The sequence below is a fragment of the Benincasa hispida genome, chromosome 12 (genome assembly GCF_009727055.1).
Source record: "Benincasa hispida cultivar B227 chromosome 12, ASM972705v1, whole genome shotgun sequence".
Classification (NCBI taxonomy): Eukaryota; Viridiplantae; Streptophyta; class Magnoliopsida; order Cucurbitales; family Cucurbitaceae; genus Benincasa; species Benincasa hispida.
In genome coordinates this window covers 72,155,629-72,224,057 of record NC_052360.1, presented here as the reverse complement: position 1 = coordinate 72,224,057, position 68,429 = coordinate 72,155,629, and the positions used below count along the sequence as shown (strand labels likewise).

At 32.8% G+C, this 68,429-nt stretch overlaps 1 protein-coding gene across 1 annotated transcript; it reads right to left on the bottom strand.

Annotated features, from left to right (window-relative positions):
• Nucleotides 1–40,271: 40,271 nt before the first annotated feature.
• LOC120092789 (auxin-responsive protein IAA14) lies at nucleotides 40,272–42,075 on the bottom strand. Its single transcript, XM_039050993.1, has 5 exons — nucleotides 41,664–42,075; nucleotides 41,256–41,485; nucleotides 40,976–41,111; nucleotides 40,783–40,844; nucleotides 40,272–40,644 (listed from the first exon to the last, which is right to left on the bottom strand). The coding sequence occupies exons 1-5, from the start codon at nucleotides 41,957–41,959 to the stop codon at nucleotides 40,607–40,609; spliced, it is 762 nt and encodes a 253-aa protein (XP_038906921.1). The 5' UTR covers nucleotides 41,960–42,075; the 3' UTR covers nucleotides 40,272–40,606.
• Between the last annotated feature and the right edge of the window lie 26,354 nt (nucleotides 42,076–68,429).

Genomic DNA, 68,429 nt, shown 5'->3' with positions numbered 1-68,429 from the left:
TTAAATAAATGAAATTTGATTTAATTTATTAATTAAATAAATAATGAATTTAAATAAATTTTTTTATCACAAACTCCTCAACATGGGGAGTTAATATGGGAGTGGGAGAGAGATCTTCTCCTAACTTCCTCATCTCTCTCTAGTCAGTTCTTTCTCCATCATAAAAGAAAAAATGATACGATTAATCATTTTTTTCTCTCTTGCTCTGGTCTTTGAGATTTTTTCTCTAATCATGAGTTCCAATTTCTTAGGATTAACCTCAAGCACATATGTTGGGCAACCCTAAATCCTGAAATGACATAAACTACCTTTATGGCCATTTCATACTTCCGAAGGTGGTTCAGACACACTCTTGAATGGAACATAGTTCAAAATATAGGTTGTAGGCTATTCTGCATAACCCGAACACGAATCAACCAAATGAGCGTAACTCATCATAGACCGAACCATGTCCAATAAGGTTTGATTTCTCCTTTCTGTTACACCATTTTGCTGAGGTGTACTAGGTGTCAAGAGTTGGGATACAATTCCATGTTCTATCAAATAATGTTGGTGTTCCAAATTCATGTACTCTCCACCTCGATCAAATCTAAGTGTTTTTATTGTTTTATCTAATGCATTTTTTGAAGGAACAGTGAACTTCCGCAGCGGAAGTGGGACCGTCCACATTTTATTTTTCATAAAATCCCAATTTATAGAACAAAAAACATTTATGCATTATAATTTTAAAGCATACTGAAAAGGAAGAAATTAGCTTACCCTTGAAGCCAATAATCTTCACGTATTCCCTCAATCCAGTCACGAATACTTCGATCTGATTCTCGATCTCCAAAACTTCCAGAAAAATCAAATGACCACCACCAAGAGGTGAACCTCTATATTCTCTTGAGGATAAGAATCCAAAAGTTGTGAGCTCAGAATTTTGGGAGGAGGGAAGAAATTTTTTAAAGGAAAAAATCTTTGGAGAAAACCCATGGGAGTAAAAATCACAGAGAGACTTTCTCAATTGTGAAAACGACGATCGCTAACCCAAAAAACTGAACTCCTCCACTTACACGTTCTATCAAGAGAAAAACCAGGGGAGAGAGTTATAACTCCCTCCTTTATAAAATTATTTTTTTAATTTAATTAATTAAAACATATATAATTATATAATAACTACTTATTATATAATATATATCATACTATATGTTTATATCAAATATAACACGTAACCTATAGTTTTATATTGTATCAAATACAATATAACCTATTGTTTTATTTCTCTCAATAATACACGGTATTTAGTATAAAACACATTATATTAAATTTAATTATATGAATCACATTCATGTAATTAGTATTATGAATCACTACAAATATTTAATTCCTCTCAAAATAAATTTTATATTATATGTATTGAACACATTATATTAATTATATCATATATTAATTTAATTAATTATATCATATATAATTAATTCCTACAATTAATTTGAACAATTCAAATTAATCCAAAATTAATTCTCAGTTATCCCTCTTGTGCTACATAGGGGACCTTATGAAACCTGTATAAGCTCCAATGTACTTGGATAAATAATTAAATTATCAAACATCCATTAACCGTCGATCACTCTAATAAAGACCGATAGTTGCACTCTTCACACTATAGATATAATTCTGTGTCTATTGGATATAACCAGTCAAAAGTGTGATGACCCTTCAAAAATTGCTCGTCAGTATAGCTAGGCCAAAATTATCATTTTGCCCCTGTAGTTACATCTAACTTCTTATTACCACTGATCCCTCTAATGAATAATAAGTCATAGTTCAACTATAACCAAATCCCTCTTGGGCAAAGAGAGGGTGTGCCCACATTGTTCAAGCCCCGGAATCATCCCTTAATGGAGCAATTTATCTACTTACGCCGACATTAGAAAATGAGTGAATTCCACCTTGTGTAGCTATGCTCCTAGCTTCCCAATTAGACGAACCCCTAAAATGGAAAGCAGTGTCGGCGATCTAGCCACTCGAACCCATACAAATCAAGGACCGCCTCCATAGGCTCATTCACAACTCACTCAAGATTCAGATCATGTCACTTATAGTCATCCTGGTGAAATGTAAGTCTCTATTATTAACGACGTTACATAATGAGACTAGTCATTTCATGGTCCAATCTTATACAAACTCTTTGCGTAGGATACAGCCGCTCACATATCTCCACATGAATGATCAGGATCAGATCATTTGTTAGCACTTTACGACACTTGTAACATCTATAAAGTAGTTCGTATAGTGTCACCAGGATAAGGTACCCAGTCTTATCCATCTACTATAGACGATTTAGGTTATCATTTAAACATGATCTACCTGTATGTCTCTACATACATGTTTAAATTACATAAAATAACTAAGAATCTTTGTTTATTGGATTGAGTGAATGCTCATAAATTACAATAATTTTATTAATAACAATTTGTTTATACAAAGTTTACAAACTACGAGAATAAAAGGGAGATTTAGGATACCAATTCCAACATTTTCAACTTCAGCCTTGTACTCCTTGAACTTTTCAAGTACTTTAGAATTATGTTGCATTAAGTAAACGTACAAATACCTTGAATAATCATTAGTAAAAGTGATGAAATATTTAAGTCCTCCTTTTTCCTTAACATTCATAGGACCACAGAGATCCGAATGTACAAGTTCTAAGGGTTTTTTTTTGCTCTGTGACCTTTTCTAGTAAAATGTCTCTTAATCATCTTGCCTTCAAGATATGACTTACGTATTGCTAGAGCATTTTCTTCTAACTCACTTAGAAGTACATTCTTAACCAATATCTCAATCCTATTGAGATTTATGTGACCTAATATTAGGTGCCAAAGTTGGGCATTTTCTTAGAAGAATTTTTTTGTCTTTTGTTTTGAGTCACCGCAGTCCTGAACAATTCAATATTTAGGAGGGTCTTAGATGCTAATGGCCTTAGCACATAAAGATTATCTTCCAACTTTGTAGAACAAATCTCAATACCATTTTTGTAAATGAATTCTTGATTTACAATAAAATTAACAGTGTCATGTTGTTCTAATGAGCACTTTACACAAATCAATTTTCTTTTTAAATAAGGAACAACATATACATTTTCTAGTAAAATATAAGATTTCTGTAAAAAAAGTCAGAGCACTCCCACTGCCTTAGCCGAGATGACGTGTCGTTCCAACCCACATTGTCATCTCACCAGTCTCTAGATGACACCAGGAACTAAGTCCCTGAAACGAAAAACAAACATGGTTAGTGGCCCTTGAATCAATTATCCAGACAGAATCATCGTTCTCCACTAAACAGGTTTCCAACATGATTAAATCACATTTACCTTGTTTGCCCTTCTTCTTTTTTGTTAAATATTTGGGACAGTTCCTCTTCCAATATCCCTCTTAGTTCCAATGGAAACAGATTCCCTTTGTAGCCTTGGTTTTCTTACCTTTTTGGGCAACAGTGGGGTTAGACTTCCCCTGACCTCTTTTCTTCTTCTTCCATCTTTTGGTGCCGAAAGAAGAAGGTGTAGACTTAGTTCCAGAGGTTGAACCTCTGTAGAACTTTTTGGAGGACGAGGCGACATTTGCCTCACCCTTCTATTCCTTGACTTTCATTAAGGACTAATAATTCTGCAGCTCATTTAGTAGGGTGGTCAGATTATAGTCAATTATGTTCATAACAACATTGCTACAGGACTATAGGCAACTTTTAGGTAAAGTTGTCAAGATGAAGCTAACATATCTGGCCTCATCAATGACAGGCCCATTCATCTCCGCCACGTTAAAGTGGACCATCATGTTTAGAACATGTTCACCAACAAAGGCCTTCTCTTGCATACGACATTGAAGATGCATTTAAAAGCGTTGTGCCTGAGCTATGTGGATGGTTGTCCAAACATTCCCCTCAGGGACTCCATGATCTCATCAGCCGTGAGCATGGGCTCATACTTCTTGGCCAAAACTTCATATAAGCTGGCCAGGATATATGCTCGGACCTTTTCATTCGCCCTGACCCATTGCTTACATGCCTCTCAAATATTTCCAGTGACATTAGCAGGTGGGACTTAAGGACACTCCTCAGCGAGGGCAAATCGCAAGTCATCGATTATAAGGACAGTATTGATAGTATTTTTCCATGTAGCATAGTTATTGTTGTTAAGTTTATTGGTGGCAAGAAATTTAATGTAGCAGTTGTCATTTTGAAATTGCTAAAAACATACAATTTTTTATATTGGTTATACATGCATCACCTGATTAAACAACCAATCAATTTAACAAAATATACTAATGCACCTTTTGTTACATCTATTTTGCAATGATGTTTCAGTGGGGCAGGTTAAAAGCCACCATAGAGTGATCAATTAACCCTTCACCGAATTGAGCTATCTCAACCAATAATTACACCAGAACAACTCTTGTCCCTATAATTATTAGTCACCATTGTTTCATCCAGAAAATGTTAACTTATTTATCATTTTCTTATAAGTGTAACCCCTCATTTTAGATTCTAGAGTTCTACCCCAATGACCCAACTGTAGGGAAAAACTGGTTGCAAAAAAAACAAAAGCAATCCTATCCATTTCTGGAGTTTGAGTAGAAATTCATGCAAATGTCATCTGTAGGGGGACACAAGCAAAGGTGCCTCGAGGTAAAGCATGAATGTTTACTACAAACTAATGAGGGAGATTGTGGGATGTGTTGACATACGTCCCCTCTCCCACTTACTATAAACACTCTCTCCATTCACCTTGACACTAACCCATGCAAACGCCACCTATAGAGGGACATAAGCAAAGGTGCCTCGAGGCTGAGCACAGGTCTTATGGTGTGAACGTTTGGAGAGAAACGTGATAGGAAAAATTAAGTATCATATACCCTATTAGATCTCAAAAAGAGCTATTATTCCTAGCTTATTTGAACTTGTTAGTGGATTTTATACGTTTATTTCCCTATTTTGTAGGTATCGAACAACCAAGAGGTAGAATTAATCATTTGGTGAAGAATGAGATTGATTTGAAACAATTTGGAGTTAATTTGAACATTTGGGCTTCAAAAGACTTGAAAAGACCAAAATGTCATCAAGTTCCATCGAGTATGATCAGCCATCAAGCACCATCGAGTACCATCGAGTAAAAGGCTGTCAAGTAATGAAGAAAATGCTACTGAGTCAATGAGCATTGAGTATCAAGTCTTCGAGCATCGAGTAGCAAGTATCTGGTAGTGGACGCAGCGTTGCAATGCTACTCCAAGGTCGTGACGCTCCGAAGTTGCATCATCACCAGCGTCCTAATGCATCTCAATGCTGAACTCCAATGCTTGAAGGCAGAAGCATCAGCGTCTCAACATGTCCCAACGCTGCGATGAATGACTGACATAAATCTGAGTGCACGAGAAAGTGAGCGTTGGACTTCTTGCCTAACGCTTCCCCTTTGCCACATCAGTATTGCAATGTTGCGTTGATCACTATAAATTCTTCTTCTCGGCTCTAGGTTGATTTATGCTGATTCTTGGAGGTGAATGCATGGAGGCCAAATTCAGACTTCCTTCTTCTTCTATTCCCTTCAATTTTTAGTATCTTTAGGTTAGTTTTGCTTTTTATTTTGGGTTGTAATTGATGGATTGGAGGTTCGTTCTTGATTTGTCTATGAATTGAGAGGTAATCTCTATCTAATTTCTTTGAGCAAGAGCCTTATGTTAATTTCTTGAAGGTTTTCTAATTAATTAAACTGTACTCTTGTGAATTCTTTGGATGGATCGTTTTATTATTAATAGAGTTTTGATGAATTCTTCTGACAAATTAATTTGTTGAAATGCTTGTTTGCGAAATCGTCATAGCCTGTGCAATATTGATTGATTTAGTTGGACATATTTGAATCGCATGTGTGAAGCCTAGACTTTTTCTAACCTAATGCATGTATGCCCTAATATAATATTTTCTAAATAAATCATGTTATAAAATATGGTTTTCCGGTTTGTAGTATGTCTCAACAATTGAACCATTTCTTAGTGCTTTTCAATTTTAACTTGTGTGTCGCTAAGAAGGAAAAGTTTTAAACTGAATTAGTGCTTATTTAGATTTTTATCAAAATTGACTAATTGGGCCATTAGATTTTCTAATAGGTTGAAGGGTTGACAGATTCAGTATAATTAATTAATGCCTAATGAAAGAAATTGCATCAGAACTCTCTTTTGCTCTAGAAATTAGATAGACTCCTATACTAGATTACATTTACCATTTTATTTCCATTTCAGGCATGTTATTTTTTCCACATCAAAATCCCTCATTTATCGCTCTGGTTAGAAAATCAACTTAACGAAACCAATCGCGCTTCTCTGCAGATCGACTCAAACTTACCATTATTGCTACGTTTTTGCAGTAATAGGAATAATTCGGTATTATAAATTTTCTTTTTATCGACTCGAAGCTTATTAACGACGTATGTTCGGGCTTGTCATACCCCATTTTCCTCTCATTTAGTATTTTGCCTAGGGTTGACTAAGGGTTGATTAATTTAAAATACGGCTAATTATTATACTAAGTATTTGTTAACTTTTCCCAGTGTAACATTTACTTTGGATAGTATAACAGTGTTGATTATTGTTCATCAGATTAACAAACTTTAATAACTCATTGCATGCTTGTAACAAATCTATCTAATTCACCTTTCACGTCAGTTCCTAGGTAGGGATGTTCCATTTATGGCAGCTTAAATACCCCAGCCTAGACAAAATCGTCCTTAGACAAAGCTCCCTTATAGATACATTTGTTACAAATTTAATATTTCATGTATATCCAATTTAATCATATTAAACTAAATTAAAAAGATTAAACACATTTCTAATTTTATAAGAAATAATGTGAACATAGGTCTAATGTGAATCCAATTTTAAATTATTTAAATTAATTTAAACCTAGGTTAGCATGCAACTTTTACATAGATTTTAATTTCCAATTTCATTTAACTTATAACTATTATAAAGTATAAAATGAAACAATTAAAATCTAAATATGCATCTAATGACATACTTTTAAACATATAACAATTATATACTAAAGTAGTGTCATGCAACATGCATTTCCATTTTTCATTACATACCATACATAACAATTACATACTAAAGTAATAAAAAATAATAAATAACATATACCCATACATATGAAACTATATATTATAACAATTATAATATAAAATGAATGTCAATGTTATTTATGCATGCACTCATACTTTATAATAATGATATAATATGGTGCATGAGCATGCTTAATAAAATTCATGCAACCTTATAGTATAACATTTATATTAGAAATGATGCATCAATAACTGCATATCCTATAGTGGGATTTTTTTTCTTATATGAAATACCTTATGACATATAATAAATAATAAAATTAACTATACATCAAATGCATAATTAAAAGCATCAATTTTGGATCGAGATTGGCTTCTTAAATCATTAAATAAATTAATATAATAATTATATTAATTTAATTAATAAGAAATAATAAATAAATAATAATTGAAAAACAGGGAAAAACTGCTGCTGGACAACCAAGAGGACTCAAACCGTCAATCTGAACCACGGGACCATGAACTACCAGAACCGGTCTACGCACGTCACTCAACTCGGAGCGTCACGATAGTGTACCCTAGTATCGCGACTCTACGAAAAACTTCCGCCGCTTTGCGTCGGAGTGTCGCAACGCTAAGGTACACCACCACGATGCTGTTGCATACTGGTTCTGTACATTGCGTTTTTGCTCTAAAATCCTCCATTTGGCCTTGAATTTTACCAAATTGGCAAAATTCTAAATTTAGTTCTGAAAAATAAAAATTGGGACTCAAAATCGCGCGCTCTGATACCATTTGAAGGATGAATGAACATTTAATGAAGAAACGGATTGTAGCCCAATTTTATTTTTACAAAAACAAATATAAAGAACGAAAACAATCATATGCAATCTGAACAACATGCTTAATTATACACAAAAAGATGAAATAAGGGATTTGGTTCTACTAACTCTTGAAGACCAATCTCTTCATTAAACTCTCTCCGATCACGAACTTCGAACACGAACCAACCAACGCCAAAAAAATACAAGCAAAAACCCAATTCAGACACCACCACTACAAAACCTTGGAATTCTCAGAGAGTGGAGAATTGAAGGGAGTGTGTGGGCTTCCCTTTAATTTTGGGAAAGGGAGGGAGAAAGATTTTTTAGACGAATTTTTTTTTTTTTTTTTTTTTTGTAGAGAAATCTTCTCGAGAACACTTTATTCTGCGTTGAATGCCAAGGGAGAAGATAAAACCAGTAGAAATCAACGCTCCAAGAAAACCTCCCACATACATGTTTTTAAGTGAATCAAGGAATAAGTTATTAATTTAAAAACTAATTTTCAAATTATTAATTTAATAAATATATAGATATATAATAACTAACTTACTATATACATCATATATCAAATTATGTGTTGTATCTAATATAACATATAACCTATAATTTATATTATATCATATATAATACAACGTATAGTTTAACATTCTTTCATTCAACATATAGTATTTAATATGAATCACATTTACATAACTAATATTTGAATCATATTCAATTATTTATTTCTCTCAAATAAAACTTTATATTGTAATGTATCATATAAATTATACTAATAATATCATATATAATTAATTTTCTATATTATTTTGAACTATTCAAATTAATCTAAAATTAATCCGATTCTCATTAATCCCAATTGAGCTACCGAGGAGACCTTATGAATCTATAGATTGAAGCTCTAATGGTACTTGATTAACTAATTAAACCATTTAATTAAATTAACTAACTTCCATTAACTGTCGATCACTCCACTAAAGACCGATAGTTGTACTCTTCGCACTACAGATATATTTTATGTGTCCATTGGATATAACCTATCAATGGTGTGTTGCACTCTTCGTATGTACAGTTGGAACAAAATTACCGTTTTACCCCTATAGTTACATCTAACTTCTTGAGTACCACTAATCTCTCTAGTGAACAATAAGGTATAGTCCAACTATAATTGAACCTCGCTCGGGCCAGAAGAGGGTGTGGCACCATATTGTTCAAGCTCCAGAATTAACCATTAAGAGAGAAATTTCTCTACTTACTCTAATTATAGAAAAGGAATGAATTCCTTCTTGTGTAGTTGCATTCCTAGCTCCCCAATCAAATGAATCCCCAAAATGGTAGGCATATTGAGTCGGCGAAACTAATCACTCTCACCCATGCAGATCAAAGGACTGACTTCATAGACATGAGTTCACAACTCACACAAGATTCAAGTCAAGTCACCTATGGTCATCCTGGTGAAATATAAGTCTCTTCTAGCAACTGTGTTATATAAAGAAACTATTAATTTCGTGGTCCGGTCTTATACAAACTATTCGTATAAAATACCCCTGCTCACATGTCTCCACATAGCGGGTCAAATTCATAGTGTCACATGGATAAGAACCCAACCTTATCCATCTACTGCAGATCATTTAGGTTATCACTTAAACATGATCAACCTATCTGTCAACATATACATGTTTAAGTTATAAAAGATAACCTTGGATCTTAGTTTATTGGTTTTATTGGTTAATGCAACTAAATGTCAAATAAAATACTCTCTTTTATTAGATAAATAAAAAGTTTGCACAATACACTTACAGACTACAAGACTACAAGATTTAAGGCATCAACCCTAACAGTAACCATCTCTTGTTCCCTTGGGGTAGCCGACAAATAAGTAAAGCTTTGAATGAGGTTTCAATTTCTTAAGATTAGCCTCAAGCACCTGTGCTGGGCAACTCCAAATCTTGAAATGGCGTACACTACCTTTACGACCATTCCATAATTCCAAAAGTGTTTCATAAACATTATTGGATGGAACACAGTTCAAAATCTAGGTTGCAGTTTGTACTGCATAACCCCAAAACAAATCAGGCAAATGAGCGTAACTCATCATAAACCGAACCATGTCTAATAAGGTTCGATTTCTCCTTTCTGATAAACCATTCTGCTAAGGTGTACCAAGTGGTTAGAGTTGAGATACAATTCCACGTTCTATCAAATAGTCCTAGAATGTTAAAGCCATATACTATCCACTTCGATCAATTTGAAGCGTCTTAATTTTTTTACTGAATGTATTTTCAACTTAAGTCTTGTACTCCTTGAACTTTTCAAGAGCTTCAGACTTATGTTGTATTAGGTAAACATACCTATATCTTGAATAATCATCTATGAAAGAGATGAAATATTCAAACCCTCCTCTTGCCTTAGCATTCATAGAACCATAGAGGTCCCAATGTACATGTTTTAAGGGCTCTTTGGCTCTATAACCTTTTCCAGTAAAAGGTATTTTAGTTATTTTGCCTTTAAGGTATGATTCACATACCAGTTAAGAATGGACTATTCACATACCAGTAAAGAATTTTCTTCTAACTCGCTTAGAAGTCCATTCTTAACCAACCTCTCAATCCTATTGAGATTTATTTGACCTAATCTTAGGTGCCAAAGTTGGGCATTCTCTTTAGAAGAAACTTTTTGTCTTTTATTTTAAGTTACTGATAGTTATGAACATTTCAGTATTAAGGAGGGCCTTAGTTGCTGACGACCTTAGAACATAAAGATAACTTTCAAGATTTGCAAAACAAATAAGAGCACCACTCTTGTAAATAAACTTTATTTACATTGAAAGTTAGAGAATAGTTTTGTTCTAGTAACCATTTTACAAAAATCAAGTTCCTTTCAAACTAGAAACTACAAATATATTATCTAATAACAAATAAGATTTATGTAAAGGTTATCGGAGTCCTTCCACTACAACTATCGAGATGACGTGCCCAACTCAAACTCATTTGTCATTTCCTAGCCTATAGTTGCTGCCAGAAATTAATTCCCTAAAAAGAAGAATAAACATGGTTAGTGGCACCTAAATCAATTATCCAGGCAGAATCATCATTCTCCACTAAACAAGTTTCCAGTACGAGTAAATCACATCTGTCTTGTTTGGCCTTCTTCTTTTCTACCAGATATTTGGGACAATTCCATATCTAGTGTCCCTCCTGGTTGCAGTGGAAACAAATCCCCTTAGCAACCTCGGCCTTTCCTCCCCTCTGAGTCGCAGCAACGTTAGCTTTCCCCTGACCTCCCTTATTCTTCTTCCATTTTTTGGTGCCAGAAGAAGATGGCACAGACTTAGTTCCAGAGGTCAAACCTCTGTAGAACTTCTTAGAGGATGAGGTAACATTTTTCTCTCCATTCTGATCCTTGACTTTCATCAAGGACTGGTAAGTCTATAGTTGTTAAGAAGGGTGGTTAGGTTATAGTCAAGCTTGTTTATAATAGAGTTGCTATGAAATTGAAGGAAACTCTCAGGCAGAGTCTCTAGGATGAAGCTAACCTGACTAGCTTCGTCGATGGCAGACCCATTCATCTCAGCCACATTGAAATTGACCATCATGTTTAGAACATGTTCTCTAACAGATGTCCCCTCTTTCATACAGGCATTAAAGATGAATTTAAGAGCGTCATGTCGGAGTTGGTTGGACGGTTGTCCTAACATCTCCTTCAACGAATCCATAATCTTATGAGTTGTGATCATGGCTTCGTGCTTCTTGGCTAAGACTTCAGACAAGCTTTCCAGGATGTACGCTAATGCGTGGAAAATGGAGAGTAAATATGTGTGCATCTTATGATATGCGTTGATCTCCATGCGTCGATGATCATGCGTTGAACTGAAGAATATGTGTTAATCGTGTATGCGATGATCATTCGTTCCTATCACAAGTTTTCTTGCTCTCTCGCCAAGTATAACGAGATTGCAAGTTTCTCAGGGTGATCCGAGGTTGAACTCAGGGGCTTGTAACTAAATGTTACGCAATAATGTGTTTGCGACGATGAATAAAAGAATGAGGAAGTTAAAAGTATATGCGCTACTCCTACTCCTAACTAAATGGATTGAGCAATGGAAGTATGACTATGAGAATTGGTAGAGACGCGGCAACTATTAACGTATCATAAGATGCATGAAAAAATAGATAAAATGGAGGGGATAAATTCACCGCATCATTAAGCTTGATTGCAAGGGTAATCCCAGCCAGCACAAGTTATGTGATCCTGCTATACACAAATATACGCATGCGATGCATATGTGAAATAGTCGAGAGAACTTATTTCTAAGTTTCTATTATTGTTTATGCGTACATAAGACAAGATGACCGCATACTACCATTTCCAATTTCTAGGGCACATGCGATGTGTAAATAGTAGATAGAACTTATGTCTAAGTTTCTACTCTTGCTTATGCAATCTAATCCGACTCTCTCAAGCCTAGATTCTAATTCGACTCTATCAAGCCTAGATTCTATCTTTAGACTATTTTCGATTATGTCCAAAGGGAGAATGATGCATACATAAGACAAGATGATCACATAAAGCATGGTTGTGTTGAATATAAGATTATTCCTATCTCTAGGAATACTGCTTACTTTGCTTAGTGTGTTCCACTACTTACCCTCTCGGGTAGTTAGTCACCGTTGATCAGCTCATAGACAGGCATTGCGACCGCTCATAGACAAGCGTTGCTACAGCCTCACACTAAGCAAAGAGGATTAACTCACTACACTGGCGCAATGCACACCTCTCGGTGGTTTGCTACATGCTTCGTATGTCTATGTTGCATGATTGAGTATGCGATAGCGCTTGTAATCTTACTCAGTTCGATGCAATGAAAGTAATAAGAAGAAGATAATGAAGATGGTGTCGAAGGAAATAAACAAATGCATTGATTACAAAATGTATTAATGTCTTAAACCAAAATTTAATATAATACAGAGATAGAAGAGAGATAGAGGGCTAGATGTAGGCAATCTCTTGCTTCCATCATATGTGTGTCAAGGCTGCCAGTGGTGCCATGGATGGGCGGTGGAGTAGTCTCTCTCAAGATCAATCTCCGGCAAAGCTCCGATCGTCACTCGAAATGGGTTTAAGGAATGAAAAACTCTCAAAGAATGTCTTCTCACACTCTCATCTGTGATCACAAGGATCTGCCTTAAGACAGAAGCTCGGATGCTTTGAATTTGGGCTCTAAGGCTCTATTTATAGAGCTCAATCGCCGACAGCATTAATGGTCCCGCTCTGAATCTCTGCCACTAACAGCATGATGGTTCCGCTTTGAATCTCTGCCACTAACGGCGCAGTAGGTGAAATGTCAACATCATCTTTTTTATACTCCCAAGGTATGCGTTCATGCTTATTTTCTGAAGTACCATCGCATTCCACCAACCTTGCGTTCACCCTTCTATTATGGTTATTACTTTGTAGCTGCAACATCCATGCGATGAACATATGCGATCACCCTTGCTATGGTCTAGGTTTCACCGCATGCGATCGACTCCTGCGATAACTACAAAAATAGACATTTTGGTGCAGAATAACGCATAATATTGGGTTAGCAGAGATTTCCTATGCTGATCGACGCAAGCTCACTTTTCACATGAATTCTTAGTATAATCGCTGCATATTCTACTTATTAGCCCTCATAATTCTAAATAAAAGGCTACAATAACTTGTATTTCTCCAGTTATCATACGCACTAGCCTTTTTGTTTGCCTTGACCCATCTTTTATATGCCTTCTGAACATTTTGGACTGCATTGACAGTAAAGACTTGAAAACATTCCTCAACCAGGATAAATCGCATGTCATCGATTATTAGCATAGTATTTATAATATTCTTCCAACTAGTATAATTATCTCCCTTTAGTTTATCTACACTTAGCAAGTTCAAAGTAGCGCTCGTCATAATGAAATTTGCAAAAATCATACAAATTATTTATACTAATTATTCAGGCATTACCCAATTGAAATCGATCAATTTAGCAAAATTCTTATGTACCCCATGTGACATCTATTTTGCAATGATGCAGTGAGTTAGGATAAAAGCTATCGTAAGGTGATTAGTTGCCCCTTCACTGAATTGAAACAATCTCAACTAATCATTACATCAGAATAACTTTTATTCCTATAACAATTAGTCACAATTGTTCGGTCAATAAATCATTAACTTACTTAACAATTTCTTGTAAGTGCAACACTTCATTTTAGACTCTAGAGTTTCGCCCCAATGAGTCAATTTGTAGGAAAAAAACGATTGAGGCAAAAACGAAAGAAGTCCTATCCATTTCTTGAGTTAGCGTAAAATTTCATGCAAAATGTCATCCATAGGGGGGACACAAACGAAGGTGCTCAAGGCCAAGCATGAAACTTTATACTAAACCAAAGAAGGAGATCGTGGGATGTATTGACACACGTCCCTTTCCCACTTACTGTGAACAGTCTCTCCATTCACCTTGTTATTGACCTATGCAAACACCATCCATAGGGGGACACAAAGCATAGGTGCCTCAAGGCTAAGCATGAAACTTTGCATCAAACAAATGAAGGAGACCGTGGGATGGTTGACACACGTTCCTCTCCCACTTACGTATACATCATTTTTCTCCCACTGATGTTTTACCTAGGGTTGATTAACTTAGAAAAACTTGGCTAATAATTTTTACTAAGTGATTGTTAACTTTGCCCAATATAATGTTTATATTAGATCGTTTAACAATAACAATTCTTGTTTATTAAACATTTTAATAAACCTTAATCATTCATTGCATGCTTGTAACATATTTATCTAATTCACCTTTCAAGTCGGTTCCCAAGTAGGGGTGTTCCATTTCTGTCAGCCTAAATACCCAAACTAGACAAAGGTCCCTTATAGATAAATATGTTATAATTTTAATCTTTTATTTAAATCCAATTTAATTCTATTAAATGGAAGTTAAAAGATTAAACCTATTTCTAATCCTATTAGAAATATTATTAACATAGATCTATAGTGAATTTAATTTTAAACCATTTTAAAATTAAATTAACCTATATTTGCATGCAACTCTTAATTATAGATTTTAATTCTAATTTAACTATCTTATAACACTTATGAAGATTAATGAAATATTTAAACCTACACATGCATCTATTAAAAAAAATTATAACAATTATATTTTTACTAAAGTGGTATCATGCTTCATGCATATTCATTTTCATTACTACATACATAACAATTATATAGTAAAGTAATGAAAATAAAATAACATTCATCCATACTATATACTATAACACTTATAATATAAATGATGCATGGACATGTTATAAATGCATGCAATCATATAAGATAACAATTAAATTTAATATGATGCATGGGCATGCTTAATTAAATCATGCAACTATATAATATAACATTTATATTAAAATGATACATGAAAAAATGTTTATCCTATGGTAAGATTTTTATACTATATGGCATACAATATGCTATATAATTATAAAACCATACATCACACGTAAAATTAAATATAAAATCAACATTTAACCAAAATTGGCATCCTAAACGTTAGTTAAATTAATATAACACTTATATTAATTTAATTAATGAAAAATAAAATAAATAGAATTATTTATTATGAAATAATAATTAATAAAAAAAAAAGGTTGAAATTGCTTGCAAGGAGACTTGAAGCCATGATCTAGAACTGCTTCAGACGAACGCTGCAACGATTGGAATGTCGCAACGCTTCAGTCGAGCATCACGACGCTGGCTTTTGAGTTGTCGTAGCATACCCCTACGTTGCTTATAGCATCGCAATGCTCCATGCAGCGTTAAAATAATGCAACTAGAGCATACCGACACTGAGTCTTCTGCCTTACTGCATAGGGCGAGCATTGTGAGGCTCTAGTCATACGCTCTAAGGTAGAAAGCTTCCTTTTCTTCGCCCGTTCATCTGATTTTCAAATTGAAGCTGGAACCTCACTACAAACGTTACGAAAAATAATACAAAATAAATTTCAAGAATTAAATGCCCAAAAATACAACGAGCTCTTACAACTCGACTCAATAAAGTAGTAAATATCTAATGCCAATTTCGAAACCATCCAATGTGCAACATCCATAACATTTAACATTAAAAATGAAAAACATACACCCACCATTAACTCTGAGTTCAAGTTCGAAAATGGAAACCAAAGATATGACCTGGCTCTGATACCAATTATAGAGATTTAGAATACCTCGAAGCGGAAGCATACGAATGCATAGGGTCCCAATTTTCATTTTACAGAATATTATAAAGCAGAGAACAAAAACAAGTAAACCAATTATAATTAAGCATGCAATCTACTGTGAAAAAAATAGAGGAAATAGGGAATTTGAGAACTCACTGATGCGTTGTGAATATGATGAAATAATGACGTATATGTCGATGGTGGTGTATGCGTTTCACATGCAAGTTTTCCTAGTAAAATCCAAGTATAAACCCTACTAGGTTTCCTGGTAAGTCCAGGGTCGAACACAAGGACTAATAAGACAATATGTGTCGGTAAGTTATAATTCCTTTGCGGTAACAAAACAATAAGTTGGTTGGTATGTTGTGTAAAGTGTAAATCCTATGCGGCGGAATTGAAAAAATAGTTAATAACAACGAAAGTTACAATGAGTATGTGGGGAATGGGTTGAGAAGGGATTTAGCTGACACTTCCTAAGATTACGTTCAAGTTATGCGATCATGCTATACACATACAACAACATGTCATCTCTCAATGCAAATGCTATAGTTCCTAATTTTAGGACGCATGCGATGTATACGATAATGTCTATAAGACTTATGTCTAAGCCTCTATTCTTGTCTATGCGGTGATGAATGACACACACATACACAAGGTGACCGCATACTATCATATACTATTTCTAGGGTGCATGTGATGCATGATAGCAAACAGAACTTATCTCTAAGTTTCTGTCTCTTGCTTATGCAGTTCTAATCTGACTTTCTCAAACCTAGATTCTAACCTAACTCTAAGTTTAGGTTCTTTCTTTAGACTACTCTCTCAAGTATCTCTGAAGGGTGATGGATGCATACATAAGACAACATGATCACATAAAATGAAGATCTTAGGTCATGCTAGCTAAGTGCTTCTCAACCCATTCAGAAGTTTAGTTACTCATGCGTAATGTAAAGAGAGTGAACAGATGTAGAGATGCAAATTCCATTTTATAAATAAAATCAGAATATAGAATGACAATGGTAAGTAAGGATAGGGAGCCTAGTAGCAATGTCTTGCTTCCCGAGGCTTTTACACTGTGTTTTACTTTACTCTGCCCAAAAGAATGTTCTTGCTTTCGCAATAGTCGGCCCTCACTCTGCTCTCAGTGCTTCCCGGCAGTCTCTCGAGCTGACCAGGAATGATCTTTCAGTGTCTTCTCTCTTCGCTCGCCTTCGCCTTCTAAGTATATGAATTACAGATTACGGATATCTATGATCTATCTTTTATGTATATGGCGGATGGAAACTCCAAAATTCTAAACTTTTTTTAACGAAGGTGGCTTTCGGTATTTATAGAGATTCAGGTGATGGGATTTTCTCTCAAATGATTGCAATGATAGGATGTCATTAAATCTCTGTCTGATGCGCCGATTAATGGTCACCGAAAAGTTGTGTACTTGCTACAGTGTGTCATTAACAGCTTGTCAACTAAATTCGGATTCGACCATCATCAGCTTTCTGTCCCATCTTAAGCTTTCACCTTGATGCGCCGTTTCTATGCGGCCACCTTCTTCAGCAGATTTTCGCGAACGCATACGATCACATAGCTTTGCGGTTGCAATCTTCTAATGCGCTCGAATGCTGAATTCCTTGGATCGCAACTCTGCCTTGCGCCAACGCATTTTCCTGCACAAAATACGTAAATTAGCTGCTTTAATGCGATGGTCACATGCAATCGCAATGTTCTCAACTAAATGCTTTTGGACACAATTTTACATATTTTTACCGTCACAATCCTACATTGTTTTGTATCTTTGCATTGTAATAATGTGCATTTCTCCCCGTTATCACTCACCTTTGAAGAATACAGTCTTCTCGCTTCCTCTCCAACACAGCATGAATTCAAAGCTAACAGTGTTCTTCTCCTGATCTCACGTTCAAAACAACCCAAAATGAACACCACCACAAGGTCTTCATTGGTATTCTCTAGGATGAAAATCAAAGCAAAGTTTGTGAGCTCGCTTCACTTAATTTTGTTAAAAGGGAAGGGGATAGTTTTCTGAGAGATTACTATTTTTCACACAAATAATTTGAGAAAGGATGGAGGAAGAAGATGAAGATATCAGGCAGTTCTATCCCTCTCAATTCTCACATAACATTAAAAGAGGAGACAAATAAGGGGGTTGAAGGAGTTATTTTCTTTTTTAAAAAAAAATGAAATTCAAATTAATTTGAATAATAATATTCTAACTAACTTAATATCTATTATAATTAAATTATATGTTATATCGCATATAACATATAACCTATAGTTTATATAAAATCACATATAATATAACTTATAGTTTATTATTATAAATCACATTCATATAATTAATATTTGAATCATATTCAAATATTTATTTCTCTCGTTAGAACTTTATATTATAATGTATAAAATACATTATGTTAATCGTATCATATACAAGTAATTTTCTTTAATTAATTTGAACATTTCAAATTAATCCAAAATTAATTTGATTCTCATTAATCCTAATTGAACTAACAATGGGACCTTATGAACCTATAGATTGAAGCTCTAATGATACTTGATTAATTAACTAAACTATTTAATTAAAGTAATCAACATTCAATAACTGTCGGTCACTCCACTAAAGACCAGCTGCATTATTCATACTATAAATATATTTATGTGTCCATTGGATATAACCAATCAACGGTGCGTTGATCCTTCACAAATTGTTCATAAGTACAGTTGCGTCAAAATTACCGTTTTACCCTGTAGTTACATCTAACTTATTAAGTACCACTATCCCTCTAATGAACAATTAGTTATAGTCTGATTGTAACCGAACCCCTCTCAGGCTCATAGAAGGTGTGGTGCCTCATTGTTTAAGTTCCAAAATTAGTCCTTAAGGAAGCAATTTATCTACTTGCTCTTGTTGGGTTTTATGCCCTAAAACTCGTAGATAGTAAATGTAAACAATTGACCGTCATCAATAAAGAGCTATCGATGTTAAATTTCAATAAATGTTAGTGATTGTGTTGTATTCTATTTTTTCTTAATAATCCTAAATCCAATAAACTAACATTCAAGGTTGTCTTATAAGTCTTGAACAGTATATAGAGACATACAGGGATCAATGTTCAAGATACAACCTAAAAGGTCTATAGTATAGGGATAAGGTTGGGTACCTTATCCTGATGACACTATGGATACAACCCACTTTGTATTTGATACGAACCCAATGATCCAACGCATTCGTAGGTGACATGTGAAAGGGGGTACCCTATGCAATGAGTTTGCATAAACCCGGATTACAAATTAGTAACCACTAGATGTAACACCATTGACAAGTTACGTTTCTATTTCAATAGGATGATCTAGGCAAATTAGTCTTAATTCTAAGTATATTATGAACTTCTATTCACGAGGGATTGTCCTTTAATTTGTATGCATGAGAGTGGCCAGTTCGTTGACTTAATAAGCCTACCATTTTGGGGACAAGACGAGTAGGGAGATGGGAACATAATAATACAAAATGGAATTCTCTCCTTCCTGACTTTAGGGTAAGTAGATGAGTGTTCCTTTAAATGGTGTCTCCGAGACTTGAACAAAGAGCCATATACTCTCACTTTTCGAGAGGATTTTCTATTTAATGGTTGGATCATAAACAGGTTGTTCACTAGAGAAGCACTGGTACTTAGGATATAGAGGTAACCTAGGGGTAAAATGGTAACTTAACCCAATTGATGTTACAAACACTCGTGAAGGACTAACTTGCTATTGTTGATTTATACCCCTAGACACAGAAGTATATATACAGTGAGAAGAGTGCAGCTGTGGGACTTTAGTGGAGTGTACCTACAGTTAACAAATATTGATTAAATTGGTTAATGAGTTTAGCCGATTAATCTCATATCGTTGGAGCTTCTGATCTGTAGGTCCACCAAGTCCCCTTGTTATCTCACTAAAGGTTATTAATGAGGAATGATATGAATTGTTCAAATCAACTGAGAAAATTGTATATTTATGTGATTAATATATAATTGATTATAGATGTGATCTATAATTCAATTATCTAAGAGAGAGATATTTGAATGAGATTCAAATATTAGATGTGAAACTCAGATCTCAATTTCCCTACTTTAGAAGGTAATTAAGGGAATTAACTAAGTATAATTAAATCCTATGTTAAAGAGAAGGAAAATTTCTAAGTGTTTGAATAAATTTTCCTTGAGTAGCTTTGAGTTGAGCCTTAACTAGTGAAAATTTGGCTAAGTGTGAAGTCAAAAAGAAACCATGCATTTGGCATTAGGAAACATTGACGCATGAGATGAGGCTAAGTTTGTAAAGGTGAAAAGAAATTAAGCCCTAAAGCCAAGGACAACCATGCATTGAGCTTGAGAGGTAGGGACGTATGTTGGCTGAAACATTGGCAAGAGACACTGGCCAAAAAGTTACTGATGCATTGGGATGATGAAAGGATGTGTGAGTGAGAGCGAGAGGGCTAGACAATGAGTGCAAGACGCTAGGCGTTGACATGTTGTGCGCGCGGACAATCGTGTAGCTACAGGCAGCGCTAAATGATAAAACTACATGATAGGCGAAGCGCTAAACGATGGGTGTTGCCCAATAGACGCAAACGCTAGACGATGGCGCTACATGATAAGCGGACTCGCTAGACAATGGGCGTGATGTGTTAGCCGATAGGCGTCAGTACTACACGATGAGTGACAACGAGATCGTTAATAGCGAGAGCTACACTGTAAGTGAGAGCGAGATCGTTAGGTAATTAGCGACAGCGAGAGATCACTAGACGATGAAGCTACACGATGGGGTGTAAGTGCTATGCGATGGGCGCAGGCACTAGACGATTAGCAACAACGAGAGGGCTGGATGATAAGCGACAACAAGAGATTTAGCTAAACGATCGAGCTGTGCGATGAGTGCAAGAGCTACACGATGAACTAAACGATGGGCCAAGTGTTTATGCATTGCTGAGGCTAACGTTACACAAGGCTGATGGCATCACCAGATAAATGGTTGTACCGAGAGAAGGTTGAGCTTGAATTAGTAGGAGGTGAACAAATAGAGTTTCATGCAAGGAAGTTGTATGCATGAGGAAGACAACTCAAACTTCATGCAAGAAGGTGAGTGGCATGGAAGTAGGTGAATGGCAAGGAAGTACGTGGTGGCAAAGCATGGTGTAAACACTCCAAAAGTTTCTAAAGAAGGAGGTGTCATGCGTTGAAAGCTTTAAGAAATGAGAAGGATGAATTCCTTTGGCTTATAAATACCACCATGATGTGTCTCTTCAGTTTATAACCGATAATCCTCTTGAAAAATATTAGGAAGAGTGTTTGAGAGCAGATTCGGAGGAAGACTATGCGGTTCCAAGAGAAGAAGATGTTGTCGAACAGTGAGGTCTGGAAGTAGCATCAACTTAAGATGAGGAGTTCTCCCAAAATACTCGTGCTTTTTGAGTGATTCTAAAGCCACTTGAAAGCTCAGAGAGTTAGTTTTCAAGGTAGGGCTACCGGAGAAGAAGCTCCAAGGAATTAGGCTGGAGAGTAAGGAAAATACAAAAGGGTCGAGCTCTTAGGTAAGCTTGGGCCAGTCTTGATGATTTAAGGTTTCCAGCTAAAACACGAGAACTTATGAGCTAAGATTTTAAGGTAAGCTTCCTGAGAAATTTTAGAGCATGTTTGTAGAAAAATGTGTCTCGAAATATGGAATTATGAATAGTCTAAGCTTGAAGTTGAATCTGGAATTTAGGATTCAAAAGAGAGCCCAAGGAAACCAAGGAACTTCTAGAGAGAGAGATTCCTACCCAACCAAGGTGAGTGGTAATTTCCTTTAAGTCTTAAGCATATATTTTAGAATATATGTATATACTTATGTTATGAATGAGTAATTAGTATGAGAATGAGATCATGTGATTGGGATGGTCAGGGGGTCCATAGACATAGTTCCTGAGCCTGGGAGCAAAACCTCATAGGATGGTCAGGGGACCGAGAGGTCTAGTTCCTGAGCCTGTGAGAGGAACCTTATATGGGATGGTCAGAGGGCCGACAGGCCTAGCTTCTGAGCCTATAAGCGAGGATCTATGTGCACATAGGAAACATAAGAAACGCAAAAGAATAAGTGTTTATGATTAGTATTAGTTTAACTATCTACCGTGTGTGTAGGTAAAGTTTGAGAACAAACTCATTCTGAGTGGTATCAATCTAACTATCTACCGTGCATGTAGATAGAGTTGAGATCAGACTCATTCAAGGCTGATGTTTGAATGTAAACTCGTAGTTGTGATGTGCTTGTATTATTACGAGTTGAAATAGACTCTAGAAGTTGCTTACCACTCATTAAGCTTCTTAAAGCTCATTCTTTTCTTTCATGTTTTTCTTCCCAAGTAGCGAAAGGTGAGAAGTTCCAGGATGCTGATAAGGTCAAGGTCTGCCACAACCACAGTCACACTTCCGATTTTAAAAGTTGTTGATATAAACTTGGTAGTTAAGCCTGAGAGTTGTATAAACATTGCACTGTTGGTAATAAAATGAGCTTAATCAAACAATTGTTGTTTACATCCTTGACTTAAACTCTTATAAGAGTAAAGAGGTTCAGATGGACAGTAGGTATCACAAAAGGGTGGTAACTGCGGTCCTTCACGCCTCCCCTCGGGCTCAAGAGGTGGGCTCGGGGCGGGGTGTGATATTAGAGTTATTGAATTGGATTCTTAAATAGATGTATACATATAAATATGTAATATTTATATGTTAATTACCTCTATATTAAATGTGATTTAATATAGTTACTTAATTGATTAATAAATTGTTAATTAATTGATTAAGAAATGATAGAGAGGTGGAAGAATATAAACATGTGATGTTTATATATATTAATTAATTAACTATATTAAATTAGACTTAATATATGGTTATTTAATTAATCTGTCAATTAATTAAATTAGGAGTTATTTAATTAATTGACTTTAAGAATAAAAAGAGAAATACTAGGAGAAAGGGTAAAACCCTTCTCCATATAAATTCATTCTATTAGCCCATTTAAGACAAGCATTCATTTGGAAAAGAATTGATTTTGTTAAAATTATATCCTAGCCTCAAAAAGAATTCCTCTCTACACTCTCTCTACAATCTCTCTTCCTCTTCCAAGAGTTAGAGACCACTCATTTAACTCTTGGAATCCTAGAGAATAACAAGATTATTCTTGTGGTAGTGTCGGTGATCATTGAGAAGGCATTTGTGTGAAGAACAAGAGAAATTTGAAGAAGCCTGGGAATCTATGAGGGTAAGAATCCTTCATCTTTTTGTTTCTCTATTTATGATGCATGCAAAGTATGATGTTTATCCTATTTTATTCTGTTTTAGTTTGTTGTTTGTATTTCTTTAAAAATAGAAAAATCGAATGCAAGGTATCCTCATGCTTCTGCTCGGGATTCGATCCCTACAATTGGTATCAGAGCCAATTTCTTGCATTTTGTTTTTCACATTTTGGAAAGGTGTGTTTTAGTCTGCATTTTGAATGAGAAGCTTGCAATATTTGTTGTTTACTTTTTTTACATTTAAATTTACACCGATTAGAAAGTAAGAGCTCGTTGTTTTTTGGGCATTTATGTTTTGCTATCAAGTCTGTAAGTTCGTGTCGATCGAGGAGCAATAGTTGCTGAAGAGATCTATGAGAAATCGGAGGTTTTCAGTCCAAGTTTGAGGCAAAATACAGCAATAGGGAGTTTTCTGGATTGTCGTCGCAACGCTGCTATCGAAGTGTTGCGATGCTAGGGGACCAAGGGAGATGGACAACATCCATAGCGCTGCAACACTACCCCAGCATTACAACGCTCCAAACTTCACAAACGCGCGCGGGGAGTTCAACCGTCGTGGGTTCGAGCGTTCTCTCTGGTGTTTGCAGCAGTTTTTTCTTGTATTATGTAATTTTATTTTTTATTAATTAAATTAGTATAAATTAGTTATATTAATGTAATCAATTTTTTATGGTGTCAAAATTTGGTCCAATTTTTGCTATTTAATTTAATTTATTATGTAGTGGATGTATGTTTAAATTAATGTTTGAATTTATATTACATAATGTATGTCATATAGATTCAAAATCCCACCTTAGGATAAACATGTTCATACATCATGATTAAATATAAGGTGTTGTTAGGGGCATTGAGTTGAGATAGGATGCCTGGAGTTCATATATCTGTAGAGTTCATATGTTTATGTTTGGGGTGTTTGGTCTGAGTTTATATGTCTGTATTCGGGGTGCATAGTTGAGTTCATATGTCTAGGTATCTGATGTAGTTTTTTGACCTCTAAATAATATGCTTTTATGATTACTATTTTTATTTTGAAACTTTTCTATTCAATAATTCTACTCATCTTTATTTGAATAAAATATGAATTGCAATCTTTTTCTTTTAATTCTTATAACTTTTCTTTCTTCCTTTCTTTCTTTCTTTCTTTCTTTTTTGAGCAATGAACAATAATTAACCCATTACATTTCTTGTAGAAATATTGTTAAATAAAATGAGAAACTAAAACGAAATCAAAACTTTTGATTCTAGATAATTTTTCTCCATGAATTTCATTTTCATCTTCTTCTTTTTCTTCTTCCTATTTTGCCCTATATTTTTCTTATGTCGTGAATTTTTTAAATTAAATCTCCCCCATCATCGTAATAACCAATAAAATGTCACCACATTTCTTCAACAGTTTCACTTTCATTTCCTCTAAATTTGGACGATCATCAGAGAACAAATCTCTATTTTCACTAATTCTTGTTGAAAAATGTTCCAAGAAAAAAAAATCATTTTGTGGTTTTTTTTTTATTATATGCTACGTACTTTTCAACTACATATATACATTTTGTCTAAATATTCTAAACACTCATGTGATATACGTATAAATATTACACTTAATATAGACATAATAATATTTTTTATATAATCAACAACCCTACAACATACTTTAAGAGTCATCAATCTTATAGTAGTCGGAAGAGTGGTTGTCGAAGTTGATTATCGAAGATGATTTTTGCTGGAGTTTGTTGATGGAGGTGGTTGTCAGAGCCTGAAGTTGGTCGCATGAAGGTGTATTGGAGTTGATTGCGAAGTTTGTCATTGAAGGTGGGTTTTGAATCCCGAAGTTGGTTGGGCAAAAGTGGTCGTCGAAGTTGATCATCGAAGATGATTTTCGCTGGAAATTGTAGTCGAAGGTGACTATCGGAGCCCAAATTTAGTCGCATGAACGTGGTATTAGAGTTGGTTGTCGAAGTTTGTCGTCGAAGGTTATTGTCGAAGCCTCGAGTTAGTCACCAAAGTTGCTAACTCAAAAGTGATCATCAAAGGTGGTTTTCATTGGAGTTTGTAGTTGAAGGTGGTTGTTGGAGCCTACGAAGGTGATTGTCGGAGTTGGTCATCGGAGTTTATTGTCAGAGCCAATTGGTCAGAGTTGGTAGCGTGAAAGTAGTCATCAGAGTTGGGTCATCGGAGGAGGTTGTCCGAGGCCATAATTGGTTGTCGGAGTTGGTCAGCGAAGCTGTCATCGGAGGTGGTTGTCAGAATCTAGATTTCTTTGTCAGAATTGTCATCGTAGTTGGTTGTTGGAGCCTAGAGTTGTCATTGGAGGTGGTTGTCGAAGCTCAAAGTTGGTCGCTGGAGTTGTCGTCAGAGGTGGTTTTCAGTTCCCGAGGTTAGTTCTCGAATATGATAGTGGCCAATGGGTGGAGCCATAGAAAACATAAGAAGAAGGGAGAGTTGGGGTGAGGTCGTAAAATATACCAACTCAACTCCACCAACATTTAAAGTTGGTGGGCCAATCAATGAGTTGGAATATTATACCAACTCAACTCAACTCATGTTGGTGAGTCAAACACCCCCTAAGTGTTATATTTTATGGATGCATGATTTTATTATCATGGCCATGCATCATAATTTAAGTATTATATTATTTTGATGTATGATTAATTGAGTATATTCATGCATCATATGATGAATATGCATGTTTAATTTTCATGGATGAGAAATATAAATATTATATTTTTTCAATGAAAATGAACATTGCCTTAAGCATGACACTACTTAGATAATATAATCGTTATATTTGATCAATGTCATTAGATGCAAATTATAGATTTTAATATGGCATTAAAATATAAGTGATATATGTTTAATGGATAAATTAAAATCTATAATTAAGAGTTGCATGCAAACGTAGGTCCAAATTATTTTTAAATGGTTTAAAATTAATTCACCTAGACTTATGTTGGAAGTATTTCTAATGAGATTAGAAATAGGTTAATTTTTTAATTTGTTTTAGGATTAAAATGAATTCCATTAAAAGATTAAATCTATAAAATAATTGTCCATAAGGAACTTTTGTCTAAGGAATGTTCTGTCAAGGGCGGGGGTATTTAAGCTGACGTAAACAGAACACCTCTACCTAGAAACCGACCTAGAGGGTGAATTGGGCAAATATTTTATAAGCATGCAATAGGTGATTGATGGTCACTGGAAATGCAATTGCCCCAAGTACCTTGCCGAGAAGAAGAAAGAAAAGGAAGATAAATATGATTCATTGATCCCACAAACTTGGAAAATGACCAAATGCCTGGATACTTGATTCGAGAGCCACTAATAACGTTTGTTCTTCTTTACATAGAATTAGTTCCTTATAGCAACTCAAGGAGGGTGAATGACGCTCAAGGTTGGAACGGGAGACGCCATTTCAGCTCGTGCAGTAGGAGTTGGTAAGTTATTTTTCAGAAATAGATACTTAATTTTGGAAATTTGAATATAGTTCCTAAAAGTAAGAGGAACCTTGTATCCATTTCTTGTTTAATTGAAAAATCATGCTCTGTTTCTTTTTCATTCAATGAAACGTTCATTATGAAAAAAGGTGATACAGTTTGTTGAACTAAAGTAGAAGACCACTTATATGTGTTAAGATCAACTAAATCAAAAGCACTTTTAAATCATGAGATGTTTAAAACTGTGAATACTCAAACAAAAAGGAAAAATAATTTCTCCAAGTAATAAAAATACAATATCTTTGGCATTTGAGATTAGATCACATAAATATCGATAGGATCAAGAGACTATTAACAAATGGATTTCTACGCGAGTTAGAAGATGATTCTTTACCTCCATGTAAATCTTGTCTTGAAGGAATGATGACTAAAAGACCTTTTAGTGGAAAAGGTTATAGAGCCAAAGAGCCCTTAGAGCTTATACATTCAGATCTTTGTAGTCTAATGAATGTAAGAGCTCAATGAGGGTACGAATACTTCATCTCTTTCATAGATGATTATTCGAGATATGGTTACTTATACTTAATGGGACATAAGTCTAAAGCTTTTGAAAAGTTCAAGGAGTACAATGCTGAAGTTAAAAACCTATTAGGTAAAATGATTAAAACACTTCAATCTGATCAGGGTGGAAAGTACATGGATTTAGAATTCCAGGATTATATGATAAAACATGGAATTCAATCCTAACTTTCAGCACCTAGTATACCTCAGCAAAACGGTGTATCAGAAAGGAGAAATAGAACCTTGTTAGACATGACTCATTCTATGATGAGCTATGTTCAATTGCCTAGCTTGTTTTAGGGGTATGCAGTAGAGATTACAGTTCACATCTTGGATAATGTTCCCTCAAAAAATGTTTCTGAAATGCCTTTCGAGTTATGGAGAGGGGGTAAACTGAGTTTACGTTACTTCAGAATTTGGGGTTGTCCTGCACACGTACTAGTGACAAATATTAGGAAGTTGAATCCTCATTCAAGGTTATTTCAATTTATTGGTTACTCTAAGGAAACAATAGGTGGTCCATTCTACGATCCTCAAGAAAACAATATGTTTGTATAGTGTTGGGTTAGATTAGGAACGCTTTGTTTATTTATTATGGACGGATGAGGTTGTACATGAAATCATGTGTTCGACATGGCTTATGCGTTTGCACCCATGCGTCTGAGGTCATGCGTCGAAATGATGATGCGTTAATCTAGCACGCAATGACCACGCGTTCCTATCACAAGTTTTCTTACGCTCGCGCCAAGTATAACGCGAACGCAAGTTTCTCGGGTAATCCGAGGCTGAACACAGGGACTTGTCACTCAATAAAGCTTGTGAAGCGATGCGTTTGAGGCGTTTAAAAGAAAAATAAAAAGAAGTTTAATGGATGTACACACTATTCCTACCCCTAACTAAACAAATTGAGCAATAAAAGACTTGCAATGAGAATAAGTAGAGACACAACAACCATTAATGCATAGTAATGTTTATTATCTTAAATCACCCGAGTAATCCCAGCTCATTGCACTAACGCGTCGCACACCTTTCGGTGGTCAGCCGCATGATTATATCTCTACAGTACATGGTTGTGTCGAGCATAAGATTGTGCCTATCTCTAGGAACAATGCGAACTTTGTTTTAGTGCGTTCCATCTCTTACCTTCTCAGGCAGTTAGACGTGGCTATTTAACTTATAGACAAGCAATGCAAAATCCCATAGACAGGCGTTGCTACACCCTTTCACCAAGAAAAGAAGATTAACTCACTATACACGCACAATGCACACCTCCCGGTGGGTTGCTTCATGCGTCCAATCTCTAGGCTACACGATTAAGCATATGATTGTCTTGAATAAATAAACGCTGAAGTTAAACTATGATAGAAATGAAGATGATGAAGAAGACAGCAATGAAAGAATCAAGATTTGCATTGATCACAAAATGTCTTAATATCTTAAGCTAAAATATAATACAATACAGAGATTAGAAGAGAGATGAAGGACTCTGCGTCAAGGCTGTCGGTGGTGCCGTGGTTGAATGGTGGAGATGTCTCTCTCGAGCTCTATCTCCGGCAAAAGCTCCGGTCGTCACTCGGTATGGTTTGTGGAGATGAATTCTCATTGAAAATCTCGTTCAAGCTCTCATCTGTGATCACAAACCTCTGCCTTGAAGCAGAATTTCAGATGTCTTAAAATGAAGGTCGAAAGGGCTATTTATAGAGTTTCGACGCCGATAGCTATAATGATGACGGTATGGCTCACTGCTGCTTTTGTCGCGGTATGGGCATTGTCACATCGCCTTATCTTGTTGATACTCCCAAGGTATGCGTCCGAGCTTAATTTAGCTGAAGTTATCAACACGTTCTACCCATCTTGCGATCTTCTATTTTGGCTATCACTCCATGGCCACAATCTCTATTTGGTCACCGCAATTTTCATGTGTTGGACGCATGCGATTACCGCAACTTCCATGCGTTGGACCCATGTGATTACAGTCTGCGTTCGTCTTTACGGTAGCTCAGCTTCCAGCACATGCGTTTGTTTTTGTGTTCGCCTAGCTTCAACGCATGCATTTGTCTTTGATTACTTATTTCAAACGCATGCGTTTGATTCCTGCGATAGCTACAAAAATAGACACTTTGGCATGGAGTAATGCATAATATTGGGGTCAGTGAGGATCTAGGTGCTTATTGACACAAAACTCAATTTCTCGCAAATTCTAAGTATTATCACCGCGTTTTCTACTTATTAGCCCTCATGATTCTAAATAAAAGGCTTATAATAACTGGCAGAAATCATATAGACAAATGCTACATTCTCGGAGGAAGACCACATGAGATATCATAAACCACGAAGCACATTAGTATTAAATGAAGCTATTGAAGAATCTGAAGAAACTCTAATGAGAACCTTGAGCGAAAGTGGATCGATCAAATTCCATAATTTATTGAATACAAAGTTTTACAGTAAATAAGCAATAATATATGCATTTAAATCTAAATTACAACATGCTTTAAAAGAAAAGGGATTCAAGAAACCTCACATTTGAAGACATTTTCTTTGCGTTCCCTCAAACGGATCACAAACTTCTTGAAAACCTTCTTCAAGATAACCTCGAACAAAACCCTGACACTACCACAAATGTTACCTTGGTATTCTTAGGGTGAGAACTCATGAGAGGTGGGCTCTAACTATTTTGGTTAATAGGAAAAACTTAATATGGAGGAAGAAGGTTGAGAACTTTCACAAACCTAAGAAAAAAACACACATAACACTTCTGTATTTTTTTTCTTCAATCGTTCAACCCCAACAACTTAGTCCAAGTAGAAGAAAACAATTTTCTTTTTATTCTCTTTGCCAAATTAACCACCCTCCACTAATGTTGGTGGAGAGAAAAGATGGGGAAAGGAGTTGTAATTCCCTTCCTTATTATCAAAATAATAATAATAATATAAATATAAATATGATAACTAACTTATCATATTATATTAAATTATTTGTTATATCATATTATATTAAATTATATGTTATATCAAATATAACATATAACCTATAGTTTTAATATTGTATCACATATAATATTAACTATAGTTTCTTTTCTCTTTAATATGGCATTTAATATAAATTTAATTTATATTAAATTTAACAACTATGATTCTCATTCATAGAAAATATATTTGAATCTCATTCAAATATTTATTTCCTCCCATTAATCTATAATGTATCAAATATATTATGACAATTATATCACATATAATTGAATCAACTTAATTATATCAGATATAAATCCCTCTATTAATTTGAACAATTCAAATTAATCAAAAAACTGATTCTCAACTAAATCCTATTTAGCTACCAAGGGGACCTCATGGACCTGTAGCTTGAAGCTCCAACAGTACATGAATAATTAATTAAACTCTGTAATTACATTATTCACCATCTGTTAACTATCACGCACTCCACTAAAGACTGACAGTTGCACTCTTCGTACTACAGATATATTTAGGTGTCCATTGGATGTAACCAATCAACAGCACGATGACCCTTTACAAATTACTCGTAAGTAAAGCTAGGCCAAATTATCGTTTTGCCTCTGTAGTTACATCTAACTTCTGATCCCTTTAATGAACAATAGATCATAGTCCAACTATGACTAAACCCCTCTCGGGCCAGGAGAGGGTGTAGCGCTATATTGTTCAAGACCGAGAATCAGCTCTTAAGGGAGCAATTTATCTACTTATCCCTGCCTCGGGGAAGGAGTGAATTCCATCTTGTGTAGCTATGTTCCAAACTTCCCAATCAAATGAATCTCCAAAATACCAATCTGGCCACTCTCACCCATACAAATCAATGAACCGCCTTCATCGGCAGGAGTTCACAACTCACTCAAGATTTAGGTCATGTTATCTATGGTCATCCTAGTGAAATGTAAATCTCTATTATGAACGGCGTTATATAATGAGACTAAACATTTTGTGATCCGGTCATATACAAACTTCTTTGTATAGAATATCCCCTCTCACATGTCTAATACATGAATGATCAGGATCAAATCATTTGTAGCACCTTACAACAATTGTAACACCTACAAAGCGGTCCATACTCGTAGTGTCACCAGGATAAAGAACCTAACCTTATCCATCTACTATAGATCTTTTAGGTTATCACTTAAACATGATCCACCCGTATGTCTCCACATACATGTTTAAGTTACAAAGATAACCTTAGATGTTGGTTTATTGGTTTGTGGTTAATGTAACTAAAATATCAAATATTTTATAGACAATGAATAAAATATCAAATATTTTATTAAATACATAATAAGTTTGTTCAACAATGTTTACAAACTAAAGAACCCTACGAGATTTAGGGCATCAAACCCAACAGAATCAACATGGATTATTGATGCAGCTAGTCCTTTATCAAGAGTTAATGAAGAAGCCAGCACTTGAAATCAATCCTTTTCAATCGTTGAGAGTGTCTCGGCATAATGAGAGGGTTGTATCACAATCTGATCGCACTTGGGTTTAACTGAAACTCAGGTTGTCATATCAGATGGTGACGTTGAGGATCCATTATCCTATAAATAGGCAATGAATAACATAGACAAGGACCAATGGGTTAAAGCCATGGACCTTCAAATGAAATCTATGTACTTCAATTCAGTATGAAAGCTTATAGATTTATCTGAAAGGCTTAAACCCCATAGGGTGTAAATGGATCTATAAAAGAAAGAGTGATATGGCTAGAAAGGTACAAATCTTCAAAGCTAAACTTGTAGCAAAGGGTTATACCCAGAGGGAAGGGGTTGACTATGAGGTTCCCCTATTGCTATGCTTAAGTCTATAAGAATTCTCTTATCCATAGCCACATATTATGACTATAAGATTTGGCAAATGGGTGTCAAGACTGCTTTTTTGAATGGCAATCTTGAAGAGAACATCTTAATATCTCAGCTTAAGGGGTTTGTAGCCCAAAGTCAGGAGTAAATGTTTACAAGTTGAATCAATCCATATGGGTTGAAGCAGGGGTCCAGATCTTGGAACATTAGATTTGATACTGTGATCAAATCTTTTGGTTTTGATCAAAATGTTGATGGACCTTGTGTCTACAAGAAAATTATCAATGGTAAAGTAGCTTTCTTAGTACTTTATATTGATAATATCCTACACATTGGGAATGATGTAGGGTACCTTACTGATATTAAGAATTGGCTGGCAGCCCAATTCCGAATGAAAGAATTGGAAGAGGTGTAGTATGTACTTGGCATCAAAATTATTAGGGATCCGAAGAACAGAACCCTGACTCTATCTCAAGTAATTTATATCAACAAAATGTTGACCTGATATTTAATACAAAACTCTAAGAAGGATTTATTACCTTTCAAGCACGAGGTTCACTTGTCTAAGGAACAATGTCATCAAACACCTTAAGAAGTTAAGAATATGAGACGTATTCCTTATGCCTCAACTATGGGCAGCTTAATGTATGTTATGCTTGAAGGATGTCATTGAAAAGAACCTTGAGCGGAAGCGGGATCATCTCTATCTCTATTTTTTATAGAATAAAAATTTTACAGAAATGAAAGCAAAAATTATGCATTTACATAAATTACTGTATACTCATAAAAAAATGCTTAGGGTTTCAAACCCTTAGCTTTAAAGACAAAACTTCAAGATTCCCTCGAACTGACAACGAGCACTACCAAAATGGCGACCTTGGTATTCTCAGGTAGAGAATCCAGAAGTGGTGAGGTCTAACTATTTTGGAATAGTGAGGGAATGATTTGAGAGAAGAGAGGAGGGAAAGGAATTTTTCATAAACTTAAATAGAGAACTATTTTTTCTGTTAATAACGTATCTCTTTTTTACTTCCTTTCTCTTTTTCAATGATGAAGGATACTCTCTCCTATCAAATGCCCATAAAATTTCAACAGTGGGTGGAGAGAAAAGACCTCCTTAATTCAAATAAATTAATTTTAATATATAAATAATAAAATTAATTTATATAAAATAAATATTTAATATATATAAGCATGATAATTAATTTAGCATAATTATATATATTAAACCACATGTTATATCAAATATAACTTATAAGCTATAGTTTAAATATTATATCACATACAATATGACCTGTAGTTTCTTTTCTCTCTAATATGATATTTAATATAAATTACATTTATATTAAATTTAACAATTATGAATCCAATTCATATAATTAATATTTGAATCTCATTCAAATATTTATTTTCTCTTTCAGATGTTATAATGTATCAAATACATTATAATAATTATAATAATTATATCATATATAATTAAATCCCTCAATTAATTTGAACAATTCAAATTAATCCAAAAAATTATTCTCATTTAATACTATTGAGCTACCAAGGGGACCTCATGGACCTGTAGTTTGAAGCTCCAATGGTATATGAATAATTAATCAAACTCTTTAATTAAATTATTCACCCTCCGTTAACTGTCAGACACTCTACTAAAGACCGACAGCTGCACTCTTCACACTACAGATATATTTCTGTGCTCATTGGATATAGCCAATCAATAGTACGATGACCCTTCACAAATTGCTCGTAAGTACATATGGGCCAAAAATTACCATTTTGCCCCTGTAGTTATATCTAACTCCTTAAGTACCACTAATCCCTCTAATGAACAATAGATCATAGTCCAGCTATGACTAAACCCCTCTTGAGCCAAGAGAGTTTGTGGCTCCACATTGTTCAAGCCCTGGAATCAGACCTTAAAGGAGTAATTTATCCACTTACCCCGACCTCAGGGAATGGGTGAATTCATTCTTATGTAGTTGTGTTCCCAGCTCCCCAATCAGATGAATCCCCAAAATGGTAGGCTTATTGAGTCGGTGATCTGGCCACTCTCACCCATACAAATCAAAGGACAACCCTCATAGGCAGGAGTTCACAAATCACTCAGGATTCAAGTCATGTTACCTATGGTAATCCTGGTGAAATGTAAGTCTCTATTATGAACAATGTTATATAATGAGACTAAACATTTCGTGGTCTAGTCATATACAAACTCCTTTGAATAGAATATCCCCGCTCACATGTCTATATATGAATGATCAGGATAAGACGTTCGTGTGAAGAATAAGAGGAATTTCTAGAAGTTTGAGAATCTACAAGGGTAAGAATCGTTCATCCTTTTATTTCTCCCTTTATGATGCATTCTAAGTATGATGTTATCCTATTCTATTCCGTTTTTGTTTGTTATTTTTGTTTCTTTAAAAATGGAAAAATCAAATGTAAGGCATCCCCACTCTTTCGCTCGGGATTCAATCCCTACAGCCTTAACAATAGGGAAAGAGTGAATTTTTTCTTGCGTAGTTGTGTTCCCAGCTCCCCAATCAAATGAATCCCCAAAATGGTAGGCTTATTGAGTCGGCGAGTCTGGCCACTCTCACCCATACAAATCAATGGACCACCCTCAAAGACAAGAGCTCACAACTCACTCAGGATTTAGGTCAAGTCACCTATAGTCATCCTGGTGAAATGTAAGTCTCTTTTAGCAACGGTGTTTGGTCTGGTCTTATACAAACTCTTTGTCTAAGATACCTCGCTCACATGTCTCCACATGAATGACCAGGATCAGATCATTTGTAGCATGTTACAACAATTGTAACGACTACAAAGTAGGTTGTCTTATGAGTCTTGAACAGTATGTGGAGGCATATAGGGACCAATGTTCAAGATACAACCTAAAGGGTCTATAAATAGGGATAAGGTTAGGTACCTTATCCTGGTGACACTATATATACGACCCACTTTGTATTTGATACAAATACAAGGATCCAATGCATTTGTGTAGGTGACATACGAGTAAGGATATCATATGCAATGAGTTATTTGATTTCATATGAAATAGGATGAGTGTTCCCTTAAGTGGTGTCATGCAAGTGGGGGTATCAATAGGATGAGTGTTCGTGTAGGTGACATGTGAGTGGGGATATAAATAGGATGATCTAGACAACTTTGTCTTAATCTTGAGTATATTGTGAACTTCTGTTCATGAGGGATTGTCCTTTTATTTGTATGGGTGAGAGTAGCCAGTTCGTCGACTCAATAAACCTATCATTTTGGGGGCAAAACTGAGGCAGGAGCTGGGAACATAATAATACAAGATGAAATTTACTTCTTCCCGATTTTAGGGTAAGTAAATGAGTATTCCCTTAAGTGGTATCTCCGAGACTTGAACAAAGGGCCCTAACCTCTCACTGGCCCGAGAGGTTTCTATATAATGGTTGGATCATAAACAGGTTGTTCATTAGAGGAGCACTGGTACTTAAGGATGCAAAGATAACCCAAGGGTAAAACAACAATTTGACCTAATTGGTGTTACAAACACTCGTGAAGAACTAACTTGTTGTTATTGGTCTATATCTATGGACACAGAAATATACTTCAGTGAGAAGAGTGCCGCTGTGGGACTTTAGTGGAGTGTACCCACACTTAACGAATATTGATTAATTTGGTTAATGAGTTTAGCCAATTAATCTTAAATCGTTGGAGCTTCTGATCTGTAGGTCCACCAAGTCCCTTTGTTAGCTCACTAAAGTATATTAATGAGGAATGGTTTGAATTATTCAAACCAATTCAGGAAATTGTATATTGATATGATTGATATATATTTAATTATAGATGTGATTTATAATTTAAATTATGTAAGAAAGATATATTTGAATGAGATTTAAATATTAGATTTATATGAATTGGATTCCTAAATAGATCTATACATATAAATATGTGATATTTATATGTTAATTAACTCTATATTAAATGTAATTTAATATAGTTACTTAATTGATTAGTTAATGGTTAATTAATTGATTAAAAAATGATAGAGAGGTGGAAGAATATAAACGTATGGTTTATATATATATATTAATTAGTTAACTATATTAAATTAGATTTAATATATGATTATTTTACCAACATGAGCGTAGCTCAACTGCTTGTACTAGGGGTTATTTAATTCATTGACATCAAGAGTAAAAAGGGAAATACTTCCACATAAATTCATCCTAATAGCCCATTTAGGGCAAGTATTCATTTGGAAAAAAATTGATTTTGTGAAAATCATACCCTAGCCTCCAAAAGAATTCCTCTCTACACTGTCTCTACAATCTCTCTACCTCTTCCTCCAACTCTTGGAATTATTCTTGTGGTAGTGTCGGTGGTCGTTGAGAAGACGTTCGTGAATCATTCATCCTTTTATCTCTCCATTTATGATGCATTCTAAGTATGACGTTTATCCTATTCTATTTTGTTTTTGTTTGTTGTTTGTTGTTTTTGTTTCTTTAAAAATGGAAAAATAGAATGCAAGGCGTCCTCACGCTTCCGCTTGGGATTCGATCCCTATAGCCTTAACAATAGGGAAGGAATGAATTCCTTCTTACGTAGTTGTGTTCCCAACTCTCCAATCAGACAAATCCCCAAAATGGTAGACTTATTGAGTCGGAAAGTCTTGCCACTCTCACCCATACAAATCAAATGACCACCCTCATAGGCAGAAGCTCACAACTCACTCAGGATTTAGGTCAGTCACCCTTGGTCATCCTGCTGAAATGTAAGTTTCTTCTAGCAACGGTGTTATAAAGAGAGACTATTTATTTCGTGGTCTGATCTTATACAACTCTTTGTCTAAGATACCTTTGCTCACATATCTCCACTTGAATGATTAGAATCAAATCATTTATAATACTTTACAACAATTGTAACAACTACAAAGCAGGTTATATCTGTAATGTCACAAGGACAAGGTATCTAGCCTTATATCCATCTACTATAGACCGTTCAGGTTATCACTTAAACGTGATCCACCTGTATGTCTCCACATATTATATGTTTAAGTTACATCTAGTAACTTGGATCTTAGTTTATTGGTTTTTGGGTTAATGCAACTAATTGCTAAAATAAAATACTACTTCATTTTATTAGATAAATAATAAGTTTGTACAAATACATTTATAAACTACAAGATCACGAGATTTAGGGCATCAACTCCAAATGAGATTTAGAGTATCAACCCCAATATCATATACCTTCTGTCCACTTTCAAGGCTCCTATGGTTATTTGTAAAGCCATCGAAAAACACTGGAGGGACTTTTTACGGAAAGGAAACTTGGATAATAACAATATCCACCTTGTTCGCTGGTCTAATGTTACACAACCAAAAAACAAAGGTGGTCTCGGTATTACCAAGCTGACTGACACAAATTTTTCTCTCCTCTGTAAATATGGCTTTAGAAGTTTCTCATTGAAGAAAAGCCCTTATGGAAGAATATAATCTTGGTCAAATTCTCTTATAATTCTAATGATGATTTCCCTACTAAGGGTTGGTTCAGCAGTGTAAAAGCCCCTTGGAGGTCGATCGTTAAAGGTGTTGACTGGTTCAAAGCCAACTTTTAGTGGGTCGTCAACAATGGTGAACGAATATCCTTTTGGAAAGGTAATTGGAACCGATTCAGCCTGTTGGCGAATAGCTTCCCTCGATTATTTGTTTTATCCATTGGAACTGACTGTTCCATATGTGAACTCTGGAGCTCTGGATATACAACATGGTTGGCCGCTTCTTGATAGAGTATTAACACAGTGGAACAGGGATAAGACCTATTTTCCAATTTCGGATAACAGAAGAGAAGAGGATAAACCAAGATGGAAGCTTAATAACAATGGTTCTTTCGATATCTCCACAATCGAAGAGGCACTTTACCAACCTGACCCAGGGAATTCTATTTCCACACAAGGAGATATTTTCATAGGCCTTTGGAAGTCATAGATCCCTAAGAAGTGCGACTTCTTTGTCTGGACTTTGCTATACAAAAGTATCAATACCATGGAAGTTCTTCAAAAAGGCTTGCAAATCTTGTCACCTCGGCCAAACTGGTGCACTATTTGCAGGCTAAGTGGGGAAAATATGGACCATCTCTTCATCCACTATAGGAGTCAACCAAATTTGGATCAAGCTTCTAACTTTGTTAGGCTGTCGAGTTGTAACGACTGATAATTTTCGTGACTTATGCATCAATCTATGCAGCTTTAAACTTGACAACCAAAAGAATAACTAAAACTAAATAAAATTCGCACACGTGAAAAAGTAAAATTTAAAGGCAAAATAGGAAAATAAAAAAAATAAAAAATAAAAAATTCGTAAGCCCCATTTATAAGAAGGTGGATTTCTTTCTTTATAAGCTCCATATGTACCATTTGTAACACAATAGTATATTAGCACAACAATACCTTCCTCATCTGCCTAAAAGAAATTAAAATTAATAATAATAATAACTCATCTTCTAAAATAAGTTTTGAATCTTTAAGGCTTCACTGTGATATGGTACCATTTATGATTGCTTTACGGGAAAAAAGAAAAAAAAAAAAAAAAAACTTCTAATTTTCATTCCCTTTCGCAAATCTTTGAGCTTTTTATGAAAAAATTAATTTTGTTGTCACTTGACATTTTGATAACTGAAAAATTCTGACACAATATGCGTAAAATATTTCTTCACATGTGAACGGAATAGATACACCTATATGTGTGTATTTGACAATTGTAGTATCATGTTATTATTAATTCTACTTAGAGACTAGAAAGATACTTACGATAAAACTCACATTCAATTAGCGAAGGAAACATCAAAATTTAATAAAAATGTAAGGAAAAAAATGAGATGTAAAGATTCTCCTATTCAAATTTACTCAAAAGGTTTTAAGAACCTTGCTAAAAGTAAATTAGAAAATTGATATTAAATATATGTATAGGTTTATATAATAAAAATGTAAGGACAAAATAGAGATGTAAAGATTCTCCTACTCTTTTTTTAACGGACTACTTTCTTTCTCAAAAAAAACTTCAATAAATAAAAGAATACATCGAAGAATACATCATAAAGATTCTCCTACTCTTAGATATTTTCTAGATTAGAAAACAAAGAAAATTGATATTAATTATATACATATCTTTTATTATATATATATATATATATATATATAATCAATTGAAATTTCAAAGATAATTCAATTTTTTTTTAAGTTGATTAAAAATGAGATTGAAACTTTTAATTTCATCCTTTAAAAAACTAGTTGAACTATATTAAATTTAGATTTACACAATTATTCATAAAGATCAATAAAGTTTTATTCTAACTTTATTAATCCCACATTCTTCAGTCAAAAAGCCACTAGTGATAACTTATAAACAAAACAATGATGAGATCAAAGCACAAGCAACTTTAATATGCCAATGCCAGATCCAAGAAAACCCTAATACATAAAATATCATCCTTTGGTATATATAAAATCTATAAAGAAAAAATGGAGAGAGAGAGAGAGAGAGGTGTAATTAACAATCAAAATGAAAATTAAATATTAGTAAAATAACTTGACCCACAAATTAATTAAAAATTTTGCTTATAACCACCATCCATGGCATAGTATTCCAGACATACATTTATAATATTCATATTATTTGATTATGATTATTTCCACCATAGCCTATATTAATTATAAAATAAAATTCTTTAATTGAATTTCCATTACTCATTGCCCCATTAACATGCTGGCACATGCCCTTGTTCCCTCTCTATGGGTCCCTAAATATTTATATTTTTTTTTTCCTTCTTACCCACAAAAATGATTACACAAATACCATAAATTAAGGTATAAACTAATGCAAAGAAAAAAAAAACAAAAAAGAATCTTCTTTCTCCCACATAATATAATGGGATTTAATTTCATAGCATAAAAAACCATTTGACAACCAAACAAAGAAATGGGTGTGATTTATTAAGGAAAAAAAAACCAAATATATATATATATAGATATGGATATATATATATTGGAAAATTAATTAGTGGTAATAATAATAATTAAACATAACAAACAAACCAACCAGACAGACAGTAGGTGAAAGTTTACAGCTTTTGATGTCTCTTCTATTACAAATATTGTCCCCAACAACACATCATTTAATTTTTTTTTTTCTTTATATACTAATAATTTAAACAAAAAACAACATTAAATTTTTAAAATTACACAGAACAACATGCAAGTTTCCAAGCTGGAACACCATATTCTTTTTTCCCTTTCTGCTTTTCACAAAACCACTTTCTCAATATCTCTTCTCAGCTAGCTTCTGCTTTTGCATTTCTCCATGGCTCTTGGGGCTGAAAAATTTAAGATAAAAAAAAAAAAAAAAAAAAAAAAAAAAAAAAAAGATAAAAACCAAAATTTTAAATAATGTTTTGATAATTATAATTAAAGTTATTAATGGGAAAATTGAATTAGGGTTCTTGATTAATTACCAAGGCCAATGGCTTCTGATCCTTTCATGATTCTCAAACGCTTGCATGAATCCACAAACATCCTGTAAAAAGAGAGAGAGAGATTAATCTGGCTAGAAAAAAAAAACCGAACTGAAACGAAACATAAATTAATGAAACTTAGGTTAGAAAAAAAAAACCAAACCGAAACGAAACGTAAATTAATGAAACTTACTCCCATGGAACATCCCCAACGAGCATCCAATCGCCATCTTTATCTTCATAAGTAGGAACAAACTCAGAGCTGTTGAGAAGATCCATCAACTTCCTTTCATTCATGAAATCTATCATTCCTTGTGTACCATATTCACCTTTTTAAGGAAAGAAAACCAAATCAATTCTAACTTTTTTTTATGTTTCATTATTGCATGTGAAAGAAGAATTAATTAATCATCTTTTAGAATGAAAAAATTAAACCAAGTTTATTTCTTCTTCTTTTTTTTTTTTTTTTTTACCCATAGTGAAGGAGCTGAACATCTTGGCCAAGGCATCAGAAAGCTCTTGGTAGCTTTGATACATTTTTAGGTCAACCTTGCGAAGATATGGAGCACCATCCATGCAAACCTTCACAAATGCAGCTGACCCACCATTTCCTTTCTCCGTTCCTTCGCCGCCGCTCGTGTTCTTCTGTGCCATCACATTCTTCCTGTACGATCGAACTGGTGGCCAACCCACAACTTGTGCTCTACAAAAAACCAACAAACCAACAAAAAATTATTCAATGTGACTGTTACTCTAACTATCAGATGCATGATTGTGGGAGGGAAAATTTCAAATCTCTAACCAAACAAGATACAAAACCGACAGTTACAACTCAACAAACCCTAAATTGAGTTTAGTTTGGTTTGGAGGAAGAAATTTACTTGGCGGGTGGCTTAGCTGGATCCTTGGAGCAGAGGCTTTTTTGACCGTCGACGTTCGTAGAAACATTCTTAATATTCTCGTTGAGATCCACCCCGACACCACCGCCACCGGCACCGTCCTTGCTCTGAATGTTAAGTTTGAGATCAACAGTTTCAGAGAATCCCCTCTTGCCAGAAGCTTTGAGGGTCATCTCGACGGTCTGATCTCCGCCACAGCCACCGGGCAATCCGAGGCAGAGCTCGGTCTCCTTCAAGCTAACAAACTCGTTGGGCATATTCCGGCCGACTACTTCCATATAGAATCAAAAAAAGCTTTTAAAAGTGTCGTCGTTTTTAGGCTTTCTTTTCTTTCTTTTTCTTCTCGTAGTGTCGCCTTCTAGTTCTTGTGTGTATTATATATTATGGCTTTGGTTTTAATAGAGACTGCAACCCAATAATATAAGCAACCAAAATTCACTCTCTTTTATTGGATAGCAAGTAAAATCATTTTAACACCATCCATATTATTTTTTATGTATTGTGTATTTTTATATCAAATCATTAATTATTGGTCCCTACTATAAAGTTTATTTATTTATTTACTATTTATTCGATGCAATAAAGTATATGACATGTCAATTGATTTAAACAGTTTATTCGTTTTCCATTTTTTTTTTCCTTTTTTTCCCTTTTTTTCTTTTCTAGTTTTCTAATAGTCTAAAAAGTCGATTATATGTTTTTATTGTGCATTGAGATGTTGATATAAATAAACTTAATTCTCTTTTCAAAAATAAAATAGAAATAAACTATTTTTTTAAGCATGGCATCATCCCTATGAATTTTTATAAGGAGAGAAATTTCACAACATATGATATAAATAATAAATTAATTTGTTTAAAGAGGTAAGCAACAAAAAGTTGCTAATGTGAATATGATATAAATAATAAATTAATTTATTTAAAAAGTATTAAAGTATGTATTCTTTTTATTTAAATATTTTTTTTGAATTTTGTATATACATAATTTTTTTTTCAAAAATATACATCAATGTCGATATTTTATCGATATTATCATTCTCATTTTCTTGAGACCTCAAAATATTTTCGTTCATATCAGTATTTTATATCTTAATCACAATGTGATGGAGAGTCATGAATTATTAGGGGTTGTTTGCTTTATAGAAATGTTGATAATCGAAATATTTAGATGCCCAAAATTATAGAAGTATACCATTGCAGATGTCCGGTATCCTTGAATAACCATATTTATTTTGTAAGAATGTTTTCGAAGATATCTAAGAATATCGATATAACAGTGTTTGTTTTGTATGATTCCTATCCAAGAATGTCTTAAATTTACATAATGTTCTAAGAATGCTGACTATTCATTAATTTATAATAAATTTAATATAAGTTGAACTTATCTAATATATTTATTTTTATCGATTCTAATTTCTTTTTTAAATTAATATAATTTTATTATTTTATTTGTTATTTTTCTCAACAAATAATACATATTAATTTAAAATTTTATAAAATAGTTTGAATTTGAAAATCTATTTTTAAAAATAAAATAACTACCAAAGAAACTAAATATATACTTGACAATATTTATTTTAATTATTATAGAATAAAATAAAGAGGAGTGATATTATATATATATATATATATATATATATATGAAAATGGTTAATATAAAAATGGGATGCTCTCAAGAGGGGAATCCAGAAAACCCATACTTCAGGAGGGCATCCAAACCTCTCGAGATGCCCTCCATAAGGGTATCCTAAGATGTCTAGAAATCTCCAGATGCTCGAATATCTTACATTACCACAAAATAAATGCAATAATCTAAATGTTCACTCCATGAAAATTTTAGATTCTCACAAAACAAATGACCCTTAGATATAAAAGAGAAGTTATACAAATTCTTTGAATTTGTATCTAATATTGATTAAAAGGTTTTTATATCTTACCTACGATCATTATTTATTAGAAATTAAGAACAACTAAGAGTCTATTCGGTAAAGATCTGAAGACAGAAATTTGAAAATAAGAGATTCAATATAGAATTGTATTTCATGTTTTCATATACGTATTTGGTGGTAAATTCAAAATTTGGATTCTAATTTAAACATTTGTTTAAAATGTGTTTAGTATATTATTTATAATTTTTCAACGAATAAAAATGAGACACGTCAAATGAAAAATTAAGAAATTGTTAATTAAGTTTGGCATGTGGGGGATCAATAAACAAGAATTTTCATATTGGCAATGTGAAAATTGGAACTTGAGGAGAGTGCCTAACAGTTAGAATCAACCATCACATGCAACACACTAATCAACTTTGTTATATATTAATAATACAATTAATTTCCAACAACTACCATTAAATTCCATCTTGGTGTAAGAGGAATATTAACATTTTTATAATTTAATACTTCAAAGTTGGTAATCTTAGATTAAAATTTTCTATTATTATTACGTTTTAACTAACTTTTCCAAACTCTTAACATTATTACAAAGACGAAGGTAGATTGATAATCTTAATTACGGAATTAATTGAACTTCGGCTAACATTGATGTTTTAAATATTAAATAAAGATAAAATGGTGAGATTTCATCATACATAATGACAATACCTTTTCAAAAAATATATATATATATATTTTGCGCATGTTATGTATACTAATAATTTTCTAAATATAATTTTTTTTACTAAAAAACCAATTTTTTATTTCTAAAAATAATTATAATAAAGCTATATAATTATTATTTTTTAATAATTATTGAAATCTATCCCATAGGCCATAACATGTAATCAATAATTATATGGAATAAAATTCAATAATTTATTTTAATATTCACTCACATATTCACATCCATTTGGTTGTTATTGTAATTCTCAATCTAGAAAATGTCATTTATGTACTAAAAAAAGGTATTTAATTTTCTTTTTTCTTTTTTCTGTTTTATTTGATTCAATAATTTATTAAACTGAATTGGAAACCTAATAAAATATTAATATTTTTATAATAAAATTAAAATTAGTTTATAAATTTGTAACTATTTTAAATTTCGCCCATTTTGCTTTGCAGTAAAAATGTTGTATGCTGTCACAAAATTAGGAAACAAACAAGCGGATTTTCTTGAAAACCATGTTGCTTTATGCCTTTCTTTTTAATTAAAAATTTATAAAATATAATTTTTATGAAAAATAGTTTGTAAAATTAGAGAAGTATTTATGTTAAAATAAACCATGTTACTAATTAAAACGGGATTGAGCCATTTGGCATTCACTCTTGGATCCATGAAATTATTATTATTATTTCCTTTTGAAAAAAAAATAAAATAAAAAATGAAGATTCTTCCATGAACCTTCCTTATGAGCATATATGCACATGAAAATTATATTTTATATTATATCTATAAATAGTAAAGGCATGAATGGAAAATTGCATATGGATTGTCTATTGCCTTTTCTACATTTTTTTTTTCCTTTTTAATTCAATTACCATATATTATATAGAAAATTTTTACGGATAAGTAAAATGTCAAACTATTTATAGAACAGCAAAAAAAAATACGGATAGACTTCTATCAGCGTCTATCACATAGTATCAATGAAAGACTTCTATTAATTTCTATCATTGATAGATATTGATAAAGTTGTATCAATCTCTATCAAAAGAGATTAAAATTTTGCTATTTTATGTAAATAGTTTCTCTTATTAATATACTACACCAGAATAGATGAACCAATTATTTAAAAATTGATGGGTTGAAACTACACTTTCCTTGTTTCCTTAGAGGACCCTTTTTTCTTCTTTCTTGAGGCATTGTTTTGAATGTGACTAATATTTGCATTCAACAAATTAGGAGGGATTTCCTCTAGTTAGGCACATCCATGTTCAGATGATATCTATCTCCCATTATTTTCTTATCTTTAAAAATGTCCCACTAAAAGGTAGAAGCACAGAAAAAATTGTGTAATGAAAACAAATGCAACTTCGGTATCAACTAACAGAAGATGGATGAATGAGTTGAGTCAATCTAATTCTATATAACACTTTGGGACCAAAACTCAAATGCCTACTCTTCGTACCTACTCTACCTATATATTTAAGTCTATGATTGTGTATTCACCAATAAAATGAGGATAAGAACATAAGGGAAACTCTTAATAGACCCACATCCTCATATTCAAGCAATGCCCCATGCTTCTATTTCATCTTAGAAATTAAAATAAATATAGAAAAATAAAAAGGGTCTCATTTACTTTATGGAAATAAAGTCGGCTTGAATCTAGGACATCCCAAAAAGGATCCTTCTTTGATACCATATTTGATAGTATGGGATTCCATCTCAAAATCAATTGATAATAAGAGAAGTAACTCATTTATGTTATAAGGAGTGTGAGTCCCCTTGGTATATGCTTCTTTTGGGTTCACCATTTTTTATCGTATCATAATTTCTTCTTATTGGTGTAGGACTCTATGTGCTTCGATACCAACTTAAATCACTAATTGACCTAAAAGATTAAGTTCGTAGGTAAAGACAAATTTAATTATATATCATTAACCGCCTCAAAAAGTGTTTTGGAAATTTTATGTTTATTTAATTTAATTTATTCTCAAAAGTTGTAAAAGAAGACAGATGTTTCAACTGTCCTTCATCCCTCTCAAACTTAGGTTTTTAATCTTGGATGATTTTTTTTTATTTTTTTTTATTTTTTTGTTATGAGATATTATATCTATGTAGATTATCATTAATAAAAATCATAATAAAAGAAGATTTTGTTGCTTTTTAGAAACTACCCTTTTGAGAGATTCATTAAAAAAATTATATAATCTTAAGTATGTATATAAAGGAAAGTTAAAGAAAAATAAAAAGGAAGGAAGAAGAGGGGAAATAAGTAATAAAAAAAAAAAAAAAAAAAAGATGTGAGACATAAAAATGGAAAAGGGGATATGTTTGAAGAGATCCCTGCAAGACACATGAACATCAAGCAACAGCAACAATGCAAATACTATCAGCATCATTCATTCTAAAAGGAAAAAGAAAAAAAAATAAATGTCATGGTGGTGACTGACGGACAAGTCACATCTCAAAGAGAGGGAGACATTTCTAACCCTAGCTGTGCCCTTGCTATGTCACAATCCTCTCCAAACCCCATTTCTCTTTGCCTTGTTTCTTTCCAAACCCTAACTCCTTCTCTCTCATTAAATCCCCTCTTCTTTTCATTACCACATACATATTCTTCAATTTAATATTCCAAACATATATATATATATATATATATATATATATATATATATATATATTATATATATATATTTATTCTCTAAAAACGCTTCGTCCATTTTGATTTCTTATCAATTTTTAAGTTTGTTCTCTTTTAATCTCTGAATGATCAAAATGTTCAATTTTATCTTTGAACTTTCAAATTAAAAACAATCATTATCTTTTCTTTTATTACATTATTTTTCCATCTAATATCTACTATATTTGGTCTCTAACCTATTTGTGGCTTGAAATCATGCAAATATTAGGATGTTAATACACATATTCAAAACCAGGGTCATTATGTTGATTTAGAAAATAAAGGTAAAAGACCAAAATTGTTATTTTTTGAAAGCTAAAGAACTTTATGGATCAAAATCATAAAACAAATTCGGGAGTTTAATGATAAAAGAAAAAATAGTTGTTTTTAAATATAGAAAAATAAATCAAAATGTTTATAAAATATAGTAAGACTTTAGGACTATCAATGATAGATACTGATATACTTCTATCAGTGTCTATCAACATCTATCATTGATAGTTCTAAAATTTTGTTATACCTGTAAATATTTTCAACAGTTTTACAATTTGAAATAATTTTTCTAAAAAAAAAAAAAATAGACGTTTTGAAAGTCTAGAAATCAAGATAGAACAAGTCTTTGAAAATTGTGGGGCCAGAATATGATTTAAGGGGAAAACTCCCTATTTTAAATTTTTTAGGAGTCAAAATCATATAAGCTTACAAGAAATCAATTTTTTGCTTTCAATTCCCAAACAACTCCCTTACCCTCTCTTGAAAGTGACAACCCCACTTGCTTCTCTAATCCATATACATTTATTTATTTATTTTCAGATTTGGTTTTTTTATCCTTTGCATTTTTTTTGGTTTTTCCCCTTATTTGTGTGTTGAGATTTCATTCTGTTTTTTGTTTTATCTATTGTATGTAAAATGGAGATAAGATAAGTAAAATGAGTTCATTTTCATAATTTGGTATGGTGTAACAATTAATGTACAGTCAAGAGCTTTTGTATGATATCTAGTTATTGTGTTGTGAATGAATTGATTGTTTCATTTAGTTCCTCCTATTTAATAATTATTTGGTATTTGGTTTTGAATTTTTAAAAATTAAGTTTATAAATACTATTTTTATCTATTAATTTCTTTTTTTTCTTTTTTTATCTACTTTCTAATCATATTTTTAAAATTCATGTCATTTTTTTTAAATTAAAAATAATAATAAAATTTGGCTAACAATTCAAAAAGACAACAAATTTAAATTCAAATAGTTCAAATAAGACTTTACTGCAAAATATATTCTACAACATGATTTGTTTTGAGTTGGAATTTTCATATTTTAGATAAAATCACAATTCTAGAGTTCTTTTCTTAGTCAAGTGTAAATCATTTCTCTTTTCAAAAAACGAAAACAAAAAGGATAAATTATTACCTCTCCCTCCATGTAGTTAGTTTAATGGTTTAAATACTATTTTGGTCCATATATTTTGAGTGTTCGTTCATTTTGATCTCTATATTTTTAAAATGGTTATTTTAGTCTCTATACTTTCAACTTTGATTCATTTTTATTCTTGTACTTTCAAAATATTGGTTTTGGTCATTATACTTTCAAAAACTGACCATTTTAGTCTCTTCATTTCCATTTTTACTTCATTTTTTAGGGATAAAAGTAGTTAGTTTTTAAAAATTCAACGACCAAAATAAACAAAAGTTGAAAGTACGAGGACTAAAGTGAACATTTTGAAAATATAAAGACAAAAATAAGCCGAAGTTGAAAGTATAGGACCAAAATGAACATTTTAAAAATACAATGACCAAAATCAAAAAAAATAAAAAATAGGAGAACCAAAGTAGTATTTAAACCTAGTTTAATTATTGCATAAATTTTGACCACAAAGATTAAACCATTTTTTCTAAGAACATATCATATTAAACCCTAATTATCTCGAGTACTTGGTTTAAAATCTAAAATTATATTTTTTTTATGGATGAGTATAAATTTTTTTTTTTTTTTAAATTAAAGCCGTTTGAAATAACCTTTTAAATGCTTTAAAAAATTTAAACACAATTCAAACTGGCGTTAATGTTATGCTTACCTATAGACTTATTCACATTCTCCCTTTCTAATGAGTATTAGAATTTAATTAATTGCAACCTTAACAATCATCTCAATGTGATTATTGCAATGTTAGCTCAAAGAAAACAGTACAAAACCATTCTCCAATCCCATAGGAAATAATAATAAACACAAGCTAGTTATTTTCTAAATATTATATAATTAATATAAATTAGTTCCCATAAACACACACAAACCATACCCATTAAGCTCTTTGCTCGATAATAAACCACTAAAATCAACACCAAACACCAACAAATCAAATCTCTTTGTGATCTTGATGATCCCCAGCTTTGATACTTTTCAAAAGGGCAAAAGAGGCATGTGTTAATTTATTTAATTCAAACCAATTTTATAATATAAAGTTTTTGGACCATAGTTTAATTAAAGGGTAGGTGTTTGATACAGCTGATTATAATCTCCATAATATTCCAAATGTTCCTTAAATTTAGAACATGGTGGGGGCTGCCCCTTCTTTTCCTTGGAATGTCCAAAAAACACTGGCTTAGCTATTTAGGGCTTCCCTCATGCTGACCCAATATTTCACCATCCCCACTTATTATTTAATTTATTATTGCTGTGTTTTCTCAAATATTATTATTAGTAGTAGTAGTACCACCTTAGTTTACTTCATCTCATCCATTTGGCATTCATGAAAGTTTGAAAAAACAGACAAAATTTTTGCACCTTCAATTATACATCTTCAATGGTAATAATAAAGATACATACAAAATTCATATATTTATAAGGGTATGTGAGTTATTGTCAAGAATATTAATGAATGTGGGTAAAGAATGTCAGTCCATAAGGATGAAAATTAAGAGAGGAACCCAAAAAAGTTTATAATTGTATTTTAATGTTAAAAAAATTAAGATATAACATTTATGTGGAAGCTATGATGTCACCTTTCACTCTCTATTAAATTATTCGACATACTAAGGAATTATGAGCCTGAACTTTGATTTATTTGTAAAAAGGTTCATTTTTATACTTATTTTAGTCTTTGAAAGCTTTCTTGTTTATTCTAATTATATGATCCATAAACTTTTAGATTTTTTGTTTTAGTCCCTCACTTTTGAATATTTTTATTTTATTAGTCTAAAGTTTTTTTAAAAAAAAAAAAGAAAAAAAAATCCGATGAGTGTGTTAAGTTTCTACTAAATAACTTATTAAGAAGTAAATAAAATAATTCAAATGGAAACGAAGAAAATTACACAAATATAAAGTTTTATCGACCAAAAGTTAATTCAATTAAACATCTATAAAAATATAGTAACTAAAATAAAAATATGATAATATCAAGTAGTAGCAGATCCAAAAATTTTGTTCAAAGAAAAGTTCATTAAAATTTGATGAAAATGATTTATAAGTAATCAATTACAAAATTCACATACTAACCGAGTAAATTATTTAGTATATCACAATTGTCCTCTACGAGATTTCATATTATGAAATTATTGCGACGGCAACTGTGACGGAGTACTGGTTGGAAATTTTGATGCAGCAGGAGGCAGGGGAGATGGAGTGGAAGGAAAAGTCGACGACGGAGTTATTTAGGCGCCAGTGATATTTGTCTTGATATATTTAGTTGTTACAATTGTTCAACCACATATGTATTGTCTTTTCGATTTACTCTCTCATTTATTGGACTTTTGGAGAAATAAAGTAATTTGTTAAAGAAAATATTATGAAATTATTGCATAATAATTTCATTATCTATTTTGTCAAATAATTTTTTTCCAATATATGTTATAAGTAATTGAATATGAATAGTATGAAATGTATAAAAATAATTGAAGTATAAAAGCTAAATTTTTGCAAGTAATTGAAACATGAAAATTAAGTGTACCTTACACATTCAATTATCGATCCATTGAAATTGTCTGGTGCATCTACTGATCTTTATACTTTGTTAAAAGGGAATGTACTTAAAAATTGATCTCCGAACTGTCAGCAAAAGTAATTTGATTTTGAGAGTTGAAAATGTATGTATATAACTTTATAGGGAGTTTCTTTTAAACTCAAAACATGTAGCAATGACTATATCATCATCATGATAATATAATGATAATAATAATAATAAAGCATTATTGAGGCTCAAACTCAAGAGAGTTTGGGTGGTTGTAATGAGATAGGGGATTGAACCATGGAAGCATTACTCAATTTTGTTAGTTTTTACATTTTTACAACTAATAATATATATAGATAAAAGAAATTGAGAGGGTCACTAGGACTTCATTAAATTTGTCCTTAGATGAAATTTATCAAGACTGTGATTTTGGAGTGTATAACTTATATATCTGAGTTCAACAATATTGAGTATGTTAATTGAGTTATGTTCATTTTGATGATTAGAATTTTAACTCGACTTTTTCGAAGTGGGTCGATAATAATCATGTGCTCCTATCATTATTTTAAAAAATATATATATGAAATGGGCTAGTCTAATATAATATTTAAAAAATAATCATAAAAGAATATGTAAAAGTGTTTTTTTTTTTTTTTTTTTTTGGTGTGTTAGTTTGATGTCATTGGTGATGAGATGCATCCTAGTGGGAGTGATCACAACTCAAAATCAAACAAAACAATAAGTCAAATCTGTTTAACTCAAACCTAAAACGATATGGTATCCGTTAGTGGTGACAAAAGAATCCCCATCCTTTCATTAAAATAATGTATATATCTATTACATTTATTTATTTTGAATGCTCATCTTTCATTTGTTATCTATTAACTCTTTGTAATTAGAAAAAACTAATTAAAAAAACTATTTGAAAAGATATTTCCTTGACATATTTTAATATAAGCTTAAATATCATTTTTAATCTTAATCTTAATCTTTTAATGTTAGTTCATCAGTATTGGGAATGTGACTAAAATCCTACACCAGCTAGTTAAAAAAATAACATAGATAAGGTATGTAAATCAGGGTAACATTTTCATTGATATATATATATATATATAAGCATTTGGGTGACGTTGGTATACAAATTAAGGATGAGTCTACCTTGCTCTGATTTGTAAGCGCTTCAACGATAAATTTATTGATTTAGGAAAGACGTGACTTAAAAATTTAAAGTAGAACCCGATGTTTCAGTTGGTTTAGAGGTTTTAGAATGTGGCAAGAGTTTTTTAGCATGATAATTAACTTATTCTTTATGAAGTTATAATGAGGTATATATTGTTGGGGTTGATGCCCTAAACTCGGGTCCTATAGTTTGTAAACACATGTATGAACAAACGCTTGTAATGTAATAATATGAGATATTTTCTTCACTGTTGTCTATGAAACATGAGATATTTTATTTGCATTTACCACAAACCAATAAACTAAGATCCCTGGTTGTCGTTGTAACTTAAGCATGTATGTAGAGACATACAAGTGGATCATGTCTTAAGTGATAATCAAAATAGTCTGTAGTATATGGATATAAGAGGGAAACCTTATCCTGGTGACACTACGAATGCGGCCCGCTTTGTAGATAGTTACAAGTTTTGTGACGTGCTATAGATAGTTTGATCCTGATCATTCATGTGGAGACATACAAACGGGGTATCCTATACAAAGGAGTTTGTATAAGACCAAACCATGAAATGTTTAGTCTCGTTATATAACATCGTTCATGACAGAAACCTCATTTAACTAGGATGACCATAGGTAACATGACCTTAATCCTAAGTGAGTTAGGAACTCCTGCCTATGAGAGCGGTCATTTGATTTGCATGGGTGCAAGTGGCCAGATTGCCGACTCAAGGATTCATCTGATTGGGGAGCTGGGAACTCAGCTACACAAGATGGAATTCACTTCTTCCCCGAAGCAGAGGTAAGTAGATAGATTGCTTCCTTAAAGGGCTGATTCTGGGACTTGAACGATGTGGCGCCATACACCTTCTCATGGTTCGAGAGGTGTCCACTCATAGTAAAACTATTATGTATTGTTCATTAGAGGGATCAGTGGTACTTAAGAAGTTAGATGTAACTACAGGGGCAAAATGGTAAATTGGCCCAGCTGTACTTATGAATATCTGTGAAAAGTTATCGTATTGTTGACTGGTTATATCTGATAGACACATAAATATATCTGTATTGAGAAGAGTGCAGCTGTCAATCTTTAGTGGAGTATCCGACAGTTAATGGATGGTGGATCTCGTGACTAAAGAGTTTAGTTAGCTATTCACATACCATTGGAGCTTCAAGCTACAGGTCCATAAGGTCCCCTTGGTAGCTCAATGGATTCAAGTTGAGAATCAGTTTTTTGGTCAGTTTGAAGTATTCAAATTGGCAAGAGAGAGTTTGATTATATATGATATGATTAAACTGGTTCAATTATATATGATATAATTGATATGATGTATGAGATACATTAATTGAAGGAATTTGATATAAATATGATTTATATCAAGTAAAGGAGAAAAAGACTATGGTTTAAATGTTACATATGATGTGATATTAAAACTATAGGTTATAAATATAATATGATAAGTTAGTTATTATATTTATTTATAATTAAAACAGTTATGAGATGATTGTGGGTGGTTTCTCCTTTCACCGTGCGTGAAAGTAGGAGGTTGTGTATTCAGTCTTCATAACTGAAGGATAAAATGAAAAAAGATTTTCATTTTGTAAGGATCGCTTCATTAAGTACACAGCCAATCGTTTAGCTCACGAGAGCCTACATAACAGCCTTCAAGTGTTTGTATAAACGATCGTGTACATGTGCTTTTCTCTAAACGATCATGTAGCATTTTACTAAACGATCGTGTGACAAGCGAGATTCACTAAACGATCGTGTAAACAATCACGCCTGATTTCCTAAATGATCATGTACCTACTGAAATTTTACTAAACGATCAAGCACAAAGTCTATATGATAGACATTATACTCTTGCACTTGCTTGGTCATTGAGTTCAATCGTTGTTACCTCCAAACTTCTGCCTCCTGGATTCTCACTCCGAGAATATCAAGGTTACTAAGTGGTTTTGTCCGAGAGGTTACTTGTTCATGGAGAAAATTGTACATGACCACTAGACGATTGGGTTGGCGTTCTAAGCGACAGCAAGAGGTTGTTATTCCAGACTCCACGAGAGCGAGAGAAAGTCAGAAGAAAAGTTCTTCAGAGATAAGTCTCTTGTTCCCTTTGTATTCATTTATGAAAGCATGTCGTAATTCGTTCTGAAATGCATAACTAATTTGTATGTTTGTGAATGCTTTTAATTCTATTACAATGAATTTGGATCGATCGTGCTTCCGCTCATGGGTTCTCTTTGATAAGATTTCCTTCATATATAGATGGAATGATCAAATGTTTTCAATATTAATCCTTCGTCGGATTGGGATCATCGGGCCATTCTTTGTTTACCAGGAAACACTACAACAAAATTGGTCTATTTCAACCATATTTTATCGAAGGTTATTAAAAACCTTTGCAAAAGATATACATTTATCGAAGGTTTTTAGAAAACCTTCAAAAAATACATCCATTTTATCAAAGGTTGTAGGAAACCTTTGAAAGAAAAAAAATATTTACGAAGGTATTTAGAAAACCTTCAAAAAAAAATATATCTTTACTTTATCAAAGGTTATAGAAAACCATAGGAAAATACATCTATCTTATCAAAGGTTATAAACCTTTGAAAAAATATAGATTTATCGAATGTATTCAGAAAAATTTCGAAAAATATCTTGATCATTTTATCGAAGGTTATGAAAAACCTTTGAAAATACATTTATTTTATCAGAGGTATTCATAAAATCTTCGAAAAATATCTTCATTTTATCGAAGGTTATGAAAAATATTTGAAAAAAAAATATTCCTTTATCGAAAGTATTCAGAAAATTCAAAAAATATCTTCATTTTATTGAATGTTAAGAAAAATCTTTGAAAAAGATATATATTTATCAAAAGAAAACTTTTCAAATTGCTATCTTTTTTTAAGGTGTTTCAAAACCTTCGAAATATATATATATATATATATATATATATATATATATATATATACCTCGAAGGAAAAAAAACCTTCAAAAATACATATTTTTTATTGGAGATTATTAGTATTCTTTGAAAAATATAAACATTTATCGAAGGATTTTAAATCTTTGAAAAATCGTTTTAGAATAGCATTTTATATTAAAAAAGAATTAATTAAATAATATTTTTTTTCTAATAAAATAACACATCTCTCTATCTCTTTTCAAACCGTACTAACAAAAATCTCTTTTCAAAGCCTAGCCTTCGACACTATCGTCAGGCGCCTCTGGTTCTCTCATTCTTCTTCTTCGCTCCACCGGTCAACAATCCTTCTCACCTCTGCTTTTCTCCGTCCGTCTGGTAAGATATATATCTCTCTATGTGTGCCTGATTTCTTGTTCACCATCCATTTGAAGGAACTCTTATGGGAGAACCTTAAACGGAAGCAGATCGATCAAATTTCATTTTCGTTGAATACAAAGTTTACAATAAACAAATAACAAAAAATGCATTTAACTATAAATTACAGCATGCTTTAGAAAGGGTTTCAAGAAACCTCACCACCTTTCTTCACGTTTTCCCTCGAACAATTCACTAACAACTTGGAGACTTTCTTCAAGATTAACCTTGAACAAAACCAAACACTACTATAAATGTTTCTTTGGTATTCTCAGGGTGAGAACCTAGAAGTGGTGAACTTTGACTATTTTGGATTTTGAGGGAAAATTTAATGTAGAGGAGGACAGCTAGAGAATTCCCTCAAAGACTCAAAACCACATAACTCTTCTGTTGGCTTTCTCTCTTTTCAATTTTGATTAACCAACCAAGAAGAAGAAGAAACATTTCCTTTTATTCTCTTTGCCAAAAATAACCACCAGGTAAAGAGAAAAGAAGGGGAAGAAGTTGTAACTCATTTCCTTATTATTAAAATAATAATATAAATATAAATATGATAACAAACTTATCATATTATATATATATTAAATTATATGTCATATCAAATATAATATATAACCTATAGTTTTAATATTGTATCACATACAATATAAATTATAGTTTCTTTTCTCTTTTATATGACATTTAATATAAATCTTATTTATATTAAATTTAACAACTATGAATCCAATTTATAGAAACTATATTTGAATCTCATTCAAATATTTATTTATTCCCATTAAGCTATAATGTATCAAATACATTATGACAATTATATGACATATAATTTAATCAACTTAATTATATCATATATAATTAAATCTCTCTATTAATTTGAACAATTCAAATTAATCCAAAAACTTATTCTCAATTAATCCTATTGAGCTACCAAGGAGACCTCATGGACTTGTAGCTTGAAGTTCCAACAGTTGTTTTGTTGAGCAGGGTTCAATATACTTTTAGATGTTTTAATTATCATTTGTTTTGTTGAAGTTTTACTTAGACTTGGATTAGCTTTGCTCTTCTGTCATGAATTTCCCCCAAATAGTTGTATTCTGTAAATTCATTATGACTTCAAACTTTGAGTGCTTAGATCTTCTGCAGACAGTATTTGGCTTTCTTCACAGTACTTGAAGTAATCCAACTTAATTTTGGTGGATTCTTTCGATCCTAACTTCTAAGTTGTTCAAATTTAGCATTTACCGATACAATATCATGTACATAAGATAAAGAATGATAGGATATCTCCTTTTTTCTTCTTTGCATTTAAATATATGATGGTGTCACACATAATGTAAAAAGTAACAAGCTATTTAAATGGGCTTTATTGGGTTTTTAGTAAAATTAAAGGCCCAATGATATTCTGATAATTATGGGCAAATGCATTTTTGTAATTAAACCCTTCTTCTCCATTATGGTTGATTTTTTTGTGAGACTCCTTGAGAAAAGGAGAGGCAGCCGCTCAGTTTTGTAAGGAAGACACACAGCTGACGCACAAAGCCGAAAGAAGAGGCAGTCGTTTTTTCGAAGTGTAGACACACGCAGACCAGTCGACGGCAGACTCAATACAGCGTGGGTTTGTGTCCGACGGCGTGAGAGGCGGTGGTTCCGTCGTGTAGACTTGGCGTCCGAAGTGGGTTTGCGTCCGTCAGCGATCGAGCGTGGGTGTCCGTGCTGGTGTTCGGTCTGGTCTAGACAGGCGTTTTGATTCCGATGGGTTCCTGTTCGGCGTGGGTTCGCTGGCTATTAGCTACAAAGAGAGACGCGCGGGTCTATGCGTGGTTCACTGGTCAGAGGCGAGTTAGTCCACTTGATTTGGATTGTTTTTCCAGCAGGTTGTTCTTAGTTTTAGAGACGACGTCTTGTGCGGATTTCTTGGTATCAGCGGGTATCAAAATTACAGATTAGTGATTATTATTGATTATCTGTAATTATAAATTCCTCATTGCTCATAATAAAATTGATTCAAGTTGGTTCTCAAAGTGGATGTTGACCAAACTGGTCGAACCACTATATATTTTGGTGTTCGTTCTTTATTGCTTCGATATATTCTGCCGATTGTTTGCGTTCTATTTTGCCATCTAAGTTAGGTTCAAAACTCTCACAAGTGGTAACAGAGCTCCATTCGATCCAAGGAGGGTGTGTGGTAGTGTGTTGGCATATTCTTTGTTTAGGAGAATTTTTTGTTAGGATTAATTTGACAGATGACTTCAATGTCTACACGGTTCGAAGTTGTTAAATTTGATGGGAAAGGTGATTTCCGGTTATGGAGGAAAAAGATTAGAGCTATTTTGGTACAACAAAAAGTAGCCAAAATCTTAGACGAAAATGACATTCCGCCAACAATTATAGAAGCTGAAAAAAAGGATATGGATGAGATGGCCTATTCGACGATAATTATGTATCTATCAGACGGAGTGCTTAGGCTAGTAGACGAGGCCACTACTACAGCGGAGTTATGGAAGAAATTAGAAAGTCTTTATTTAACTAAGTTCTTGCCAAATAAATTATATCTAAAAGAGAAATTCTTTGGATATAAGATGAACTCTAGTAAAGGCTTAGAAGGGAACCTGGATGAATTCCAGAAGATTATAGTTGATCTCAATAACATCGGTGAGAAGATGTCAGATAAAAATCAAGTAGTTATTCTTCTGAATTCATTGCCTGATTCGTATCGAAAAGTTAAGGAAACTATTAAATATGGACGGGATTCATTGTCCATGGATATAGTATTGGATGCCTTGAAAACGAGAAACCTCGAGATTAAAAAGGAATGCAAAAGGAAAAGAGTCGAGATTCAGGTCAAAATCAAAAGGAAAAGTCAGAAAGTGTTTCCTATGTCATAAAGAATGACACTTTAAGAAAAATTGCCCTTTGAATAAGAGCAAGGAAGCATCAAGTAACAAGCATGCAGGGGAATCTAGTGCAGCAAATGTTACTGATGGGTATGATTCAGCAGAAGTCCTGATGGTGTCCAGTAGGGATATTCAGGATGCTTGGATTATGGATTCAGGGTGCACGTTTCACATGATTCCTAATCGGGATTTCGTGATTTACTTTCAAGAAAATGATGGGGATCAGTTTTGCTTGATGATAATGGTGTTTGTGATGTAAAAGGAATTGGGTCAGTTCAAATTGCAACACATGAAGGAATGATCAGAATTCTTACTAATGTAAGGTATGTTCCAGAACTCAAACGAAATCTAATTTCTCTGAGCGAATTAGATAGAGCAGGTTATTCCTATAAATCTGAGAATGGAATTCTGAAGGTTATCAAGGGTTCTTTGGTTAAATTGAAGGGAACCTTGAGGAATGGCCTTTATGTGTTGGAGGGTACTGCAGTTTCAGGTAGTGTTGTTGTTGCATCTGGGAAAGAAATAGATAAGTCTATGTTATGGCATAACAGACTAGCTCATGTGAGTGAAAGAGGTCTTCAAGCTCTTTCACAACAAGGTTTGCTTGGAGGAGTTAAAGATATTGAACTCTCATTTTGTGAACATTACATAATGGGAAAGTCTACCAGAATGAAGTTTGGGAAAGGGAAACATTCCACCAAAGGAATTTTGGATTATGTTCATTCAGATTTGTGGGGTCCTACAAAGGTACCTTCTATGGGAGGTTCGAGATACTTCATGTTGATAATTGATGATTTTTCAAGAAAGGTATAGATGTATCCACTGAAATAGAAGGATGGAGCTTTTGGGAAATTTCTTGAATGGAAAAAGCAAGTTGAGAACTAAACACGTAGAAAGGTAAAGTATCTGAGGACAGACAACGGTTTAGAATTTGTGAATCACAAATTTGATAAATTTTACAAATCTGAGGGAATTATGAGGCATTTCACTATTACGTATACTCCACAGAAGAATGGTTTAGCTGAGAGGTTTAACAGAACAATTATGGAGCGTACAAGATGTCTCTTGACAAATACTTCCTTACCTTTGAAGTTTTGGGGGAAAGCTGCCCAAACAGTCTGTTATCTCATTAATAGGAGTTCGTCTTCCGCTTTAGGCCTAAGACTCCTCAGGAGATATGGATAGGAAAAGCTTCAAGTTTGGATCATCTCAAAGTGTTTGGATGTTTAGCTTATGCTCATGTTAAGGAAGGGAAATTGCATAAGAGGGCATTGAAATGTATGTTTATTGACTATCCTCAGGGTGTTAAAGGATATAAACTTTGGTGCTTGGAAGAGGGTAGAAATAAATGTATTATCAGTAGAGATATAACCTTTAATGAAACGGAGATGCCATTTTGTGTCAAAGAGTAGCAGAAACAACAAACAGTTGATCAGGTTGAGGCAGAGGTTAGAATTGATTCTAAAGCACGACCATCAGTTAGTTCAGGTAAATCCAGTGATCAGTCATCCAATTCTAATGGTAGACAACATCAACTATAGAGGACTTTGATTGATGAGGGAGCTTTCGGTGAAGAAAGTACAAATAGTTATGACCTACAGAACTATCAGCTTACACGTGACAGGCTTCGCGGGTAAGGCAAGCTGCTACGAGGTATGGTTATGTTGATTTAGTTGCGTATGCTCTTACTTGTGCAGTTGACAATATTGAAGTAGGGCCTTTTACTTTTGAGGAGGCAACTGTATCTAATTTGAAGGAACAATGGAAGGATGTTATGGAAGCAGAGCTGTTCTCATTACAGAAGAATCAAACATGGTCATTGGTTCTAAGGTCTCCTAATCAGAAACTCATTCAGTCAAAGTGGATTTATAAAATTAAGCCAGGTACAGAAGGTGACAGCAAGCTTAGGTATAAGGCTAGACTGATAGCCAAGGGCTACACTCAAAAAGAGGGAGTTTACTTTCATGAGATTTTCTCTCTGGTGGTGAAGCATTCGTCCATTCGATTAATTTTATCTATTGTTGTTCACTTTAATATGTTTGTTGAACAGATAAACGTCACCACAGCTTTCCTTCATGGAGAATTGGAGGAAATAATCTACACGGCTCAACCTAAGGTCTATGAGGTGAAAGGAAAGGAAGACATGGTTTGTCGTCTTCACAAGTCCATCTATGGACTAAAGCAATCGTCGAGACAGTGGTATATCAGGTTTGACACCTTTATTCTAAAGTAGGGGTTTCACAGGAGCTCATATGATGCCTGCGTATATTGGAAACTATCTCAGAAAAGTACAAATATTTATCTACTTTTGTATGTAGATGATATGATCCTAGTGTCTAAGGATTGTTCTGAAATCTGTGATCTCAAGAAACGGTTGAGTAGTGAATTTGAGATGAAAGATTTAAGTGAACTGAAAAAGATCCTAGGCATGGATGTGAAAAGAGATAGGGAGAAAGATTTGTTAACCATTTCACAGGAGAGTTATATGCATAAACTGCTTGAGAAGTATAATATGTCTGGTTGTAAGGCAGTTTTGACACCCTTAGCAACTCATTTTAGGCTTTCTTCGTCTCAATGTCCTGTTATTGAATAAGACGGGTTAGAGATGTTTAATATTCCCTATTGTAATGTTGTTGGAAGTATAAAGGCCCAATGGCATTCTAGGAATTATGGGCAAATGACATTTTTGTAATTAAACCCTTCTTCTCCATTAAGGTTGGTTTTGTCATGAGACTCCTTGAGAAAATGAGAGACAGCCACTTGGTTTTGTATGGAAGACACACAACCGACATACAAAGCCGAAAGAAGAGGCGGCCATTTTTTCAAAGTGTAGATACATGCAGACCAGTCGACGGCAGACTCAATACGACGTGGGTTTGTGTCCGACGATGCTAGAGGCGGTGGTCCCGTCGTGTAGACTGGGTGTCCGGTGTGGGTTTGCGTCCGTCGGCGATCGAGCGTGGGTGTCCGTGCTGGTGTTCGGTACGGTCTGGGTAGGCGATTTAGTTCCGATGGGTTTTGGTTCGGCGTGGGTTCGCCGGTCGTCAACGACAGAGAGAGACGTGCGGGACTGCGCGTGGTTCGTCAGTCAGAGGCGGATTAGTGCACTTGATTTAGGCTGTTTTTCCAGTGGGTTGTTCTCGGTTTCAGAGACGACGTCTTGTGCGGATCTCTCGGTATCAGTGGGTATCAAAATTACATATTGGTGATTATTATTGATTATCTATAATTGTAAATTTCTCATTGCTCGTAATAAAATTAATTTAAGCTAGTTCTCAAAGTGGATGTAGACCAAACTAGTCGAACTACTATATATCTTGGTGTTCGTTCTTTATTACTTTCAATTTATTCTACCGATTGTTTGCGTTCTGTTTGGCTATCTAAGTTAGGTTCAAAACTCTCACACTTAAGTTTCTATAAATTTCCATGTGGCAAAGTTGAACTTACAAGCTTGTCTGTAGCTAATTTGTTCCATCATTTTTGTGATAACATAGATCAGATACGTGTTTTCTTCATCATCTTTGTTTTCTCTAATTTCAAACTTGCTTAATAAAGTATTGAGTTACTAAAATTTTGAGAAGAGATCATGAGAGGAAGGTGATTTTGAGCAAGAATAAGGTACTAAAATTTTAAAGCTTGCTTATCTTCTTTTCGTTAATATTCATCTTCCATTGTTGACCTTCCATTTTTTAAAGTGAAATATTTAATTTATGATAGCTTTTACTTTTCGATGAATTAGGAATAGGCACGAATTGAAGTGCTCTATTCTGACATCCAACTTCTTTATAATTTATTTTTTTTGTTTATGTTATGCATTTTGCCAAATAAATTTGGTTGCTATTAATCTTTTCTCTTAGTTTTGATAAGCTAACTTTGCATGGGTTGATGAATTGTTTCTACAAAGTTTTGTGTTTACACGTCTACAAGTTTTTTTTTTTTTTTTTTTTTTACGCATTCTGCCAAATAAATACGAGTGTTATTGGTCTTTTCCATTAGTTTTGATAAGTGTTTGTCCAATGAATTATTTATGGTTTCTATTGAATTCGTTTTTCTCTGTTTGAAATTTTAGCTTCAACATTTCTTTGCCAAAGTTAGGACCAGAAATCTTCTTCTTTTTCCCTATGATTTATCTATATTTTCTTGGTGTTTTTTAGGGTAAAGTGGAGACCAAAAACAAACTACTACAAGATTACTTTGCTTAATTTCTGAAACTAAAAATGTTTCCATATGTATCTATCAAAGGCTGATTAGGTTTTTGATTTCTTTTTTCTTCCACATTTTTCTTTTCCTACTATTTCACTTCTCTCCCTTTTATTCTTTGAATGGTAAATTAATTTAAATAAATAATTTGTTCAGATAATCTCTTACTTTTTACAAAAAAGTGTATAACATGGACAGAAGTTGGATGACATTGGAAACCAAGTATTGCAATAATGTAGAAACGGAGTTAGAAGTTTTTTAGATTTTGCATTTATGCATACAACGTCTAGTTAAATATCTTGTGCATATAAAAGATACAATAATGTAGTACTTAAAACTCGAGGTGATGTTGAAGCAGATTTGTTAATATTTGGAATAATTCCAAGTTACATTAGATGGACAATGCATGTTGAAAAAAGTTTTACTTATGAAGTAGGAGAAAATGATAATGACACTGATGATGAAGATGTTTTTGAAATACTAGAGGATCATTATGGTGCTTTTAACATGGATAACTGGATTGGTAAAGGAGAATCAAATGAGCATGGTTATGATGAAGAACCTAATGAGAATGCTTCAAAGTTTATAGATTGTTGAATGGTGCAGAAAAAGAGCTTTATCTTGGGTGTCAAAATTATTCTAAGTTGTCTTTCATTATGAAGTTGTTTCATCTAAAGTCTTTTGGAAATTTGCGTAATAAATTATTTACTTTATTGTACTACTTAGTGGACCAATTCAGTATAGGTGGATGTACCCATTTGAAAGGTATTTAAGTAAGTTCAAAGCTTATGTACTCAATCGAGCTCATCCTAAAGGTTCTATTGCAGAAGGTTGTATCAGCAATGAATATGTAATGTTCTACACTATATATTTTCACTCCATAGAAACTAAGTTCAACCAAAAGAGAAGAAATGAAGATAATAATCATAATCCTTATAAAGTAATATCTATCTTTAAACTAGTCGGTCATCCTATGGAACTAGTCAAACAAACAAGAAGGCTAACGATAGAAGAGCAGTAACAAGCTCATCTCTATATTTTAAAGAACAGTGATGATGTCCTCCCATATATTAGATATGTAAAAGTTCTCTTATTGATAATTTTCTTAAATATTTTTAAATAGAATCTAAAGTAATTTTTTAATTTTTTTAGTGAGCACATACAAGGATTACAACATCTTGATCCTAGAAATGCACAAAGAAAGCATGATAAAAAGTTTGTAGAATGGTTTGAAGATCATGCAAGTGAGAAAAGACAATAGTTATGATATTTATTTATCTATACAATTTCTTTTCATTTTAAAATCTGATGGTATTTTCTATGTAGATTACTAAATTATATATCGATGAAAGAAACAAAGTTTTTTTTCTTCAATTTACTTCCTACATAATTAGATTACAACTACCGTTTTCTTTGTAGGAATGTTTTCAAATTGAAGCTCATGAGGCTTCAATATTGCTTCAAATTCACTGATCTTATAATAATTTGAGAGACAATTTAGTGAAAAAATGGTTGTACAAATATGATATAGTTGTAGAAGTTTTAGCAAATATTCCACCAAAAATTACAAGAGAATATGCATAATATCTTTCAAAGTTATGGAAGTCAACTGAATATCAAGTTGTATTCTAATACCTTTTTCTTGTAGATAAAAAAAGTTGTGCTTATTGATTTATTTTTTATTGATGCTCATACTCTACTTTTGAAATCCAGGAGATGTATGAAAGAAACCAAAAGAACCGTTCTAAATTGAATGTATATCACACATGTGGTTCACAAAGTACACAACAAAGAGTTGAAAAAGAGGTAATTAAATGGAAAATTATATAAACTTCTTTTAATTTAGTCAAATTATCTAATATATAATATTTTTCACTTAAATAGGTTCGAGTCACTAATGAAGAACCGAGTTGAATTAGAATTTGGGAGCTAACTTACTTGAACAATGATGGATTGGCTGTGAATAAAACTACACAGGAGAAAATGGTAAGTACAAAATAATGGATAAATATATGTTATTGGTTAGAGTTTAAGTAAAGATCATTAATTTATCATCTCTGTTGCTCTGTTTTGGAAAGGATTGATTTAAAGAAGTCCCCTTAATGTATGTTTGGATTTGAATTTGGATAGATTTTATGTAGTGTATAAATGTTGAATCTGCTTTAGAATCTTCCAATTTAGAAATATCTAACTATACTTAGTTGTTGTTGTGATGGGATAAAGAGAAGCATAGAATACATTAGCTTTTACGATTTTTCTAAGTTTTTGTAAGTAAATTCTTTGTTGATCTTGTACTTTTCTTGTTTTTAACATGTTAGCAGAAAGCATTTGAATTGAAATAGAGAACACTACAAATTGAATCAAATGATGGTCTGTTTCTTGCCCAATTATGTTATGCAACACAATTACGCTCATTAACAATCAAGAGTTGTGTTAAAGTTAATATATTATGTTAAGCCATCAACGTTTATTTTGTTGTAATTGAGTGCAAATTGTTGTATTAATTTGAATGATAAAGTATATTTCGATGATAAATGACTTGGGAAACCTTGATATTGCTAGATGGTGTATAGATTTTCATGAAGTGACATGTGTTTGTTGTAAACACTTGAACTTATATAAGTTAGTTTTAAATTATAATATGTGAATTTGTATTTGTAGTCGGAACTTAAATCATATGTTTCTCAAATGATCGATGGTACACTTGACATGAACGAGGATAAGATTTTCGTACAAGTATTTGGACCGGAGAAACACGAATGTGTTCGTGGTTATGGAGTAGGTGTTACTCCTTCTGAGTTGTTTGAATCATGGTCTACTATACACGATCTTGAGCGTCGCCTTAATGAGTCCGAACATCGGCTTCAAGAATCTGAACGACAAAAAAAAGAATTTGAACAAAAAAGAGAGGTTGAGGTAGAAATACTTAGGCATCAAATATGCGAATTAGAAAATCGTTTTGAGAATAGATATAAAAAATTTATGACAGATTTGATTGACTGTAGTTTGATGTTATAGAATTTTTATGGTCTTTTGTTGTACTTTTATGACATATAAGTTTACTTCCATCCATGTCATTGTTCATTTTTTCTATTCTATTCTTATACTTTGTGATTCAAGGTACTACAGATAGATGAATTAGTAAAAACAACCTTTTGAAGTTTGTCAATAAATGTGCTAAAAGGTTTTGTAAGAGAATTTTCGAAGGATATATAATTGTTGATAAATAAGTTTTTATGAAAGTTTTAAAATTTTTGAAAATAACATGATAAGCCTTTAAAAATAAATGAAAACCTTCGAAGAAGACCACTTGATAATAAATAATTATTGATAAATAATTTCACAATTTTCGAAGGTTAATCAACCTTTGAAAAATAATACTTTTCGAATGTTAGTAAATTTTTGAAAAAGTTAAGGTTAGTAAATTTTTGAAAAAGTTTTTTTCGATGGATCTATTTCGACACTTTTCAAAGGTTGAGATAACCTTTGAAAAAAGATGTATCGAAGATCTATTGAATGTTTTTTTGAAAGTTGTGACCTTCGAAAATGGTCAACTTTGTTGTAGTGAATCTTGAGTCGTAGATGTGCAATTTGCATATCCATGGCATGAATATGTCCACTTTGACCTTGGCCTAGTTGGCTCGATCTTATCTATATCTTGGTTTTGTCAATCTTGAACCTAGTTTATGCTGATTATAGCCCATTTTTACTTAAGCTAATTTTCATTAATTACATGTGATACTAAAAATATAGTCATAAAAGTTTATATCCAAAATTGAATAGTATCATAAACATTGTAGAAATACATGGAGAACTTGTTGTGTCTACCACACGATAATATTTTAACTTTCAAATTATCTATTTTATTGTAGAAGTAAAATAGCCACTTCGTTTTTTCTATTCATCTACCTAATATACTTGTCTCAAAGGACCAACCTACTTGATGAACTCTCTAGTAATATTAGATAATATAATATTATATTTATCTCCGCTTATCAACTTAAGTTTTTAGATCATTCGACGATTTAATTAAATGATATCAAAGTTGGTGGTCCATCTTCATCCATCAACACAAAGTTTTTGATAAGTACATATTCACGTAAAAAATTAATAGTAAAATAGTTGTGAGGGAATCAAAATATTTATTTTTAAAAATGCAAATAACCAAAATAGAATAAGTTTGAAAATTTAAAGTCTGAAATGGATCTTTCAAAAGTTTCAAATAAAAAAAAAGGGAGAAAAGGTTAAGGTTTGAAAATGAAATCTAAATCCTTATTAACTTTAAAAAAAAGACTATAGGGGTACTTAAGTGGTTGATTATGGAAAAGTTGTTAATTATTTTTAATATTATTAGAATTAACAAAAAGTTGTTATTGATCGTTTATAAATAATTGGTCGACAATATATGTCAGATCTTATTTTAATATTAAAAAATATTTTCCATATAATTTGTGTAGGTAAAGAGAACATTGTGTACTTACACTATAAAAAGAGATTACGTAACGAAATTAGAACCACAAACATTTTTAAAGATCACTAAACCAAATTAAAGATGGAAATCAACTTGGAAATATTTTAGAAGATAAAAAATGGAGTGAAGTCCAGCTGGGATTTGGAACATGAAGATTATATAGTAAGTAATATATATATATATTGCATATATTGAAAATTGGTCAATAATTAAATAAAATCTTCAAAGATATATATATATTAAAAATAAATGTCAATAATGCATGTTAGTGGAAGTTTAGTCCAAATTCAAATTAATGTATTTTTAGTTATGGGTAATCCATATGGAATATTTGAATGTAATTAATTTGATGGATCTTTTCCAATGAAGATTTGTTTTAGTCTAAGCTTTTGGGAGCATGGAATCTTTGCTTTTATATGAATTCTCACATTAAGACAAAATACCTAATCCACACCATAATCCCTGATTTTATTGCATATTTTCTTCCCTTATTTTATCCCATCTCACCCTTTTAAGCCTTACAATTTCAACTTCATTTTTCTAATCTTACATACACGTGTTACTTCCATTCTTTGATAATTGATTTTCAGCATATATAAAAATATATATACAACTAAGTTTATATCTATTCTATGCAAGTCTCGAAAAATCGATCTCGATGGAAATATTGAATTCATAATCGTGCCAATGGAAATTTCTAAAAACTTTATGAAAATTGATGAAGATTGTTATGATTAGTTAATGAAACTTTGATTTTGACTTAATTAGATAATATTTTATCATTTTAATCATCATTTCTATAAAATAAGGCAACATTTAGATGTATATTGTAAATGTAAATGTATGTATCAATGTCGATACAAAAGCGGAAATTTTTAGAAAAATTAAAAGAAAAATAATTACAAAATCATGTTGAATATTGGTAATTAATTACAAAACTAAATGTGACATGAAATATTTGTGTACAAATAATTTCAAAATTTACATGCCTAATACCAAAAGAATAACCTTGGAGCATCTAATCTAAAATCTTGATAATGCTGATATGATAGAAATTGCAATATTGCTTCCAAAAATGTTGAAGATAGTTACTTAAATTAATATGAACGCATACAACTAAGATATAGACCTTAATGGAGGATACAACTCATTAGTTAATGTAAAATGATGTGAAAATCTACTAAAAAAATGTTTGAATAAAGTTAAAATAAATATATGTTATTTTTCTTAAATTTTTTTCTTGAAAATAAAAGTTGTTTATGATAAAAGAAACAAAACATACATCAATTCAATATTGAGGTAAAATGATGTGAAAATTTAATGAAATTTGAATGAGATTAAAAAAAAAATAGATTCTTTTTTGTGGTTTTTTTTCAAATTTATTGTTTTTTTATAAATGAAAGTTTTAGATTGAAAATAAAACTGAAAATTGAGAAAAGTTG

Excerpts from the sequence above, each read along its gene's own strand:
- LOC120092789 (XM_039050993.1), bottom strand. The coding sequence starts at position 41,959 with ATGGAAGTAGTCGGCCGGAATATGCCCAACGAGTTTGTTAGCTTGAAG. Across the intron at positions 40,845-40,975 it reads GTTGGGGATGTTCCATGGGA|GATGTTTGTGGATTCATGCA; the intron begins GTAAGTTTCATT and ends CTCTTTTTACAG. Across the intron at positions 40,645-40,782 it reads ATCAGAAGCCATTGGCCTTG|CCCCAAGAGCCATGGAGAAA; the intron begins GTAATTAATCAA and ends TAAATTTTTCAG.